The 64,400-nt window shown below is 35.8% G+C and overlaps 6 protein-coding genes and 2 long non-coding RNA genes across 8 annotated transcripts in view; 5 read left to right on the forward strand and 3 right to left on the reverse strand.

Annotated features, from left to right (window-relative positions):
- The window catches only part of LOC136799047 (uncharacterized), a 5,937-nt gene extending 5,461 nt beyond the window's left edge, over positions 1-476 (forward strand). The window contains exon 5 of the mRNA XM_067055726.1: positions 229-476. Coding sequence (XP_066911827.1) covers positions 229-476 — 248 coding nt within the window. The remainder of the gene's footprint in view (positions 1-228) is intronic.
- A 5,681-nt stretch (positions 477-6,157) lies between these two features.
- LOC136799147 (uncharacterized) lies at positions 6,158-13,917 on the reverse strand. Its single transcript, XM_067055855.1, has 15 exons — positions 13,688-13,917; positions 13,324-13,392; positions 12,790-13,170; positions 12,570-12,668; positions 11,776-12,020; positions 11,350-11,528; positions 10,903-10,999; positions 10,333-10,662; positions 9,654-9,771; positions 9,294-9,385; positions 8,956-9,079; positions 8,385-8,711; positions 8,025-8,207; positions 7,561-7,715; positions 6,158-7,405 (listed from the first exon to the last, which is right to left on the reverse strand). Exons 3-15 carry the CDS (start codon positions 12,965-12,967, stop codon positions 6,611-6,613), a joined length of 2,922 nt encoding a protein of 973 aa, XP_066911956.1. The 5' UTR covers positions 12,968-13,170; positions 13,324-13,392; positions 13,688-13,917; the 3' UTR covers positions 6,158-6,610.
- Positions 13,918-14,320: 403 nt separating this feature from the next.
- Positions 14,321-16,815, reverse strand: LOC136799020 (uncharacterized). Its single transcript, XM_067055700.1, has 4 exons — positions 16,790-16,815; positions 15,991-16,201; positions 15,342-15,674; positions 14,321-14,335 (listed from the first exon to the last, which is right to left on the reverse strand). Exons 1-4 carry the CDS (start codon positions 16,813-16,815, stop codon positions 14,321-14,323), a joined length of 585 nt encoding a protein of 194 aa, XP_066911801.1.
- On the forward strand, positions 16,804-20,006 carry LOC136799013 (uncharacterized). Its single transcript, XM_067055694.1, has 8 exons — positions 16,804-16,903; positions 17,077-17,310; positions 17,606-17,674; positions 17,825-18,205; positions 18,327-18,425; positions 18,975-19,220; positions 19,468-19,646; positions 19,994-20,006. The coding sequence occupies exons 1-7, from the start codon at positions 16,861-16,863 to the stop codon at positions 19,506-19,508; spliced, it is 1,113 nt and encodes a 370-aa protein (XP_066911795.1). The 5' UTR covers positions 16,804-16,860; the 3' UTR covers positions 19,509-19,646; positions 19,994-20,006.
- Positions 20,007-23,325: 3,319 nt separating this feature from the next.
- LOC136799149 (uncharacterized) lies at positions 23,326-25,301 on the forward strand. The gene is made up of 3 exons (XM_067055858.1): positions 23,326-23,436; positions 23,745-23,899; positions 24,055-25,301. The coding sequence occupies exons 1-3, from the start codon at positions 23,358-23,360 to the stop codon at positions 24,847-24,849; spliced, it is 1,029 nt and encodes a 342-aa protein (XP_066911959.1). The 5' UTR covers positions 23,326-23,357; the 3' UTR covers positions 24,850-25,301.
- A 9,063-nt stretch (positions 25,302-34,364) lies between these two features.
- LOC136799150 (uncharacterized) lies at positions 34,365-35,198 on the reverse strand. Its single transcript, XR_010845476.1, has 3 exons — positions 35,025-35,198; positions 34,646-34,707; positions 34,365-34,504 (listed from the first exon to the last, which is right to left on the reverse strand). It is a non-coding gene; the product is annotated as an uncharacterized lncRNA (long non-coding RNA).
- Positions 35,199-53,347: 18,149 nt separating this feature from the next.
- Positions 53,348-54,118, forward strand: LOC136799014 (uncharacterized). Its single transcript, XR_010845471.1, has 3 exons — positions 53,348-53,509; positions 53,673-53,769; positions 53,971-54,118. It is a non-coding gene; the product is annotated as an uncharacterized lncRNA (long non-coding RNA).
- Positions 54,119-54,536: 418 nt separating this feature from the next.
- On the forward strand, positions 54,537-55,814 carry LOC136799016 (uncharacterized). The gene is made up of 4 exons (XM_067055695.1): positions 54,537-54,578; positions 54,837-54,943; positions 55,152-55,457; positions 55,584-55,814. Exons 2-4 carry the CDS (start codon positions 54,906-54,908, stop codon positions 55,696-55,698), a joined length of 459 nt encoding a protein of 152 aa, XP_066911796.1. The 5' UTR covers positions 54,537-54,578; positions 54,837-54,905; the 3' UTR covers positions 55,699-55,814.
- The last annotated feature ends 8,586 nt before the right edge of the window (positions 55,815-64,400 follow it).

Raw genomic sequence — 64,400 nt, forward strand, 5'->3', positions numbered from 1 at the left:
TTGTAACGTCATTGGTTAAAAAATGTTGAAAAATGAAGCAATTCCATGGGCAAATCTGACGTAACGGTTGAAAAAAGTTGAACTTCTTTCAACTTTTTATTTTTTCGCTCGAAAATTTTTAATGACGTAATCTTTTCTGTAGGCAAAAACAGTTGTAAAAAAAGTTTTCGCTCATTACGCGCGAGAGTGGAGGCCTTTATTCTCTGATCTTTCCTTTTTCTCTTTTAGCCTATCCTTTACAGAAAAAGACGCAACCATCAACGACAACCGAACCAGATGCTCTGGCATCTACGACAACCGAACCAGACGCTCTGGCATCTACGACAACCGAACCAGACGCTCTGGCATCTACGACAACCGAACCAGACGCTCTGGCATCTGCGACAACCGAACCAGACGCTCTGACATCTACGACAACCGAACCAGACGCTCTGGCATCTACGACAACCGAACCAGACGCTCTGCATCTACGATAACCGAACCAGACGCTCTGGCATCTACGACATCTACGACAGAAAAAGATTTTTATAGCGTGGAAGAAGTTTTAACTATGACTGACAATTCATGATATTCATGATGTAGCCTTTTTCACTTCCGTAATATTATTCAAAACATTTGGTAGCCATTATTAGCGGCAAGAAAATTTCCGCGTACAGTGTTTTCCAAGCAAATTCCCCCGGAAAATATTTTCAAATGTCAATACAGAAGGGGGCAACACTTCAAAATTAATCAAAACTCTTTTATTCTACTTCTTAATTATTTACTAACACAAAAATAAATCATTAAATTACTTAAGGGTTCTTTCTTTAAACAATCCCCATATATTGTAAAATATTACAAAAATAGCGGGCAATATATTGCTGACACCTTTTCAAATATTGTTACCACTTTACAATATATTGGCGGCACTCACCAATATATTGCTTGTATCTTGCTTGACAATATATTGCTGTAGTTATGTAGCCCTTGAAGGTTTCTTTTTATTGAACTCCCGGTTTCAATATAAAATGCCTTAGAGCGTCTGATATTCTGCCACTAATAATGGTGACCAAATGTTTTCGAAGTTTTTCTTCTCTCTATTGTTTAATGCATAAAGATCACATCATGAACATCATGAATTGAATATATTCTTCAGACAATAATGCAGTGCGTCCCGTATAAAGCAAGTTCCGAGTACATGAAAAAATTCGTTTAATTTATGCAGTTACATTTATCAGTAACGGATGGCGTTTCGTGTTTCACAGGAAGTAATCACCGTGAATTTTTTGTGAATTCGCGGTCAAAAGATGCAACCTTTTATCAAAAGCGGAAATTTCACCACCTTTTTTAATCAATAAAATGTCATGTTTGCGTGCGCGAAATAAAACTTAATTTTGCGGATGAAACCCCGCGAACATTTATCCCAATATCTAAATACTTTGGGACAGGCTAGAGACCTCAAAAATGGTCTGATTTGGCTGAACTGAAATTCACTCCTAGGGGTGAACTGAAATTCACTCAGCTTATGAATTTTGCAATTGGGCCTACGTTCGACAGTTTTCAAAAGGAGCACACATAGGCTTGATTGAAATCGTAAAGCCTGAAGGTGAATGTTTCTATATGGGACGCATTAAAACAGTGTATCTATCTAATTTTCTGTCCTTAAGTTTGCTTTTGGAATAATCTTTCATCATGAGCCTGTCTTTCTCCTCTCTTTCGTCGACTTCTACTGTTTTCGAGATGCCCTTCGTGTTAAATATGAATAGTTAAGGCAATAATAACATTGGAATTTTTAGCAGTAACTAGGGTTCTGTATATTTCATATATTTTTGAAGGATATTTACGGAATATATTTTTTTATTTTTTACCATTATCATTCTTATGTTATTGTGTAGTATCTATTTTGATCTTAAAAATAAAAATGACAAAGAATGTTTGCCATTTGTATGTGATGTATGCTCTCATTTTTGTCCTATATATCTGTACTTTTCTAATACGGATAGCTCTAGGCAGACATATAGGCATACTTAGTGTCCTTTTCCAGTATGCCCTCTGTGCACTTTATTTTTCATAAGCCCAATTTGCTCAAAAACTCAGGGAAAATTATTGTTTGTTTATCCTGTCTTACCCTTAGTTTGACAAAATACGACTCTGGGTAATGGCTCTCATTTGACTCGAGTCAGTCCGTACTCTTTGACGTTCTTTGAAAAAAAGGTTTAAAAAAATTCCAGATATCTTTTGATAGCATTGATTGTTTTCAAAAAGTAAATTTAAATACATTTTGGAAAGCAAGGAGAATTTGCTAACTTTTAACAAAAAAATTTACAGTTGACTCTCTCTAATTCGAGCTCCAAGGTGAATCTAATTTGTTCGAATTGTAGAAAGCGTTTTACTAAGGTTTTTCCTTGAAGGGAAATGATAATTAGCTCGAATTATGTAAAGATTCAAAAAATAGAAGTTCAAATTAGTGAAAGTCTACTCAAAAAAAATATTTCCAAATTGCGGTTTCATTTTCCCCAATTCAGTCAAATAGCCGTTTGATATGTAGAGAACGACTCTAAAGGCTGCCATTTCGCTCGAATCATTCCTCAAAACAAAAAATTTCAAATTGCGGTTTTATTTTCCCCAATTCTGTCAAATAGCCGTCTGATATGTAGAGAACGACTCAAAATGTGGCTCCATTCACTCGAATTTGCTCAAATAGCAGTTTGTTACATTGAATACGCCACTAGAGGCTCTCATTTGGCTCAAATCAGTCCTCAAAACAAAAATTTCAAAATGCGGCTCCATTCACTCGAATTTGCTCAAATAGCTATTTGTTACATTGAATACACCACTAGAGACTCTCATTTGGCTCAAATCAGTCCTCAAAACAAAAATTTCAAAATGCGGATTCATTCACTCGAATTTGCTTAAATAGCTGTTTGTTACATTGAATACACCACTAGAGACTCTCATTTGGCTCAAATCAGTCCTCAAAACAAGAATTTCAAAATGCGGATTCATTCACTCGAATTTGCTTAAATAGCTATTTGTTACATTGAATACACCACTAGAGACTCTCATTTGGCTCAAATCAGTCCTCAAAACAAAAATTTCAAAATGCGGCTCCATTCTCTCGAATTTGCTCAAATAGCTATTTGCTACATTGAATACACCACTAGAGACTCTCATTTGGCTCAAATCAGTCCTCAAAACAAGAATTTCAAAATGCGGCTCCATTCTCTCGAATTTGCTCAAATAGCTATTTGTTACATTGAATACACCACTAGAGACTCTCATTTGGCTCAAATCAGTCCTCAAAACAAAAATTTCAAATTGCGGATTCATTTTCCCCAATTCAGTCAAATAGCCGTCTGATATGTAGAGAACCACTCTAAAGACTCCCATTTGGCTCAAATCAGTCCTCAAAACAAAAATTTCAAAATGCGGCTCCATTCTCTCGAATTTGCTCAAATAGCTATTTGCTACATTGAATACACCACTAGAGACTCTCATTTGGCTCAAATCAGTCCTCAAAACAAGAATTCAAAATGCGGCTCCATTCTCTCGAATTTGCTCAAATAGCTATTTGCTACATTGAATACACCACTAGAGACTCTCATTTGGCTCAAATCAGTCCTCAAAACAAGAATTTCAAAATGCGGCTCCATTCTCTCGAATTTGCTCAAATAGCTATTTGTTACATTGAATACGCCACTAGAGGCTCTCATTTGGCTCAAATCAGTCCTCAAAACAAAAATTTCAAATTGCGGATTCATTTTCCCCAATTCAGTCAAATACCGTCGTGATATGTAGAGAACGACGACTCTAAAGGCTCCCATTTGGCTCAAATCATTCCTCAAAACAAAAATTTCAAATGCGGCTCCATTCTCTCGAATTTGCTCAAATAGCTATTTGCTACATTGAATACACCACTAGAGACTCTCATTTGGCTCAATCAGTCCTCAAAACAAAAATTCAAAATGCGGCTCCATTCTCTCGAATTTGCTCAAATAGCTATTTGCTACATTGAATACACCACTAGACTCTCATTTGGCTCAAATCAGTCCTCAAAAAAGAATTTCAAAATGCGGCTCCATTCTCTCGAATTTGCTCAAATAGCTATTTGCTACATTGAATACACCACTAGAGACTCTCATTTGGCTCAAATCAGTCCTCAAAACAAGAATTTCAAAATGCGGCTCCATTCTCTCGAATTTGCTCAAATAGCTATTTGTTACATTGAATACGCCACTAGAGGCTCTCATTTGGCTCAAATCAGTCCTCAAAACAAAAATTTCAAATTGCGGATTCATTTTCCCCAATTCAGTCAAATAGCCGTCTGATATGTAGAGAACGACTCTAAAGGCTCCCATTTGGCTCAAATCATTCCTCAAAACAAAAATTTCAAAATGCGGCTCCATTCTCTCGAATTTGCTCAAATAGCTATTTGCTACATTGAATACACCACTAGAGACTCTCATTTGGCTCAAATCAGTCCTCAAAACAAGATTTCAAAATGCGGCTCCATTCTCTCGAATTTGCTCAAATAGCTATTTGCTACATGAATACGCCACTAGAGGCTCTCATTTGGCTCAAATCAGTCCTCAAAAACAAATTTCAAATGCGGATTCATTTCCCCAATTCAGTCAAATAGCCGTCTGATATGTAGAGAGAACGACTCTAAAGGCTCCCATTTGGCTCAAATCATTCCTCAAAACAAAAATTTTAAAATGTGGCTCCATTCTCTCGAATTTGCTCAAATAGCTGTTTGTTACATTGAATACACCACTAGAGGCTCTCATTTGGCTCAAATCATTCCTCAAAACAAAAATTCAAAATGCGGCTCCATTCACTCGAATTTGCTCAAATAGCTGTTTGTTACATTGAATACACCACTAGAGACTCTCATTTGGCTCAAATCAGTCCTCAAAACAAAAATTTCAAAATGCGGATTCATTCACTCGAATTTGCTCAAATAGCTATTTGTTACATTGAATACACCACTAGAGACTCTCATTTGGCTCAAATCAGTCCTCAAAACAAGAATTTCAAAATGCGGATTCATTTTCCCCAATTCAGTCAAATAGCCGTCTGATATGTAGAGAACGACTCTAAAGGCTCCCAATTGGCTCAAATCATTCCTCAAAAGAAGAATTTCCAAATTGCGGTTTCATTTTCCCCAATTCAGTCAAATAGCTGTCTGATATGTAGAATAAGACTATACATCATAAGCATCTCACTATGTTATGGTAATGCTTCAAAAATGCAATAAAAAGGGAAGGTAAATTGATTGGGTTTTGATTTTCCGTTTGTATTAGTAAGTAATAAGACGTTTTCGGAATAAAAAAATAAGTTCAAGGTGAGGTGAATCTAATCATGAAATTGGAGCCCAGTTACTTGAAAAGATTATTTTCTTTTTTTATTCTTTTCTATAAGTAATATATAATTTACATTAAGGAGCAAAAATAAAATTTGGATGTTAGTTTAACTTGAATTTACTTATATAGAATGTTTCATTTTATGCAATCGTCAGACAATACACGCTCTGTGGTTGTTTTTACAACAGAATATATAATTTGATTGGTGTAATAGTAAATGTAATAATGTAATAATAAATAATTAGGAAAACAAACCAACCAATTACGGTTGAAAGGATTTAAAGCGTTAAAATTTCTGTAATATTTCGATCGAAAATTTCATGCTGAAGATTTGAGACAGAAGCCTTTACCTGAAAATCGTGAGACCTGTAATCGTTTCAAAAGGAGGCAGGGTGGAATAAAACAACACTATCCCGTAGTAATAAATGATATTATTATATACCCGTAGGCAAAAACAGCCATTGAATAATTCCTGCTATAATAATTCTTCGGTGATGAATATTCACCTCGGCTTTGCCTCGTTGAATACATGTTTTTTTTTTTATAAGCATTGCACTTATAAGCATATCTAGGCTCAGATATGGGGAAAAATTAAGCATATGGCAAGCATTACTTGAGCCTACGAAAAATGTTTTTTTCCTGATTTTGGCTTTTTTTGGCTGGAATTTTACCGATTTTCAGTATTTCCCTAAATTTATGCTTTAGATTTAAGCATCCCCTCAAGCATTTTTCAGCCTTATTAAGCTTTCGACCCAAGCATTTCTGAGCCTGTTTTCGGATTTTTGTATGCTTATAAAAAAAAAACATGTATTACATCAGCTCGGGTTAACAAATCTCAATAACCAACTTTTACCTATTGAACATCTGCTTATTATTATATGACATCGAGATTACTGTATAACACATATTATGAACGAACTCTAGACGGTTCCCGTCGTCGCAAACGACTGTTAAAGGTTTTGTTTGTGCATGGAAAGCCTTTAAACTATAACTTAAACCAGCATCTTGAAAAAAAAAATTAGATCTTGACACAAAATGTGCCACGCCCATTTAGACTTTTTGTGACGTCGTGGCACGTTATTCATAGAATTGACTTCAAAACTTTTTTTCGTTTGAAAATAGACGCACACTTTCCTCGATATCAAACTTAGCGTGAGAGTTTCTATATTGAAAAAAAAAATTAGAAACTTTCATATGATATATTACTTGGCTAGCGTGACATTTTTCCAAAACACAAATAGTATATAAGATTCGGTCCAGTCTTCAAGCTAGATGGAGATGACACATATCGAGAATTCACTCACATTTGAAAACAATTCTAAATTCTCTACTCTTTCTTCCTTCTCGTGTCGTATTATCAACGCACCATATTTATCATGTACGTGGGAATCAAAAAAATAAAAAAAGTTTTTCTGAGGAATACAACAGAACGATTTTTCGTTGTTTCCAGTTATAACCGTGAACCATTGGTCACCATCAATTGACGTCAAAGCTTCAGAAAGCCTAGTTTTCAGACAATTAAGTTCTGATCTGACATTGAAACTCATTGGCAGGAGATCGATACTGTCAATTACTGTCGTACTGTATTGATTGTCGTGGTAAAAGTTACCAAAATCAATACAACCAACAAACGCCTCGATAACTTCCTTGTTTCGTAATGCATCCCCTGAAAGAAGGCTTGGAAGGAAGTGACCAACAAGTAGGGCGATTGTAGTGCAGGCACTACTTCCATTTCTTCCATTTAGAGTAGACTGTGAAATATCGCGAGGAAAACGGGCCAGATTAGACGAAAACGAAAAAGAAAGACAGTTTTTCATGATCTCTGAACCAGTGAACATAAGAAGTTCAGCATCTAAAAAAAAGTCGTCTTCTTCCACTCTTTCATCTACATTTTCAATGAGAATATCGCTTGTACACTCATCGTCAATCTCAACGAGCTCGTCTTGGTGTAATGATGGAATGGACGGAACAAAAGGTTGAAACAAATCCAATCCAAGGTGAAGCTTCTTTTGAGCAAAAAGATACCCTTCACGGAGCAGTATGAGCATTCCAGTGTTTGAAACCTAAAAACGAAAATTTCTTAAGTTAGATAGGATGTTTCTTCAAAAGTGAAAATACATCGAAAGTCATGTTTATTTTTTCATTTTCAATAGAATCTCGATCTCGATAAGAATTCAGTACTAATTAACATATTAGCACTAGACCAAGGAAGACTTGCCTCGTTAGCTTTGTCTACCATATCTTGTTCCAATTCCATACAGGTGTCGGCGTAAAAACGAAGATATTTTGTCATGTCGTGTTCGAGTATCGTCAATTCTTCGTCACATCTCTTCTTTTTGGCGTGAGATTCCAATACAGATCTTTTAGCTATGTCTAAGAAGAAATAAATGATAGTAATGAAAAATATCTGTTCTAAACAATGAATCACCAATTAGAAGTGTTCGGAGTTTTCCCGGACATCGTTGAAAGAGAACACGATTTTTATTAAATACTTTTCAAACATAACTTCTTTCATTTTTCAAGCATATTTTCCCCGAAAATAGATGTCCAAATTACACTTTCGTGTAGTTTCTGCAATTTTTGTCTAAGTTTCTTCGTAAAAACCCAAACAAAAAGACTATTCTGCTTTTTTCGGACATTTTTGCTGGGAAAGTCGAATAACCGGAGATTTAATGTATATACCTGTAAATTCAACTGGGAAGGATCCCTTAAAGATTCGCGATTTCCATTCAAACACTCCACGCTGGATATCGTCGACCATGACAGGGTCGATTGCGATTGTGTTATAGCTAACAGCAATTGTTTTTAAGATTGTGTTACATTTACCAGCCTTTTGACGTAGCACAGTTCTTTGTTTCGACGTGACTGAAAAGAAAAATAAGCGAAGAGCGTGGGTCATAAAAAACATTTTCATGAAAGTGATCGATTGCATGTCTCATGTCTTAATTTGTTCATAGGTTTTTGCCAAAATTATTTATTTAAAAAAGTTTGTATTTAACAACTACTACTTATCACTATTCTTTTTTAATGAAACACACTAACCTGCAAGCCTCTCAACTCTAGAGAGGTGGTGCACTTTTTCAAAGTATGTGGATTCCATCAATCTTCGATATCCCACAGTTAGAAATGACAACAAATTGCTAATGGCATGATCTGTGTCGCACTTGATTAATTCTCGTAGTAGCTTGATCTTTTCAGCTTTTGACTTCATCAACAACGGAATATTCAATGGTGAGAGATCAGGGAGCACAGGACAACTCTTTCTCAAATCAAGGAATTCATCATTGTCGTAAAGCTCTGTCTTCATGTCCTGATAAAGCAGAACACTTTTCTCGTATGTCGAAAGTTGAAAGTTCGTGGGGACAGCAACTGAAATTAAGTTTTTTGTAACGTGAATAAAATATAATACATAACTTCACTACAAAATGAAGACCAAACGTTGTAAATTATTGTTAAGTTTACTTATAGCCAATAATAATGAATGTCAATGCATTGGCGCAGGAGGTATTTCGATATTGGGAGAAAATATTTAGGAAAAATTCTAGATTGAGCAAGAGCCCATTTTAAAAATCTTTTAAATGGAAGCAAAAGTTTAAGAAAGTTAATAATTTACTTTTGGCAGCAATGTCTCTTATTTCTCGTTTTATCATTTCAAAATCAACTGACTCTGGAATCATTTCGACTTTGTTCAATGCTTTCTCAATTTCGGTTTGATATTTGAGTTGGTCCTGTTTAACCTAAAAAAAAATAAAAAAATAAAATACTCCTTCACGGATTTTCCAATCAAACTTGACTGTTTTGGCGCCAAAACTCGTCTGAAGTCCCTCAAAATTTAATCAGCTCTAGGGCAGGGATTCGTAACTTGGTGGAAAGACACACAAACAAACTTTTCATTTTCTAAGTCAAGTTAAGAATTGTTGGATGAAGAAGATATTAAAAGAGTTCACTCACTGTATTATACTTTTTGACTAAGTAACGAGCGAGGTTTTCGACTTTCTTTCGATTCCAGTGAAGTATCATTTCCGTCAAAGTCTCCTCTCGATCTAAAAGAGTTTGGGTTTTGAACGATAAAGGACTAATTCTCCAAAATGAAAGCACTCCCATGATTAACAATTGGAGAACAAATTCATCATTCGTTAAGTTACGTAATTTCCACCATTATGGAGTAAAACGTTCGATTTCGGATAAGGGATCACCTCTACGAAATCGAATGTTTTACCCCATAAAGACGGAAATTACTTAGCGAAATGTGCAAGACCTCTATAATTGTTTAAATCATTAAGCGCTATTGATGTTTTATACGACACTTACTTTCGGGTTTTTGATACTTTGTAGTATTGCAAAATCTTGACAAAAAACTGAAGACCTGCTCTGTCTCTTCACCGGTTGAACGTCCAGTACCGTCAATCCACTGTCCATCCCATAAAAACTGAGAAATATATGAAAATAATCGAGTTCAATTTGAGTTTTTCATTTCCTTTCTCGATGGACATTCAAAATTTATGGTAAAGATTATTTCATTTTCTTATTCATTATTTATTTTCGCGAATTTTGGCCTTTTTCGCGAAAGTAAATGTCTTTGAAAATTCTGAACAAGGCGATTCGCAAGTTTATGGTCGCGAAAAATTGTTTTAAAAAGTTGAAAATCTGTAAAATTCGAAATCAAAATAAAAAGTTGTAATTTTGCATTTGCATGCCTTAAAAGACCATTTGAAGTCATGTAATACCAGTTTTTAATCGAAATCAAGAGGCATTTGTCACTTTTGAGCTATTTTCCGTGTGAAAAGTTTAATAATTTTCATCACCCTATTCGCGAAAGATTATGCTCGCGAAAAATATTTTTTCCTCAAATTCGCGAAAGTAAATGTCGTAAATTTCGCGAATTTTCGACCTCGCGAAATTTCTGCTCGCGAAAGTTTGTACGCTTAAATGGAATAGAACCAAGAGTCAGTTAAGGATGCTAGCTTAAATCATCTAAATGAATAAATACTTGACAATCTATTCCGTGGCCTTTGGCGTGCATCACAGACAGAGCTCCTTTGAAAGCTTTGGCTGTTTCGGCATCAACGCGTTGGATAAACTTCGATAGCTTGCACATCACGTCAGCAAAAACGAACTTGATATCTCTTGTGTTGATGTGCTCCTTTATCAGGTATAATGGGTATCCGTATAATTCCCCTTGCTTCATATTAAGAGCTCTTTGCCCAAGCTGATGGCGGCATGACATCACTTCAAGCCCAGTTGTGTCAAGGGATTTAAATTTGCGTGCGTTGTTTCTTGCAGCGTTCCATTTTCCACCACAAATGTAATCTGCTTCCACCTAAACGTGTTAAGAACGTTTTATCAGTTGATCGTCGAAAAAGGTAAATGGTTGCTGGCTAGCTGTGTGCATTATTTGAATGTGTATTTTGAATTGTTATGACTTAAAGAAAGACAGTTTTGGAGCTAGATTCATTTTATTTTAAAGACTCGCGAAAACATATATACGTAAAAGACATCTTGCTAAAAAATAACTCAAATATTTTTAGTTTTACTATCTTGTGATGACAAAGTGATTCACCTTTCCAAATTTGCCTTTGTATATTTCATTGATAAAACTTGCAACTTTCTTGTCTTCAGCAATGAACAAACCATCGTAAAATTCCTTTCTTGTGCGTCTGAAAAATTCGAAATTCAGCATTAAATTATAAAATTACTGTGCTACTCTTCTGTGCTTAATTGTAGGTAGGGGGGGGGGGTAATTTTCCATTTTATCGATTTTTTAAACCCCAAAATCACTTTATAATGACTTCATTTTCCTAGAAAAAATCACTAAAATCACTCAAATATCCCTTAATTACGACCCCCTATTTTATGAATTTGCTACGAATTGCTATGAATTAGTGTCGAACCCCCCTACAATCAAGCACATAAGAGTGAGTAAAATGATCTAATTCGAAAGAAATATACTCCAAATAGCTTATTCATTGTAGAAATGATTCAAAAACTTAAATCGATGAATAAGAACCTCCCAGAACTGCGGTAGCGATAAAGTTTACAATTCCCATCCACGTGACAAGAATGCTGGTCGAAAGTGCACGAGGGACACTGCATCCAATTCTTCTTTTGGATTCTTTCGATTTGATGCTGACAAAAACACCATTCTTTAAATGACGTCGAGAAAATCGTAGGGGTTATTTTTCCCATCTATAAAATGAAAATAAATCTCAATAGTAAAATTAAAAATCAGTTTTTGGTAAAGATATCATTACAATCATTGCAAAACTCCATACCAGTATTTAAAAAAAATATTTCCTCATTTATTGGGTAACTGAGACAGGCGTGTTTCAACTATAACAAAACAGCTTAAATAGATATTCCAATTAAATAAATCAACACCAGAAAAAGGGATGTTTATATTAAAATTCAAAAATTAAATCATGAAAGAAATTACATTTTCTCTTCCGTGAAATGCCGTCATTGTATTCAACACTTCGACAAATGCTGCTTCCGATGTTCCAGGAGCATTTTTTCGCAGTGTGTCCCAAAATCGAAAAACACCCACTTTAAAAAGATAACTGAATTTAACTGGGGAACTTGGCCAAAATCCTGATTCTATGACACTGTCCAAAGTGAAAGGATTGGTGGTCGTCTGGCAATCTTCACATTTCAATGAGAAGAGATGGAGGTAATACTTGCCTGAAAAAAATGTAACGTTAATCTTATGCAGGGTTGGTTAAAGAAATACTGCAGCGATAAATAGGGGACCCCAGGTGGCACTTCCATGGAATACAATGAAACTTACGCTGGCTGACGTCAGCGTGGAAACGGATTGGCTTCTTCGAATTCGATTCAAAAAGCGAACGTGGTTTTGAATTACATCAATTAATAAAGAAGACTGTAAACTGTAAACGAATTTCATGAAAGTGGAAACCCCCAAAAAAACAAGACTGACGATGAATAAAATAATTTCTAATGTTTTCATCTCAAAAGAGATCTTTTCCCGTGTTTTTCGTTGTGAATCACCCTGCAGGGGCTTGCAGATGTCCTTTTTGATAGCTGTGTGCAAATTATCTTCTATGAAAACATGAATCTATTGATTTTTTGTTAAGCATTCTTTGGTCAAAGTTGAAGATGCTTTTTGGGGATAATAAATGACTGCGCAAACACTTCTTTCTTATCAGCAATCGCTCACTTTAAGTTCTGTTATGAATGTTATATTAGGATCTGAAACTAATACTTACTTACCTGAAAGTGTTACAACAGCCACACAATCACCTGGTAGCCTCTCGACTTTGCTGCTATTGCACGATTGACAATTAGTAGGCATCAATGGCACAGTTGGACCTGTAAATGATGATAAATCATAAAAATTCATAAATTCATTAGAGAAGACTTAAGTGAGTAGTTGTATAGTGAATATGTGTATCTACTTTAGTTAAAAGAATTAATTTGTTTGATGACATACAGCCCTTATTTGACACATCATTATCTTCGATCAATTCAGACGGCATCAGTATACGTTTATAACCATCGATGATAGAAGTCCGATTATGCAATGTCAATGTTTCATGTATTTGTTTGTCACATTGATTGCAAAGCATTTTTGTAAAGCACTCGTCGCATTTGACTGCAATTTCATTCATCTTGCACGACTGGCAGATTCCATTAAAGTTATAGCTTCTCACAACGGCTGCAAATATCTCCTCTCTGTATTCTTCCCACTTCTCTTCTAAAGCGTTCACTCGTTGGCTCCAGCTCTTGCTGTTGTTCTTCTTCTTCTTTTTGTGTTTTGAAAGAAGCTTTATGTTAAGAACGTCCAAGAGTCTTTGATTAGTTGTAGTAGCTTCTAAAACAAGAGAAGGATTGAACTCAAACTTTTTGTAATGAGGGCGCAAAAAATAGCCCAATTAAAAATCTAATTGTTGCAAATAACTGTTTTGTCTACTTCACTGTTATTATTATCAAACCCATAATTTATGTAATATAATTTCTATTATACCTTCGTATGGTACGGTATCTTCTTCATTCTCAGATGCAAAAGTGTCTTGAAAACTGTTGACGTTAGAAGCTATGAATACAAAATAAATAGTAACATTAAAAAAAACATGAAAACATCATTCTTCAAATGAACTGAAGTCAATTGTTGATGAGACATTTTAACAACATTCATCTGAGCGTGTTTGTACATTATTTTGTACACAAAAAACAACCCTAAATGCAAGCATATTTTCTCTATTGTCTCATTTTTAATCTTTGGATGTACAGTTATGATGATACATAGATTAGAGGACAGGTAAAAATTTATAATGATTTATTAAAGTAACCATTGTCAGACAATAAAAATATCAAGAAAATGAATTTACTTGTGTCTTTTTTATTCTTTGCTCGTTTGCTACCACCGTATGGGTAAGTCCTGTTACCAAAAGAATCGGTTTTAAAAGTGATCGTTCTATTCTTGTTACGCCTTGATTCTTTCTTTGGCTTTTTTGATAGGTTTTGAAGTTTTTCTAGTGCTTCTTCTTGCTTGGTTGCTCTCTTTGAAAGCTCATTAAGAGTTTTAAGGGCCGCATCTCTTTTCTTCTTTCTTGAAAGATTTTCTAGAATGTAACATTTTTAAATACACGGAAAAAATCGAAGATAATGGTATTTTTTTGCAAATGCCAAAAAGTGCCCAGCTTTTAGTACTTTTAAAATGAAAACAGTATTGTTTTAATATCTGAATTTATATTTATAAAATGCATGTGAAATAAAGGATATTTGAGAAACAAACCTTTCTCTTGGTTTGCAGGGTCAACATTTTGATTCTCCATCATCAAAGATAACCAAAATGAACAACAACCATAAAATTATTAATAATGATGTCTAATGAAAAGATAAGAAAAAGGTAAGTGAATCGAAACATGTTAAGTGTTAACTCAAGTTTCACCATAAAAAACATCAAAATATGCATACATACTTGTCTCCAATCAATAATGTCTCAATATTATAGTGTTTATTTAGATACGGAGTCCCTGTAAATAAAAACAAGTCTTCCATATTTAAAATAGTAGGCTAAGTAAAGTGCCAATTTATATGATTAGTAGAAAAACTGGAAAACATTATGGCAACCATGAGACCTGGAGATTTTATCTAAAATTGTGAGCCTTACGGCTAAACCATGAGCATTGGCAGGTCTGAAGCAAGAGCGGTGGGTGAGCTCCAGACTGGCCTTGTATCAGGCCTACAAATAGAGAGCCCAACCGATCAACTAAAAGATATGCCCAACCAAGAGCCCGGCCAGACTGCTGAGACCAATTGTCCGAGTGCCCATCCCACTGAGTGCTTGTCTGGGGAACCGCTCCTCCCACTGACATACCAGTCACTGTGTCCTAGACCAATCGATACCCTGATACTACCTATCTGCCAGCTCAGTGTCTTCAACGACCAACCATAAATAGACCGACCGTCCGACTGGAGGACCGTCCAACCAAAGGACCGACCGAACGAAGTACCAACCAACCAAAAGACCAACCGACCAAAGGACCGACCGACCCCAAGGACCAATCGACCAAAGGACCTTCCATCTGAAGGATCGATCCACCAAAGGACTGACTGACAGGAGGAACCAACCAACCCACTGACCGACCAACAGACCGACCAAAGGAACGACTGAAAGAACGACCGAACGAACGAACGACAGAACAAGCGACCAGAGGAATGACTAACCGACTGACCAACCGACCGAAGGACTGACCGACTGAAGAGCCGACTGACCGAAGGAACCCACTGACCAAAGGACCGACCGACCCGAAGGACCAACTGACCATAGGACCTTCCATCTGAAGGATCGATCGACCGAAGGACTGACCAACCGAAGGATCAATCGACGACCAACTGACCAAAGGAACCAGCCAACTGAAGGACACACTAACCGAAGAACTGACTGACCGTAGGAACCGACTGACCGTAGGAACCGACTGACCGTAGGAACCGACTGACCGTAGGAACCGACTGACCGTAGGAAAACGGACGACCGACCGGTCGGTCGGTCGGTCGGTCGGTTCGGTCGGTCGGTCGGTCGGATCGGGGTAGGTCGGTCGGAGGTCGGTCGGTCGGTCGGTCGGTCGGTCGGTCGGTCGGTCGGTCGGTCGGTCGGTCGGTCGGTCGGTCGGTCGCGTCGGTCGGTCGTCGGTCGGTCGGTCGGTCGGTCCGGGTCGGTTCCGGTCGGTCGGTCGGTACGTACGGTCGGTCGGTCGGTCGGTCGTCGGGTCGGTCGGTCGGTCGGTTCGGTCGGTCTGTCGGTCGGTCGGTCGGTCGGTCTGTCGGTCGGTTGGTTCCTACGGTCAGTCGGTTCCTACGGTCAGTCGGTTCCTACGGTCAGTCGGTTCCTACGGTCAGTCGGTTCCTACGGTCAGTCGGTTCCTACGGTCAGTCGGTTCCTACGGTCAGTCAGTTCTTCGGTTAGTGTGTCCTTCAGTTGGCTGGTTCCTTTGGTCAGTTGGTCGTCGATTGATCCTTCGGTTGGTCAGTCCTTCGGTCGATCGATCCTTCAGATGGAAGGTCCTATGGTCAGTTGGTCCTTCGGGTCGGTCGGTCCTTTGGTCAGTGGGTTCCTTCGGTCAGTCGGCTCTTCAGTCGGTCAGTCCTTCGGTCGGTTGGTCAGTCGGTTAGTCATTCCTCTGGTCGCTTGTTCTGTCGTTCGTTCGTTCGGTCGTTCTTTCAGTCGTTCCTTTGGTCGGTCTGTTGGTCGGTCAGTGGTTGGTTGGTTCCTCCTGTCAGTCAGTCCTTTGGTGGATCGATCCTTCAGATGGAAGGTCCTTTGGTCGATTGGTCCTTGGGGTCGGTCGGTCCTTTGGTCGGTTGGTCTTTTGGTTGGTTGGTACTTCGTTCGGTCGGTCCTTTGGTTGGACGGTCCTCCAGTCGGACGGTCGGTCTATTTATGGTTGGTCGTTGAAGACACTGAGCTGGCAGATAGGTAGTATCAGGGTATCGATTGGTCTAGGACACAGTGACTGGTATGTCAGTGGGAGGAGCGGTTCCCCAGACAAGCACTCAGTGGGATGGGCACTCGGACAATTGGTCTCAGCAGTCTGGCCGGGCTCTTGGTTGGGCATATCTTTTAGTTGATCGGTTGGGCTCTCTATTTGTAGGCCTGATACAAGGCCAGTCTGGAGCTCACCCACCGCTCTTGCTTCAGACCTGCCAATGCTCATGGTTTAGCCGTAAGGCTCACAATTTTAGATAAAATCTCCAGGTCTCATGGTTGCCATAATGTTTTCCAGTTTTTCTACTAATCATATAAATCGGCACTTTACTTAGCCTACTATTTTAAATATGGAAGACTTGTTTTTATTTACAGGGACTCCGTATCTAAATAAACACTATAATATTGAGACATTATTGATTGGAGACAAGTATGTATGCATATTTTGATGTTTTTTATGGTGAAACTTGAGTTAACACTTAACATGTTTCGATTCACTTACCTTTTTCTTATCTTTTCATTAGACATCATTATTAATAATTTTATGGTTGTTGTTCATTTTGGTTATCTTTGATGATGGAGAATCAAAATGTTGACCCTGCAAATCAAGAGAAAGGTTTGTTTCTCAAATATCCTTTATTTCGCATGCATTTTATAAATATAAATTCAGATATTAAAACAATACTGTTTTCATTTTAAAAGTACTAAAAGCTGGGCACTTTTTGGCATTTGCAAAAAAATACCATTATCTTCGATTTTTTCCGTGTATTTAAAAATGTTACATTCTAGAAAATCTTTCAAGAAAGAAGAAAAGAGATGCGGCCCTTAAAACTCTTAATGAGCTTTCAAAGAGAGCAACCAAGCAAGAAGAAGCACTAGAAAAACTTCAAAACCTATCAAAAAAGCCAAAGAAAGAATCAAGGCGTAACAAGAATAGAACGATCACTTTTAAAACCGATTCTTTTGGTAACAGGACTTACCCATACGGTGGTAGCAAACGAGCAAAGAATAAAAAAGACACAAGTAAATTCATTTTCTTGATATTTTTATTGTCTGACAATGGTTACTTTAATAAATCATTATAAATTTTTACCTGTCCTCTAATCTATGTATCATCATAACTGTACATCCAAAGATTAAAAATGAGACAATAGAGAAAATATGCTTGCATTTAGGGTTGTTTTTTGTTTACAAAATAATGTACAAACACGCTCAGATGAATGTTGTTAGAATGTCTCATCAACAACTGACTTCAGTTCATTTGAAGAATGATGTTTTCATGTTTTTTTTAATGTTACTATTTATTTTGTATTCATAGCTTCTAACGTCAACAGTTTTCAAGACACTTTTGCATCTGAGAATGAAGAAGATACCGTACCATACGAAGGTATAGAAATTATATTACATAAATTATGGGTTTGATAATAATAACAGTGAAGTAGACAAAACAGTTATTTGCAACAATTAGATTTTTAATTGGGCTATTTTTTGCGCCCTCATTACAAAAAGTTTGAGTTCAATCCTTCTCTTGTTTTAGAAGCTACTACAACTAATCAAAGACTCTTGGACGTTCTTAACATAAAGCTTCTTTCAAAACACAAAAAGAAGAAGAAGAACAACAGCAAGAGCTGGAGCCAACGAGTGAACGCTTTAGAAGAGAAGTGGGAAGAATACAGAGAGGAGATATTTGCAGCCGTTGTGAGAAGCTATAACTTTAATGGAATCTGCCAGTCGTGCAAGATGAATGAAATTGCAGTCAAATGCGACGAGTGCTTTACAAAAATGCTTTGCAATCAATGTGACAAACAAATACATGAAACATTGACATTGCATAATCGGACTTCTATCATCGATGGTTATAAACGTATACTGATGCCGTCTGAATTGATCGAAGATAATGATGTGTCAAATAAGGGCTGTATGTCATCAAACAAATTAATTCTTTTAACTAAAGTAGATACACATATTCACTATACAACTACTCACTTAAGTCTTCTCTAATGAATTTATGAATTTTTATGATTTATCATCATTTACAGGTCCAACTGTGCCATTGATGCCTACTAATTGTCAATCGTGCAATAGCAGCAAAGTCGAGAGGCTACCAGGTGATTGTGTGGCTGTTGTAACACTTTCAGGTAAGTAAGTATTAGTTTCAGATCCTAATATAACATTCATAACAGAACTTAAAGTGAGCGATTGCTGATAAGAAAGAAGTGTTTGCGCAGTCATTTATTATCCCCAAAAAGCATCTTCAACTTTGACCAAAGAATGCTTAACAAAAAATCAATAGATTCATGTTTTCATAGAAGATAATTTGCACACAGCTATCAAAAAGGACATCTGCAAGCCCTTGCAGGGTGATTCACAACGAAAAACACGGGAAAAGATCTCTTTTGAGATGAAAACATTAGAAATTATTTTATTCATCGTCAGTCTTGTTTTTTTGGGGGTTTCCACTTTCATGAAATTCGTTTACAGTTTACAGTCTTCTTTATTAATTGATGTAATTCAAAACCACGTTCGCTTTTTGAATCGAATTCGAAGAAGCCAATCCGTTTCCACGCTGACGTCAGCCAGCGTAAGTTTCATTGTATTCCATGGAAGTGCCACCTGGGGTCCCCTATTTATCGCTGCAGTATTTCTTTAACCAACCCTGCATAAGATTAACGTTACATTTTTTTCAGGCAAGTATTACCTCCATCTCTTCTCATTGAAATGTGAAGATTGCCAGACGACCACCAATCCTTTCACTTTGGACAGTGTCATAGAATCAGGATTTTGGCCAAGTTCCCCAGTTAAATTCAGTTATCTTTTTAAAGTGGGTGTTTTTTCGATTTTGGGACACACTGCGAAAAAATGCTCCTGGAACATCGGAAGCAGCATTTGTCGAAGTGTTGAATACAATGACGGCATTTCACGGAAGAGAAAATGTAATTTCTTTCATGATTTAATTTTTGAATTTTAATATAAACATCCCTTTTTCTGGTGTTGATTTATTTAATTGGAATATCTATTTAAGCTGTTTTGTTATAGTTGAAACACGCCTGTCTCAGTTACCCAATAAATGAGGAAATATTTTTTTTAAATACTGGTATGGAGTTTTGCAATGATTGTAATGATATCTTTACCAAAAACTGATTTTTAATTTTACTATTGAGATTTATTTTCATTTTATAGATGGGAAAAATAACCCCTACGATTTTCTCGACGTCATTTAAAGAATGGTGTTTTTGTCAGCATCAAATCGAAAGAATCCAAAAGAAGAATTGGATGCAGTGTCCCTCGTGCACTTTCGACCAGCATTCTTGTCACGTGGATGGGAATTGTAAACTTTATCGCTACCGCAGTTCTGGGAGGTTCTTATTCATCGATTTAAGTTTTTGAATCATTTCTACAATGAAGCTATTTGGTGTATATTTCTTTTGAATTAGATCATTTTACTCACTCTTTATGTGCTTGATTGAAGGGGGGTTCGACACTAATTCATAGCAATTCGTAGCAAATTCATAAAATGGGGGGTCGTAATTAAGGGATATTTGAGTGATTTTAGTGATTTTTTCTAGGAAAATGAAGTCATTATAAAGTGATTTTGGGGTTTAAAAAATCGATAAAATGGAAAATTACCCCCCCCCCTACCTACAATTAAGCACAGAAGAGTAGCACAGTAATTTTATAATTTAATGCTGAATTTCGAATTTTTCAGACGCACAAGAAAGAAATTTTACGATGGTTTGTTCATTGCTGAAGACAAGAAAGTTGCAAGTTTTATCAATGAAATATACAAAGGCAAATTTGGAAAGGTGAATCACTTTGTCATCACAAGATAGTAAAACTAAAAATATTTGAGTTATTTTTTAGCAAGATGTCTTTTACGTATATATGTTTTCGCGAGTCTTTAAAATAAAATGAATCTAGCTCCAAAACTGTCTTTCTTTAAGTCATAACAATTCAAAATACACATTCAAATAATGCACACAGCTAGCCAGCAACCATTTACCTTTTTCGACGATCAACTGATAAAACGTTCTTAACACGTTTAGGTGGAAGCAGATTACATTTGTGGTGGAAAATGGAACGCTGCAAGAAACAACGCACGCAAATTTAAATCCCTTGACACAACTGGGCTTGAAGTGATGTCATGCCGCCATCAGCTTGGGCAAAGAGCTCTTAATATGAAGCAAGGGGAATTATACGGATACCCATTATACCTGATAAAGGAGCACATCAACACAAGAGATATCAAGTTCGTTTTTGCTGACGTGATGTGCAAGCTATCGAAGTTTATCCAACGCGTTGATGCCGAAACAGCCAAAGCTTTCAAAGGAGCTCTGTCTGTGATGCACGCCAAAGGCCACGGAATAGATTGTCAAGTATTTATTCATTTAGATGATTTAAGCTAGCATCCTTAACTGACTCTTGGTTCTATTCCATTTAAGCGTACAAACTTTCGCGAGCAGAAATTTCGCGAGGTCGAAAATTCGCGAAATTTACGACATTTACTTTCGCGAATTTGAGGAAAAAATATTTTTCGCGAGCATAATCTTTCGCGAATAGGGTGATGAAAATTATTAAACTTTTCACACGGAAAATAGCTCAAAAGTGACAAATGCCTCTTGATTTCGATTAAAAACTGGTATTACATGACTTCAAATGGTCTTTTAAGGCATGCAAATGCAAAATTACAACTTTTTATTTTGATTTCGAATTTTACAGATTTTCAACTTTTTAAAACAATTTTTCGCGACCATAAACTTGCGAATCGCCTTGTTCAGAATTTTCAAAGACATTTACTTTCGCGAAAAAGGCCAAAATTCGCGAAAATAAATAATGAATAAGAAAATGAAATAATCTTTACCATAAATTTGAATGTCCATCGAGAAAGGAAATGAAAAACTCAAATTGAACTCGATTATTTTCATATATTTCTCAGTTTTTATGGGATGGACAGTGGATTGACGGTACTGGACGTTCAACCGGTGAAGAGACAGAGCAGGTCTTCAGTTTTTTGTCAAGATTTTGCAATACTACAAAGTATCAAAAACCCGAAAGTAAGTGTCGTATAAAACATCAATAGCGCTTAATGATTTAAACAATTATAGAGGTCTTGCACATTTCGCTAAGTAATTTCCGTCTTTATGGGGTAAAACATTCGATTTCGTAGAGGTGATCCCTTATCCGAAATCGAACGTTTTACTCCATAATGGTGGAAATTACGTACTCGGGTAACTTAATGCATGTCCCAGAATTGCATTAATTTTTCCTTCCAGTCCCTAAATCAATATACATTTTTGGAAGCGTATTTGAATTAGACTATCGATCGGTGAACTTTCTTTCTCATATCGTTCTTAAGATTATGACGTCATTTGATGACGTCTACAAATTTCTCGAGAAATGATCAAATGTTACGTGCGTTTAAAGTGTTGTATTTCCCAAGAGCAATTGCAAGATTCGCTTCGATAAAATGCTGACATCAGCAAGTTTTCGAATGAAAGAGATCTCCTCGATGAGTTCTATCATTGGTAAATTCATCTTTGAGTATTAGTCTTGAGAATTCAACTTGACGTCATAAATAATGACGTCATACAGTTAAAAAAACTCAAATTGCTGAGAAAGAATTTAAGTTACACCGAAACGGTATTCTACATCAATCCTTCCAAAGGGTGTTATGTTTAGGGACTGCTGGCTTAAATTTACATGCATAGTTACCCAACTTAACGAATGATGAATTTGTTCTCCAATTGTTAATCATGGGAGTTGCATTTTGAGAAGTCCTTTATCGTCAACTCTTTTAGATCGAAGGAGACTTTGACGGAAATGACTTCACTGGAATCGAAAGAAAGTCGAAAACCTCGCTCGTTACTTAGTCAAAAAGTATATACAGTGAGTGAACTCTTTTAATATCTTCTTCATCCAACAATTCTTAACTTGACTTAGAAAATGAAAGTTTGTTTGTGTGTCTTTCCACCAAGTTACGAATCCCTGCCCTAGAGCTGATTAAATTTTGAGGGACTTCAGACGAGTTTTGGCGCCAAAACAGTCAAGTTTGATTGGAAAATCCGTGAAGGAGTATTTTATTTTTTTATTTTTTTTAGGTTAAACAGGACCAACTCAAATATCAAACCGAAATTGAGAAAGCATTGAACAAAGTCGAAATGATTCCAGAGTCAGTTGATTTTGAAATGATAAAACGAGAAATAAGAGACATTGCTGCCAAAAGTAAATTATTAACTTTCTTAAACTTTTGCTTCCATTTAAAAGATTTTTAAAATGGGCTCTTGCTCAATCTAGAATTTTTCCTAAATATTTTCTCCCAATATCGAAATACCTCCTGCGCCAATGCATTGACATTCATTATTATTGGCTATAAGTAAACTTAACAATAATTTACAACGTTTGGTCTTCATTTTGTAGTGAAGTTATGTGTTATATTTTATTCACGTTACAAAAAACTTAATTTCAGTTGCTGTCCCCACGAACTTTCAACTTTCGACATACGAGAAAAGTGTTCTGCTTTATCAGGACATGAAGACAGAGCTTTACGACAATGATGAATTCCTTGATTTGAGAAAGAGTTGTCCTGTGCTCCCTGATCTCTCACCATTGAATATTCCGTTGTTGATGAAGTCAAAAGCTGAAAAGATCAAGCTACTACGAGAATTAATCAAGTGCGACACAGATCATGCCATTAGCAATTTGTTGTCATTTCTAACTGTGGGATATCGAAGATTGATGGAATCCACATACTTTGAAAAAGTGCACCACCTCTCTAGAGTTGAGAGGCTTGCAGGTTAGTGTGTTCATTAAAAAAGAATAGTGATAAGTAGTAGTTGTTAAATACAAACTTTTTTAAATAAATAATTTTGGCAAAAACCTATGAACAAATTAAGACATGAGACATGCAATCGATCACTTTCATGAAAATGTTTTTTATGACCCACGCTCTTCGCTTATTTTTCTTTTTCAGTCACGTCGAAACAAAGAACTGTGCTACGTCAAAAGGCTGGTAAATGTAACACAATCTAAAAACAATTGCTGTTAGCTATAACACAATCGCAATCGACCCTGTCATGGTCGACGATATCCAGCGTGGAGTGTTTGAATGGAAATCGCGAATCTTTAAGGGATCCTTCCCAGTTGAATTTACAGGTATATACATTAAATCTCCGGTTATTCGACTTTCCCAGCAAAAATGTCCGAAAAAAGCAGAATAGTCTTTTTGTTTGGGTTTTTACGAAGAAACTTAGACAAAAATTGCAGAAACTACACGAAAGTGTAATTTGGACATCTATTTTCGGGGAAAATATGCTTGAAAAATGAAAGAAGTTATGTTTGAAAAGTATTTAATAAAAATCGTGTTCTCTTTCAACGATGTCCGGGAAAACTCCGAACACTTCTAATTGGTGATTCATTGTTTAGAACAGATATTTTTATTACTATCATTTATTTCTTCTTAGACATAGCTAAAAGATCTGTATTGGAATCTCACGCCAAAAAGAAGAGATGTGACGAAGAATTGACGATACTCGAACACGACATGACAAAATATCTTCGTTTTTACGCCGACACCTGTATGGAATTGGAACAAGATATGGTAGACAAAGCTAACGAGGCAAGTCTTCCTTGGTCTAGTGCTAATATGTTAATTAGTACTGAATTCTTATCGAGATCGAGATTCTATTGAAAATGAAAAAATAAACATGACTTTCGATGTATTTTCACTTTTGAAGAAACATCCTATCTAACTTAAGAAATTTTCGTTTTTAGGTTTCAAACACTGGAATGCTCATACTGCTCCGTGAAGGGTATCTTTTTGCTCAAAAGAAGCTTCACCTTGGATTGGATTTGTTTCAACCTTTTGTTCCGTCCATTCCATCATTACACCAAGACGAGCTCGTTGAGATTGACGATGAGTGTACAAGCGATATTCTCATTGAAAATGTAGATGAAAGAGTGGAAGAAGACGACTTTTTTTTAGATGCTGAACTTCTTATGTTCACTGGTTCAGAGATCATGAAAAACTGTCTTTCTTTTTCGTTTTCGTCTAATCTGGCCCGTTTTCCTCGCGATATTTCACAGTCTACTCTAAATGGAAGAAATGGAAGTAGTGCCTGCACTACAATCGCCCTACTTGTTGGTCACTTCCTTCCAAGCCTTCTTTCAGGGGATGCATTACGAAACAAGGAAGTTATCGAGGCGTTTGTTGGTTGTATTGATTTTGGTAACTTTTACCACGACAATCAATACAGTACGACAGTAATTGACAGTATCGATCTCCTGCCAATGAGTTTCAATGTCAGATCAGAACTTAATTGTCTGAAAACTAGGCTTTCTGAAGCTTTGACGTCAATTGATGGTGACCAATGGTTCACGGTTATAACTGGAAACAACGAAAAATCGTTCTGTTGTATTCCTCAGAAAAACTTTTTTTATTTTTTTGATTCCCACGTACATGATAAATATGGTGCGTTGATAATACGACACGAGAAGGAAGAAAGAGTAGAGAATTTAGAATTGTTTTCAAATGTGAGTGAATTCTCGATATGTGTCATCTCCATCTAGCTTGAAGACTGGACCGAATCTTATATACTATTTGTGTTTTGGAAAAATGTCACGCTAGCCAAGTAATATATCATATGAAAGTTTCTATTTTTTTTTTCAATATAGAAACTCTCACGCTAAGTTTGATATCGAGGAAAGTGTGCGTCTATTTTCAAACGAAAAAAAGTTTTGAAGTCAATTCTATGAATAACGTGCCACGACGTCACAAAAAGTCTAAATGGGCGTGGCACATTTTGTGTCAAGATCTAATTTTTTTTTTCAAGATGCTGGTTTAAGTTATAGTTTAAAGGCTTTCCATGCACAAACAAAACCTTTAACAGTCGTTTGCGACGACGGGAACCGTCTAGAGTTCGTTCATAATATGTGTTATACAGTAATCTCGATGTCATATAATAATAAGCAGATGTTCAATAGGTAAAAGTTGGTTATTGAGATTTGTTAACCCGAGCTGATGTAATACATGTTTTTTTTTATAAGCATACAAAAATCCGAAAACAGGCTCAGAAATGCTTGGGTCGAAAGCTTAATAAGGCTGAAAAATGCTTGAGGGGATGCTTAAATCTAAAGCATAAATTTAGGGAAATACTGAAAATCGGTAAAATTCCAGCCAAAAAAAGCCAAAATCAGGAAAAAAACATTTTTCGTAGGCTCAAGTAATGCTTGCCATATGCTTAATTTTTCCCCATATCTGAGCCTAGATATGCTTATAAGTGCAATGCTTATAAAAAAAAAAACATGTATTCAACGAGGCAAAGCCGAGGTGAATATTCATCACCGAAGAATTATTATAGCAGGAATTATTCAATGGCTGTTTTTGCCTACGGGTATATAATATATCATTTATTACTACGGGATAGTGTTGTTTTATTCCACCCTGCCTCCTTTTGAAACGATTACAGGTCTCACGATTTTCAGGTAAAGGCTTCTGTCTCAAATCTTCAGCATGAAATTTTCGATCGAAATATTACAGAAATTTTAACGCTTTAAATCCTTTCAACCGTAATTGGTTGGTTTGTTTTCCTAATTATTTATTATTACATTATTACATTTACTATTACACCAATCAAATTATATATTCTGTTGTAAAAACAACCACAGAGCGTGTATTGTCTGACGATTGCATAAAATGAAACATTCTATATAAGTAAATTCAAGTTAAACTAACATCCAAATTTTATTTTTGCTCCTTAATGTAAATTATATATTACTTATAGAAAAGAATAAAAAAAGAAAATAATCTTTTCAAGTAACTGGGCTCCAATTTCATGATTAGATTCACCTCACCTTGAACTTATTTTTTTATTCCGAAAACGTCTTATTACTTACTAATACAAACGGAAAATCAAAACCCAATCAATTTACCTTCCCTTTTTATTGCATTTTGAAGCATTACCATAACATAGTGAGATGCTTATGATGTATAGTCTTATTCTACATATCAGACAGCTATTTGACTGAATTGGGGAAAATGAAACCGCAATTTGGAAATTCTTCTTTTGAGGAATGATTTGAGCCAATTGGGAGCCTTTAGAGTCGTTCTCTACATATCAGACGGCTATTTGACTGAATTGGGGAAAATGAATCCGCATTTTGAAATTCTTGTTTTGAGGACTGATTTGAGCCAAATGAGAGTCTCTAGTGGTGTATTCAATGTAACAAATAGCTATTTGAGCAAATTCGAGTGAATGAATCCGCATTTTGAAATTTTTGTTTTGAGGACTGATTTGAGCCAAATGAGAGTCTCTAGTGGTGTATTCAATGTAACAAACAGCTATTTGAGCAAATTCGAGAGAATGGAGCCGCATTTTGAATTTTTTGTTTTGAGGAATGATTTGAGCCAAATGAGAGCCTCTAGTGGTGTATTCAATGTAACAAACAGCTATTTGAGCAAATTCGAGAGAATGGAGCCACATTTTAAAATTTTTGTTTTGAGGAATGATTTGAGCCAAATGGGAGCCTTTAGAGTCGTTCTCTACATATCAGACGGCTATTTGACTGAATTGGGGAAAATGAATCCGCAATTTGAAATTTTGTTTTGAGGACTGATTTGAGCCAAATGAGAGCCTCTAGTGGCGTATTCAATGTAACAAATAGCTATTTGAGCAAATTCGAGAGAATGGAGCCGCATTTTGAAATTCTTGTTTTGAGGACTGATTTGAGCCAAATGAGAGTCTCTAGTGGTGTATTCAATGTAGCAAATAGCTATTTGAGCAAATTCGAGAGAATGGAGCCGCATTTTGAAATTTTTGTTTTGAGGAATGATTTGAGCCAAATGGGAGCCTTTAGAGTCGTTCTCTACATATCAGACGGCTATTTGACTGAATTGGGGAAAATGAATCCGCAATTTGAAATTTTTGTTTTGAGGACTGATTTGAGCCAAATGAGAGCCTCTAGTGGCGTATTCAATGTAACAAATAGCTATTTGAGCAAATTCGAGAGAATGGAGCCGCATTTTGAAATTCTTGTTTTGAGGACTGATTTGAGCCAATGAGAGTCTCTAGTGGTGTATTCAATGTAGCAAATAGCTATTTGAGCAAATTCGAGAGAATGGAGCCGCATTTTGAAATTCTTGTTTTGAGGACTGATTTGAGCCAAATGAGAGTCTCTAGTGGTGTATTCAATGTAGCAAATAGCTATTTGAGCAAATTCGAGAGAATGGAGCCGCATTTTGAAATTTTTGTTTTGAGGACTGATTTGAGCCAAATGAGAGTCTCTAGTGGTGTATTCAATGTAGCAAATAGCTATTTGAGCAAATTCGAGAGAATGGAGCCGCATTTTGAAATTTTTGTTTTGAGGAATGATTTGAGCCAAATGGGAGCCTTTAGAGTCGTTCTCTACATATCAGACGGCTATTTGACTGAATTGGGGAAAATGAATCCGCAATTTGAAATTTTTGTTTTGAGGACTGATTTGAGCCAAATGAGAGCCTCTAGTGGCGTATTCAATGTAACAAATAGCTATTTGAGCAAATTCGAGAGAATGGAGCCGCATTTTGAAATTCTTGTTTTGAGGACTGATTTGAGCCAAATGAGAGTCTCTAGTGGTGTATTCAATGTAGCAAATAGCTATTTGAGCAAATTCGAGAGAATGGAGCCGCATTTTGAAATTTTTGTTTTGAGGACTGATTTGAGCCAAATGAGAGTCTCTAGTGGTGTATTCAATGTAACAAATAGCTATTTAAGCAAATTCGAGTGAATGAATCCGCATTTTGAAATTCTTGTTTTGAGGACTGATTTGAGCCAAATGAGAGTCTCTAGTGGTGTATTCAATGTAACAAACAGCTATTTAAGCAAATTCGAGTGAATGAATCCGCATTTTGAAATTCTTGTTTTGAGGACTGATTTGAGCCAAATGAGAGTCTCTAGTGGTGTATTCAATGTAACAAATAGCTATTTGAGCAAATTCGAGTGAATGGATCCGCATTTTGAAATTTTTGTTTTGAGGACTGATTTGAGCCAAATGAGAGCCTCTAGTGGCGTATTCAATGTAACAAACTGCTATTTGAGCAAATTCGAGTGAATGGAGCCACATTTTGAGTCGTTCTCTACATATCAGACGGCTATTTGACAGAATTGGGGAAAATAAAACCGCAATTTGAAATTTTTTGTTTTGAGGAATGATTCGAGCGAAATGGCAGCCTTTAGAGTCGTTCTCTACATATCAAACGGCTATTTGACTGAATTGGGGAAAATGAAACCGCAATTTGGAAATATTTTTTTTGAGTAGACTTTCACTAATTTGAACTTCTATTTTTTGAATCTTTACATAATTCGAGCTAATTATCATTTCCCTTCAAGGAAAAACCTTAGTAAAACGCTTTCTACAATTCGAACAAATTAGATTCACCTTGGAGCTCGAATTAGAGAGAGTCAACTGTAAATTTTTTTGTTAAAAGTTAGCAAATTCTCCTTGCTTTCCAAAATGTATTTAAATTTACTTTTTGAAAACAATCAATGCTATCAAAAGATATCTGGAATTTTTTTAAACCTTTTTTTCAAAGAACGTCAAAGAGTACGGACTGACTCGAGTCAAATGAGAGCCATTACCCAGAGTCGTATTTTGTCAAACTAAGGGTAAGACAGGATAAACAAACAATAATTTTCCCTGAGTTTTTGAGCAAGATTGGGCTTATGAAAAATAAAGTGCACAGAGGGCATACTGGAAAAGGACACTAAGTATGCCTATATGTCTGCCTAGAGCTATCCGTATTAGAAAAGTACAGATATATAGGACAAAAATGAGAGCATACATCACATACAAATGGCAACATTCTTTGTCATTTTATATTTTTTAAGGATCAAAATAGATACTACACAAATAACATAAGAATGATAATGGTAAAAATATAAAAAAATATATTCCGTAAATATCCTTCAAAAATATATGAAATATACAGAACCCTAGTTACTGCTAAAAATTCCAATGTTATTATTGCCTTAACTATTCATATTTAACACGAAGGGCATCTCGAAAACAGTAGAAGTCGACGAAAGAGAGGAGAAAGACAGGCTCATGATGAAAGATTATTCCAAAAGCAAACTTAAGGACAGAAAATTAGATAGATACACTGTTTAATGCGTCCCATATAGAACATTCACCTTCAGGCTTTACGATTTCAATCAAGCCTATGTGTGCTCCTTTTGAAAACTGTCGAACGTAGGCCCAATTGCAAAATTCATAAGCTGAGTGAATTTCAGTTCACCCCTAGGAGTGAATTTCAGTTCAGCCAAATCAGACCATTTTTGAGGTCTCTAGCCTGTCCCAAAGTATTTAGATATTGGGATAAATGTTCGCGGGGTTTCATCCGCAAAATTAAGTTTTATTTTCGCGCACGCAAACATGACATTTTATTGATTAAAAAAGGTGGTGAAATTTCCGCTTTTGATAAAAGGTTGCATCTTTTGACCGCGAATTCACAAAAAATTCACGGTGATTACTTCCTGTGAAACACGAAACGCCATCCGTTACTGATAAATGTAACTGCATAAATTAAACGAATTTTTTCATGTACTCGGAACTTGCTTTATACGGGACGCACTGCATTATTGTCTGAAGAATATATTCAATTCATGATGTTCATGATGTGATCTTTATGCATTAAACAATAGAGAGAAGAAAAACTTCGAAAACATTTGGTCACCATTATTAGTGGCAGAATATCAGACGCTCTAAGGCATTTTATATTGAAACCGGGAGTTCAATAAAAAGAAACCTTCAAGGGCTACATAAACTACAGCAATATATTGTCAAGCAATATACAAGCAATATATTGGTGAGTGCCGCCAATATATTGTAAAGTGGTAACAATATATTGAAAAGGTGTCAGCAATATATTGCCCGCTATTTTTGTAATATTTTACAATATATGGGGATTGTTTAAAGAAAGAACCCTTAAGTAATTTAATGATTTATTTTGTGTTAGTAAATAATTAAAGAAGTAGAATAAAAGAAGTTTTGATTAATTTTGAAGTGTTGCCCCCTTCTGTATTGACATTTGAAAATATTTTCCGGGGGAATTTGCTTGGAAAACACTGTACGCGGAAATTTTCTTGCCGCTAATAATGGCTACCAAATGTTTTGAATAATATTACGGAAGTGAAAAAGGCTACATCATGAATATCATGAATTGTCAGTCATAGTTAAAACTTCTTCCACGCTATAAAAATCTTTTTCTGTCGTAGATGTCGTAGATGCCAGAGCGTCTGGTTCGGTTATCGTAGATGCCAGAGCGTCTGGTTCGGTTGTCGTAGATGCCAGAGCGTCTGGTTCGGTTGTCGTAGATGTCAGAGCGTCTGGTTCGGTTGTCGCAGATGCCAGAGCGTCTGGTTCGGTTGTCGTAGATGCCAGAGCGTCTGGTTCGGTTGTCGTAGATGCCAGAGCGTCTGGTTCGGTTGTCGTAGATGCCAGAGCATCTGGTTCGGTTGTCGTTGATGGTTGCGTCTTTATCTGTAAAGGATAGGCTAAAAGAGAAAAAGGAAAGATCAGAGAATAAAGGCCTCCACTCTCGCGCGTAATGAGCGAAAACTTTTTTTACAACTGTTTTTGCCTACAGAAAAGATTACGTCATTAAAAGATTTTCGAGCGAAAAAATAAAAAGTTGAAAGAAGTTCAACTTTTTTCAACCGTTACGTCAGATTTGCCCAATGGAATTGCTTCATTTTTCAACATTTTTTAACCAATGACGTTACAAAAACGTCAGAAATGCGTATAATTTTGAAAATCTTTTTGATTAACATATTTCTATCACCATAAAGTTTGGTATTCATGATATGCATGCACCACTGCAATGTCTTCTGACATTACGTCACGAAACCAATAGCTCATTGGTTGGAAGTGACGTAAAATCAGTCAATACGTCACTTTCAACCAATCAGCTATTGGGTGGAACAGAAGACATTGCAATGGTGCATATCATGAATAGAAGGTCTACTGTTAAAACGGCTATGTGCACCAAAAACTAAGTTAGGAAACATTGAAAACACTACGTTCGGGCTATTTTGAAATGTTTTCAATGAACCTCGGGGTTCCAAATCACCCTCAAAAAACCATGTTATTACTAGTACTTATCAAAGAAAAAAATCAGTAAATCACACCCGTGTGAAAACTATTATTAATACAATAATGACCGGTTAGTGAGGGCTGTACTGACTGAGAAAAATTGCATGAGGTCAAGTGACGACCGAGCTTGCGAGGTTGCTGCGTTGACCGAGGGCAATATCTTCAGTACAGACCGAAAAAATTGGGTCAAGCTGGAGTTTCTACAAGGTTTTTGATGATTCAGTTGGTCGTTGAATCTTGAGACAAAGGATTTTATTGCTTTTTCAAAAGAGCGCGTCATCTCTATTATTTCAAATAACCAATTAGTGAAGTATCTTATAAAAACTCCAGCTCATCCCAAAAAATTAGAGAAATGATGTCAACGCATTGTTTATTCTTTTGAAAAAGTGACGTCACAATGAATTTTCCTAACGACGGGCAACTCTGGACAATGTAGGCCCGTCGTCATGCGAAAAGAACCAATTGCATTGCGCAAAAAGTCGTGTAGCCCGCTTCGAAAAAGTAACCGGTTAACAAAATAATATTATTAAGGTATGTGTACACCTTTTTTCCGAATTTTTGTCAAAAAAATTTTTTTCAGTCAAAGTGGAAGAAAAGTTACTGGATTTCATTTTGGTAAAATCGCGATCTTAAAATCTTTTTTTGATCCAGAGTTATAACCATTTAAATTTCAAAACAAAGTTCGTCTTATGATGGATTATTTACTCAAATAATTGTATCTTTCGGAAACAACAAAGACAAAAGAGAGAATTCAGCTGATGTTTATTCTCACCTCTATTGAATAGTAATATTTTTGACACATTTCACTGATTACTCAAATTAACAGCAATCATCTCGTTAAAAATTTCAAATTGATGTAGAAAAAAAACGAAATTTTACCACACCATACTACTTTTAACGAAGTTAAAGTCACCCATAGCATTTAGATATCGACTTCATTCTTTTTTTATGAGATTCCCAAAAGATCAAACTTAAAAAGTGTCTTAGGATTTTATTTCTAACCGAGTTGTTTTTCCTCAATTTACAGATAACTGAAAAAATCACATGTAAATTTACTTTTTTATCGATATTTTTACAGAATTTAGGATTTAAAGAGTTAAAGTCAATTCCAAAAAAAATCCCAAGACATTTTTTTAGTTCAATCTATTGGGAACATAGTATCGAAATTATTTTTTCAAAATTCAAAAGCTATGGGTGACTTTAACTTCTTTGAAGTAGGTAAGGTTAAAATTCTTAAGATTTTAATTATATCCTGCCCAGTTTTTTAAATTCAGCTGAACTTTTACCATTAGAAAGAGATATTATTGGCTTTCAGAAAATATATACTTTTGATATATAAAATTTGTTGTTCTAAAGATATGATCAATTAAAGAGAATGTGTCAAGAAAGGTGAACACATACCTTAACACAAGCAATCAATTAGCAATATAGGTTATGAAGCAAAGAATACTTACCGTCCATGAATTGCTCCTCAAAAACGTTCTTGATAGCATCCCCGAACTGGTTGTTGAGGATGCTATTGCCAAACCCTGGTGTTGAAAAGTGACTGAACTGGTAACCGTTTTTAGTTTTCTTTCCAAAGAGTGTTACCGAATGCAGACTATGATGTTGATGCAATGTGTGTGACTGAAACAAAAAGCAATGAATAACGTCAAGGTTAATAATTAAGGGTACAACAGGTACAACCAATCTGTGGAATTTTATGGCTTTTTAAGCGAAGAAACAGAAGAAACAGAAATAACAAGTAATACTTTAATGGACCTACCTATTTATAAAACGAATAATTAGAATTTAATGGAAGTAATGTATAATTTTGGGCATTGCCATTTTACATCATTGTGCGAAAAATCATGAAAATCTGTCGAGTATAAGTTGAAAAAATGAAGGAAACCGTTTTACGCCGGTTTTCGCCTGTTCCGGCGATTTCTAAGGAGTTCCGGATTCAAAGGATGATTTTTTTGGAAATCAAACAATGCTAAGTTTTGGGCATCATCATAAAGAACATTTTTCTGTAAAGAAACAATTAAATAAGTTGAAAAAATGTGACGGAAATGTGAAAAAAACGACGATTTCCGGCACATTTCCGGTTCTACAGACCGGAAAAAATTTTTTTTCGGCAAACGGTTTTCGACACCTTTCGGCAGTACTAATGTGCATCTATGTGCAAAAAATCGCAAAAAACTAATGATAAAATCTCGAGAAAATCTCAAAGAACCGCTTTTTTCGGGATATTTCCGGTTCTACCGGCCGGAAAATTTTTTTTTTCGAAAATCGGGCTCCGTCACATTCGAGGGTTTATAGTAATGCACCTTTGTGCAAAAAATCAGAAAAATTGAATGAGCCAATCTCGAGAAAAGTTGGTAACTAACTAACTAACTAACGAACACGGGTTAATTTATAGGACCTCCACCCCACCGGGGTAGGTCCAAAAAGTGGATTCATTATTCAAGAATTATCAATCAGTTCTAATGACCAAAATGATTCTTCCACCATTAAGCAATTTAAATATTCTTATAAAATAAAAATGCTGCAAAACTATACAGCGTACATATGCAGTCAGTCATAATTTAATTTAACTTCCCAAGGATCATAACCGAACACCCCTGTGTCACAGACCCGGTGGACCCCCCACCCCGGTGGAAAAATAGGCCAAAAAATCGTCCCCGGTGGGAAAAATATCCTACAATTTCAACCCCACTGCGAAATTGCTCTATGATTTTATCCCCATTGAAAACTGAATGTAAAAAATTGCACTCCAAAACAATCCCTACTGGAATTTTCGAGCTGGAAACAATAGATTTTCTATCCCCATTGGCATTTTGATAGAAATTTTCATCCCCACTGAGGGAAAAAGTTCTACCGGGGCACTGAGACAGGGGTGTAACCGATAATGCCTTTAAACAAATCCTCGAATGGAAATTTTAATTATGAAAAAAAAAATTACATTTGTTTCCCAATTATGCCTGACATCGGTGACCTGGGTCATGCCCGCTGGCACGCACTCGATTGGCGGCTTTTTCTTTCGCGTGAACGGGTGGCCATTGGTACAAACCTTTGAATTATTGGATTTAGCAGAAAAACCGCATTCTTTGCACTTCTAAAGTAAAAGAAGAATAATAGTACTATTTTTTAAATAAAAAGAAACATTAAAAATACTTACAAGGTAATACGAAAACAAGTTGAATAAGGAAGTTAAAATGTCTGCTCAATGAATTAAACGAATATTTAATAAACATACTTTCAGTCTCGGTTTAGTGTATAAGTCGACCGGCATCAATTTCTTTACTTTTGCAGGAGGAGCTAATGAAACAAAAAGAAGAAAGGAATATCAATCACAGGGAATCATACAGTAAAAAGATTTCTTTGATACTCCTTAGATGAAAAAATGGACTAGAGGGATTTTTTTTCTCCAAAGTTATCAGTAAATGTATCTTTCTTCCCCTGATACAGCGTATCAAAAAGGTGAAAGAGTGCGAAGAAAAATTTCTTGTCCTCTATATTTTTCTTCTCGTATTCAATCAATTTTTGCGAGCACTCTGTCTCGATGTTGAATATTCCAAACACAATACAGATTGAAGACAGTTTTTACTCCTGAACTATAACGGAATAAAACTTACTGATTTCCAGATGTTGTCATGTTTCAAATAGTGTTTTAGTGTAACCGTGTAACTGTCAGTCTACAGTCATACAAATAGTCACGTAAGTCAGTCATGTTTCGAGTAGCGTCAATCCGTCAATTTAAAACATTGAAATGAATTAAAGGAGGTGAACTTTCATCGTTAATGTCTCAAATAAAACTTATTGAGAATCACTGAAAAAAAAATGTGCGTAGACAAAAGAAGTGAATACTTTCAGAAATTTGAAAAATGGAGATATGAATCGCCTTTTCAACTCATTTTGTTCAAGAGGCTATGAAACACTATGCTTCTTTGAAACCTTTGATTGAGAAATAATTATAACAACGACTTCTTAAGCATTCATAAAATCTTCTTGCCAAAGTATTCTAGAGTGCGCCGAAAAAAGGTAAAAGTTCTTCTTTTTCCTCTCAGACAGATATTTTCTTCCTCAATAATACAATATTACATTGTTTAGGGTAATGGAATAGCCCAATGTCTTTTTATGATCCATTTCATGACGATAAAATTTTTTACTTCGATTTAAGTGAGTTGAATAGTCAGTTCAGTCCAAAAATTTTAGCCTCGTTTTGAGTAAAACTCGTCCCAGACCCTAAAAACCAAAAATTAAAAAAACTGAAATATGAATTCCCATAGACATTCACCCAAAGTACAAGTGTACCAAATTTTAGGAAAATTCGACAATTTTTGAATGTTTTTCTCAATGGCGTTTACAGAAGCGACAGAAGGTACTCAAAATTAAAGATGAAGTGTTTCTTTTGTCATTTCTCTTGTGGGAGTAATAGCTTTCTATTCAAAACATTGTACCTTCTGTAGCTGTCGTTGTTTGAGACAAACAGACATTGTGAGATTCTAGCTCTTGAGCTCTTGAAGTTGAGAATAAACTCCTTTCTTACATCCCTTTTTCAAATTTCTGGTTTAAATGTCACAGAATTTTGAGTCCAGAAAATTTCGCGATTTACGCGAATACATTCCCTACATTCACGAAATCGTGAATATAGGGAATGCACATTAGATGCTTTTACCTTCTAAGGTAAAATACCTAAAGGTATTTTCATTTTTGCATGGGGAATCCAACTTAGCGAGAATCAACTTCCTAAACAAATTTGGCTGATTTGCGAATTTAGATTCCATTACAAAACACTCAACTTCGCAATGATCTGATTCGTTAAATTTTCTGAAAGCAAAAGTTTTTGTAAAGTAAAAGGATTGACAAATTAAGCTCACTGAGCTCATGCCTTACCTGTAGAATCATTTTCATTTATTGGTTGGTTTTCCTTTTCCATTTTCCAGCTTTTTATATATTGTGCTATAAATGATAAAGTAACATTTCAATGGATTTCTAATAAGAAAACCAAACTACATGATTTATTGATCATGGGGGGGGGACACTCATGCAAAATTTGGTAAGGGGATGTGCCACTGGTCAGAGTCCCCTTTTTTAAGCTCTCAATATGTCTGACAGGGTCCCAAAATTGCTTATTTTCAAGATGTGTTCTGACAAGGTGGACTTTTGGTTATTTTAGACAATTTTCAGGGTTGAAAGGAGAAAAATTTTCAATTCTTCGTCTCCTGTCAGCCACTTTTTACCAATTTTCAGCGTGAAAGTGAAAATGGGAAAATTTTTAATTTTTCTTTCCGACAGGGTCCCAATTTTATCAAAAATACATAATCTGACAGGGTCCACTTTTGAAATTCCATCAGCATGCTCGTCAGCGTCATAAAAATTATTAGAAAACAAAGTTTAGATCAAATAGCTTAAAAAGCAGTAAAAAGAAATATTAATGGTAAAAAACTCTCCTCAAAGTGCTAGCTACCCTATTATCTAAAGTAAAAGACACCAAAATCAATAATTCATAGGTCCCACCACTTAAAAAATTCACATATAAAGCTGAATTTCCAATTCTAAAATGGATGTGCAATCACAATAAACCAGACAATTCAATGACTAAATATTACACATACAAAAAGCATTGGTTGAATTGCTTCCTGCCTTGGGAGTTTGAATAACCAAAGCAAAAGATATCTTCTGGGTCAACCTACTTGTAATGGATAGGCCCCAGATAAACCCCTACTAAATAACCTTTTAATATAACCAGATATGACATAAGCATGTACACACCTTTTTCAGAGGTGAAATAGTAAAATAACACCGTAGAACAGCAGGTGGAAAATCCCTGTAAGCATCACCTAAAGCCCCATCTTAACCTATTTCCATCAGCTGTAAGTCGAAAATTTTGAGTTTCCACCTGATTGCTTTAGGCCCAAAAATCCAAAACTTCAGGGTGGAGGCACGCTAATGCAAAAGCCATTCAAAGGTTTGTTGGTATCACCATCTTGAGGCAAGTTTTCTTGGAAAATAAACGAACCTTGTTTTTATTAAATTTCATGTTGTTCCAATTAATAAATCAGCAGACTGTATTTTCTGGTCAAGATGAACATTTTACAAGAATTTTCGTCATTGGATTGGTTGTTAACTATTAACACAAAAACTTGTCATCTCCATTGTTTTGAAAAACCAAGTATATGAGCATCTTATAAAAACTTCTAGACATCTGGTATTTTCCCTAAACAGCCTTAAGTGTATTTTAAATTGCCTTTAACCTATGTTTAGTTGGATAGTGCAATTTCATAGTTATTAAAAAACTTCTCTTGACGGAAATGTGAAAAAGGCACCACATCCTAAATCTGTCAAACTCAAATGTTTTAACAGGGGGGGGGTCAAGTAGTTCGTACAAGACAGATATACCCAATAACTGATAGCCAAGGTTCTAAGCTAATAATATTTAAAAGATGTATACTATTAATTAGCTTAGTTGCAAACAAACTTGGTAAAAGCATGCTCGCCTTTGCTGAAGACTTTTCTTATTCCCAAAATAATGAAAGCGTTTCTGTTATCCAAAACCAAAATAACTACATCTACATTATTCCCAAGAGCAATAAAAAATGACAAGCTTTTTTTTGGAATATCAACACTTTTGAGGTTTTTTTCTCAATTGGAAGAGAAAGATTTACATATAAATTTCCAGAATAGATTAATTGAAATTTTGAGGGGTTAGCAACGATCGAGTTATGCTTAAACCAACCAATAACTATATGTATTTCAAAGAAGATTTAAATTAACTGCAATCAAAGACTTAGTTTAGGTATAAACTTATTTCTTTTTTTATGATTTTTGTTGGCGAAAAAATGTTGTTGAATTTTTTTTTAAAGGGCCGAAAACTTCATTTGAGTAGATCTGAGTCAACTGATCCTATAAGCTCTTCAACTTAACAAAAACAACAGATAATCCTTAAAATTCATGACATAACTATTCGAAAACATTATCTTAAAAAATCTCAATAATCCAAGAAGATAATGAGTTATAAATCATAAAACTATATTATCTGTTACATCAAATTATGAATATTAGAAAAAAAATTCACTCTAAAATTTTTTTTTTGACTTCTATACCTTCAGAAACATGACTTCATTATTTTCATGTATCTGCTCTCCCTGCTACAGCCTAGGGTCTCTATCTCTTTAAAAATCTTATCGGCAGTACTCTGACCATATATATTTTTTTGTTTTTTTTGTTTTTGTTTTCATTTTCCATCAAAATTTCGCCAACAAAAATCATAAAAAAAGAAATAAGTTTATACCTAAACTATCAAAGACTTTTGACAAGTCAACAGTTTCTTTCCCCCTTTCTGCGGGGTTTTTTTCCTAAAAATTTTCCCAAAGGGGGGGGGGGGGGGTTGCAGATTTTACAAAGGGTCCAATAGAATAATTTGGTCAATTAAGACAGCTCCCACTTTAAGATTATTTGCAATGGCACTTTGTCAATTTCTAATCATAAGATGGGATGTTGAGTACTATAAACGGTCTTTTCTGAAACTACAAAGTGGATTTGAGAATTGAGGTTCAAAATGAACGTTGAGTTAATTTACAATCAAGCAGTCAAATATTTTAGATACAACAGGGAGTAAGCTTATTGGTCTATAATACAATTAGTGATTAATCAGTGTAAGGCCTTTTTTGAAGCTGGGGATGATGTCAGCAAGCTTATTAAGCTGGTCAGGAAAAGTGTGAAATTTCATGCAATTGTTAAAGCATGATGTTAAAAATGGGGCACAGATATTTGCAGCATCTTATTAATAAACATTAAGTTCAAAATAACCTTGAGTACCTCTCGTTCACCTTGGCAAAATCAAAAACCTTGTCTGAGTCTCAAGGGGAATCTTTTCAGTTTCATTAATCCTATTGAAATACAAGTTAAAAATATCAGCAACATGCTCATCAGTTGTATGCAAGATATTATTTTCAAGCAACCTTCCTTCAGCTTTGTAGTAATTTTTGTCTGAAAATTTTGTTTTAATCAGTAGGGAAATGTCTCCTGATTTTCAAAGTGAAAGAGGTTAACGTTTTAAACACAAGCAACGTATTCAGAATAATAGAGATAATTATTTTTACAACTCACACTTTTTTTATCGCATTAAATTGACATCTTGACATTTTAGTCATCTTGTTAGATGTTTTGTTTTGAGCGAGAGTTCTTGCAATATAGTTTATTGTTCAACTTGGGGAGGGAATGTTTGTAAACATAGAATTTTTTTATAGCAGTTATTTGGCGGTCGGAGTTAGGCAGGGGGGTCGGAGTTAGGCAGGGCTGTCGGATTTAGGACCATTAACGGTATAATTTCATCATGTTTCAGCATTTGCGTAAGTTTTAATCATCGATCGTTATGAGATATTGGTCTTGGTTGAGCCACTTTCTGATGGGGTGGCCAGCTGGCTTTAAACTCCAGCTGAAAGTATGTAAAATATATAAAAAGATGACCTTGGAAGTTTGGTAAAATGACTGCTGTGTTTTGGCGCCGTCCCATATATAAGGACCCTGCCGACGCACCGGACTTAACGAACACCGGACACGCGAAAGTCCGGTGTAAAATGAGAATTTTTTTACCACCAGAAATCTCTACACCGGACTTAAGGAAGTCAGATGTCGAAGAAGGATATTTTTTCACCAGATGACAATCAAAACACCGGACATGACCAGTCGTCTGGTGGGTCCGGTGTTTCTTAATTTTTTGTTTCATAAATGTCCAGCGTCCAAAATTCCCTGTATGCAACACCGGACTGACGCTAGACTTATTGCGTTCGGTGTAGCGAAAGGATACTTTTTGCCATATGGACAAATAGGACTTTTTTCAAAGAGGATGTCCTGTTGAATAATTATGTAGTCCAGCCATAAAAACAATGATAGAGCCATGCATAGTTACTGCATCATGCATATTGTAATAATTATGCATGGTTTTATCATCATTGTTTTTCTGCTGGACAACATAATTATTCAACAGGGTGGCCTCTGTGAAAAAAGGTCTATATAGACAGTATCATAAAGAATGTAATCTAATCGCAACACTGATTTCCCTATCCTAGAATCAGTTGAATAATAATCCTTCCTTTAAATTTTAATATATATATGTCACATTTTTTATATCAGCGCCAAATTTAATACACTTATTAAAAGGCAGCAAGGTTTAACATATCCATGCAGCCATGGAATGAATATACCTTCAATGCCACAGATATCTTGGAATAATGGGCAAAATATAGCAACACTGTCAATATAATAGCAAAAAAGTAGAGCCAATATCCATCCAATAATTTGCCAGAATTTGTGCTTCTTGGCTGTTGCTGTTGCGTTGGGTTGGGAGTGGTTAGCAATAGTTTTCGCCCATCTCACCAGACAGGTGTACCTAACAAAGCCAACTTTTCACATACCCTAGAATAGCCTTCTGCTCTGGATTTGCCAATTTAATTCAACTTTGTGCTTGGTATGTCCCCATCCATCCATTCTACCAAAGCCAGATGCAGACAGACCTACTCTTTTAGATCTGCCTCGTTTTGAATTTTGATGGTATAGCCTATAGTGCATTGACTTCATGTATTTCATGAAAATCTAGCTTCCGAGTTTACATGAAATACATGAACATCGGCCCTTAATGAGAATACATGTATTTCATGAAAATATCGGGTTGATTTTGTGTTGCTACATTGTATCAACACCATTTTTGGCATCTGCAAAATTTACAAAATTTTTATTTATGATCATCCTATCTTTGAAGAGGCCTGGAAAACCTGAGTTACAAAAACCCAAAGCTATTACAGTTGCGACGTCAAAATTATTTCAAAATGTCAAAAAGTTAATTTTGCTTGTCAATCTAGCTGGAATTCTTTTTTCAGGTTTTAATTTTCGAGTTTAACTTGAAAATAAATTTTATAATTCGAATTTTGAGTTACGTAACTCAAAACTTTGATACATTACTTTAACTTTCAAGTTATCTTTAGACAAAAACCAAATCGGCAAAAAATTCTAAAATTCGTAGTATAAGGAAAAATATTTCTAGCAAGCAACATTTTAGTTGATTACAAAAGAAAATATACACCAGTTTTCTTTTGAATCTAAAGCGGAAATTATAGAAGTACAGCTTCAAAAAATCGAATTTACATTTCAAGACATAACGATGGTTTTAAACAATATTAATCAAAAAAAATCTAAGCATTTATTTCAACAGCTATAATACATTATATGATTTCTTCAAAGAACACCAAACCCTGTTCGAATTATATAACTCGAAAACAAAATTTAGAAAAAAATAATTCAATTTACATAGCAATAATCACCTTATGACGTTATAATTTGAAACTTATAACGTCACATTTTGTTGTAACTCAGGTTTCCAGGCCTCACCTTGGACCATATTTAAGTTTAGTTCACTTTTTAGTTTCAACCCTAATATTGTTTGCCTGGCTCCCTTAACAAAGATGAACATGAGGTCAAATTTTTTGCTATCTGCCAGAGTTTCCATTCTAGAAATTGTTTACTGGCCAGGTACTTGTGGAAAGTTAAAATTGATGATTGAAATGTAAACCTTGCCTCTCTGTATTACATGTTTTTTTTATAAGCAAGTGTACGCCCCTTGGTCAGGCTCGTGTATGCTTAAGTTCTTAAAGCATCCAGGCATAGCTCATGCTTATTATATGCTTATGAATCATGCTTATGATTCACCCTAAGCCAAGTTTTTAGTGAAATTTCAGAAATTTTGTAAAAATTTGTTCAGATTTTGGGAGCAGTGGAATGTAGCTATTATTATTATACAGAATAGGGTTTCAGGCCCGTTCAGGTCTTCTCTAAACCGATCTTGTTTTACAAAATATCTTTTTAAATATAGTCCTCCTTGAGGACTTCCTCGCACTCTCCATTTGTAATCGCTCTGCGACATTGTTCGATTTCTCTCGTTTGCTTTACTTCTCCATTCTTTTACTTGGTCTCTTTCCATTATTGTTAAATCGTCTGTGATGCTCATGTTGGCGTACTTATCGTACTGCTTCAATTCTCTTAAGTTTCTCATAAATTTGTATTTTACATGCCTGTCATTAAATACAACTTTGATTGGTCGTGTACAATTGATTCTTTACCAATACAGGAGACGTAAGTTGGCTCTGTGTTTATTTTAACGTTGTTTAAGAGTTCTTTACGAAATCATTGTCATTTCTATTACCATTCTCTTCCACTCCATGGATGATGATGTTAGCTTCTCTTGATTGCTTTCTCTGTTCTTCCATTTGTTTTTCGACCTTTTCGCTGCAATGTATTTGTTTCATGCTAGATACATTTAACTTGTCACCGGTTTTCGTGATTTCAGCAAAACTTTTCTTTGAATTTGTTTTCGTTTTGTTATCTATAGGTTTCGCATTCATTGTATCTTCCATTTTAGTTGTCAGTTTAGTTTCCAGCGTGAAAAATTGAGCTTGAATTGTATCGGCAACATAATAGGAACTAACGTAACTTTAACATATCCCTGACATCTAGCTTGTAATTCTTTAACTGCAACATTCAACTTCCTTTCATTCTCGTTTTTCACCTTGATAATATTTTCGCACGCTTCATTTTCTTTACGGCTGTGTGTGCAGCTTTTGATTTTCTCTGATTGGTCCAAGATTTTTCGATGTATCTCTTGATCGATGGAACAGCAATTTATGCATTGGTATTTTCGATAGCCTTTATTCAGGAACATTTGTATTTGTTAAGATGGTAGTCCTGTGCATGCATAATGCAGTGTTCGTTGACATTTATGACATTCTAATCTCATTTTGTCGTCATCTTTCATGTAGTTTTGTTCTGTACATATCGATTTGCAACATTTTCGATTTCATCCTGTTTCATCTGCTAGGCGATACCGTTTTTTGTTGAAATTTGGTCATTTTTTTCATGTTTTTGTATTTTATTAAAAATTCTCCATTTTTTAAAAAACAAAGAGCGCTATGTAGCCGTGGAATGTCTTTTTTACTTGACCTCTACCAAACCTTTTTAAACAGATAAAAAATGACAACTTGAAAAATATTCCAGGCTGACATTATATGCTTATGTTATGCTTAGGAATTCTGCAAATCTGAACCTTTATATGCTTATAAACATTATGCTTATTAAAAAAACATGTATTGAAAATGTACCATTAGTTTCCCGCCTTACACAAAATTGATTTGTTCACTTAATTGTGAGAAAACTTTTAAGGTATCTATTTTTAACTCTTCTTAAAGAAATTCAACCTAATAAGAAGAGAGAACAGCAACAAAAGCAAAAACAAGCTGGTAAGTTATACCAACACTTAACCAACGCCTTTCAATAATGTCTGGAAATTACCTTTACTCTGGTAACCACATAAGCAGCTGAGAGTTAGGTCCATTTTGACGTGAAGCATGACCACCTCTACATTTGATTTCAATACTTGAACAGCCTCTTTCCTCTTTCTTTCAAGTTTGTTGTACAGAGATTTGTCGGAAATTGGAATCTTTGGCTAAAAAGACTTGAAGTTCCCTTGATTTAGATCTAGGAGGAGGATTATTATTGTTATTGTTCTTGTCCAGCGATCTTAGTGGAGTGGCGTTGTTTTAGTTGACTATCGTGAATTTGTTCTCTTGGAGTTGAGAAATTGGCCTACTGATTAACAGACTCTTTCCACTCTCAGTAGAAGGTTTTTTGGCCTTGACAATGATTGACTAGATAAGGCGAAATCAAGGTCACTGTGAATTTGTAGAGGGTATCTTTGACCCTGCATCGTTAGAGAAAAATTTTATCAGAACCAACAATTGAAGTATGTATAGTAAATTGAAGACATAAAATAAATGGTAAGGGTGTGAACGGATCTCCAAGAATGACTCTGGTTACGATGTGTGTGGATACTATACATATACTATACTTATCTTTAATTGATTGTCTGGATTGCATTGACTGTTACCATCAAAATCATGTAGGCTTCCAAAATCAAAAATATTTTATAACAGATGATTGAATCAAATACCTTTTGAAGGCAACAAAGACAAGAATTGCCTCCTGATTATGGTTCTTGATCTCTTTGATTAATCTTTGGCGAGTTAGGAGATGAGGTGACAGTGATTGGTTTTCACAAAATCCATTTTCGTTTGGTCTTAATACTTTCTCAATGGCAGGGAGAATACACTTTAGGATCAGACGACTGAAGATTTTCAAAGTGGTTTGAGCAAGACAGATTCTTCTGTAATTGTCATTTTTAATTGGGTGTCCTTTTTTCTGCACGGGTGCTGATTTCAAGAGACCCTATTCGCTTGGCTTGTTATCATTGTAGGTTGCTTTGCAGAAGTCAAGAAGGTGCTGTTGGAGCTCTTCAGTTTTCCAAAACTCTTCTGGTAGAAAATCAGTTCCAAGCCTTTCTTCATTTGGTCAAAGGCGTTTTATATTTCTTCAATTGACGAATTCACCTTTTCGAATTTTGTTAAGCTTGTTGAAAATTTTTACAATATCATTTTCACCAATTACCACTGGGATTTCAAGTTGCTTTTCTGAGTGGTTTTTCCATATTTTAAGCCTATTTTCACAGCGATAAAGTTTTGGGCTGATTATTTTTTCCTGAAATTTCTTTAAATAAGTTCCAAACGTTACAATTGTCAATTGTTACAATGATTTACTTTCAAAGAATTTCACAGACTCAGACTTTTGGTTACAGTGTCACTGTCAGAAGTTCAAGAAATCTGAAAGTAGATTTAATGCTTTGTTTGCCACTTTGAGAAATTCAGAATAATTATGTAAATCAAATCAAGGTAGGGCATTGAAGTCAGTGAGAATTTTGGACCCAATAAGTGGGTCAAAGGTATCATCACTACAAAGAGCTTGCCAGTTTAGGTGTTTTGAAAGGGTTGTTTTCAGTTTGCTCAAGCTTAACTTGTTCAATGTAGAGACAATTTATTTGTCACTCTCGACAGGGTTTGATGAAGATAATGCTTGGCAGTTGTAAATGCTGTTGTACCAACATTTCCCTAGCAGAGGTTGCCATATTGCGATTGGCAACTCCAAAGCTTCAATTTTCGAAAGTTAATGTTACCTATGATTAGGTTGTTTTGTAGGGCTTAATAATGAAGGTGATTTGAATCTGCCATGGAATGACAATCTGCCCTCAAGTCTTTCGTTTGAATCCCAGAGAGCTAACAGCATACAATGTTGGGGAATTGTTACGGTGACCAAGTCGAGTTTTTTATAAAAGCCATAATTATCGTGTCTCGAAAAATTGATTAGCTAGGGGGTCATGTCTTCCTTGACAATTGATTCGAACCCTTTCTTGGGGATTGTGTAACTGGAACCACCATGTCTGGTCTTTAGTGGAGCTTAATTTTCTCCCCTCCCACTTTGAATTCCCAAGGTGTATTTTGAGAAGACAAAAGGAAACTTTCCTGCCATTTTGGCCAACTTTGTCTCAATCTCCAATTGATATAGTAAATATTGATTAACTGGGCGGAATAGCTGTGGAATCTATGGGCTATTTGTATGTTAGTAAATGTATTTGAACACCTTAAGTTTTAGAGCATCCACATCTGATTCAGTCTCTTATACACTTACCAAATACCTGAAAGGTATATTTATTTTTACTCGCAACTTGGCTTTTTGCAGACAGATTTTAACTGTATCTGAAAACACCTGGTATAAATACATTATTTTATATCATATTTTGATTTTTCAGAACATCAAACAGCATGTAAACAATCAGGTTAGTTTCCTTTTATAAGTCCATAAACCATACCATTTTCAGTTTGTATGCTTCAATGGCCATCTTTTAAGTCTAGTTTTAAAACGAAAACCTTAGTGTGTAGCCAATGAGGTCAGGAAGTAATATGGGCCATTTCCATACCAATCATTTAACGGGGAATAATAGACAGATTTCAAAGAGCAACCCCAATTTCGTAATTTTTTCATGGTTTTGATAACCAAAAATTTACGTCACCATAAAATACCTAAAAAGGGTCCTAAAACTTCTTTAATCAACTGCAGGATTTTCCTAGTGGTTCTAGGTATCTATATATCAAATCCAAGTCACATTATTTTAGAAACCTAATTTTATTCGACTTAAGGGGACTAATTGGTCCCTTTAAAACTTTTTTTAGAATCAGCTAATAGGAAGCCAAGAAGGAAGAAGAGAAAAAGGATCGCCATGCCTTCTGGCCCTTCAAGTATGTGTAGTAATATAGAGTTTGAAAAGCCTGACTACAATGCAATTGAATGAATATTAAGTATCAATTCCAAACCTTAACTTTTTGTATTAAGTTTTGTTCAGATTGCTTTGGTGATTCTAGAATTTTGATTTTCTCAATCTTGGATAAAATTAATGGGGACATTTTTTCCTTTTTGAAATTTGACCTTAAAGCAGCAGTTCTTTGCATCATTCGTTGTCAGCCAAAGTCGGTTTCAAAAAATTGTGATCGGTCCTAAAAAGATTCAGACTTTGGAAGACTCCCAAACTAAGTACTCTTATATAAAGTAATTCATAATATCTTTTTACAGAGAAACAACGGTTAGCTACGTTTACATCATGTTCATTGACAGCACAGCAAAAAACGAAAACAAATTTGATACAACGTCAGAAAAAAACAGGTAATTATATATTCATATTAAAGTAGTAATTGTTAACTAAAACCTGAACCTCCAATAAAATGGTTCAACAGAACACTATAAATTGCCAAAAGGCTTAGATTTTCCCACTTTTTGGACCTACCCCGGTGGAGGTCCTATAAATTAACCTATGTTTGTTGGCCCGTCCGTTCGTTCGTCTGTTCGTCTGTTACCAACTTTTCTCAGGATTGAATCATAGGAATCTTTTGATTTTTGATATAAAGGTGCAAAATGGTAATGGCCAAAATGTGACGGAGCCCAATTTTCGAGAAAAAAAAATTTTGGGGCAAATTTGGGCCAAAAAACGGCTAAAAAACGGGTTGACTGATTGAATTTTGACTATATAGACGTTGCGGACGTGTTGCAGATTTTGGCAAAATTTGAATTTTGATTATTGATTTTGGTTTTTAAATTTTGGTTTTTGATTTTGGATTTTGACTTTTTTTTCTAAACAAAATGAGTGAAGAGACAAGTTTTGAGGAAGAAATCAGACAAACTGAAGCCTTCATTGCAACAAAGCCAATTAACAACACCCAAATGAATCAAATGACACTCAAAAATCGTTACGAGACACTTTTTGTTGAAGAAAGCGATAATGAGAACTTTATTACATCCGAACAAAATGAAAACATCACATTACGAAAGTCTCGAAACAAAAATGAAAATAGAAACAAAAACACTGACAACAGCAATAACAACAGAAAGACTGTCGCGGTTGTTGGTGACTCAATGATTAAGTATATCAAAGGTTTTAAGCTTTCAAACAAAAATAAGAAGGTAGTTGTAAAGACATTTCCTGGTGCAAGAGTGGATTGTATGAAGCATTATATTAGGCCAACTCTCGATAAAAAGCCTGATACTATGATCATACACTGTGGAACAAACGATCTACAAACGAAAAAACCAGACGAGATTACCGAAAATATTGTTATGTTGGCAAAAATGGTGAGTGAAGAGAGCGAAAATACAAGTGTCATAGTATCTGAAATTGTTCCAAGGGGAGATGCATTGAATAGAAATGTAGATAAACTAAATGAAACTCTACAGAAACGTTGTAATGAGTGCAACATTGGTTTCATCGATAACAGCAATATTGACCCCGTAAGACACCTCAACAACAGCAAACTACACCTAAACATACATGGAACAAATGAACTTCAAAAGAACCTACAAGAATTTATCGATTGTTGACATGAACAGCATGAACCAAATAGACCAATAAACCTCGATGGTGAGACAATTCCTCTAAACCCTCTGAACCCTCTGGAAAATTTAAAAATGATAGTGGCATCTGTTTACGTAAACATAAACTCCTTAAGATACAAAATTAAAGACGTTAAAGCTACAATTCTTCCATTCGTAGACATCTTGTGTGTTGCTGAGACAAAGCTTGACTCCTCTTTTACCGAATCTCAATTCTTTGTTAAGGGGTTTAAAAAGCCAATAAGACTCGATTTTTCCAAGAAGAGTGGAGGTCTTCTGCTTTATGCAAAAAAGATCTACCACTCCGTCAGCTAAACGATAACCTACTCTCACCGGGAATCGAATGTCTGACATTAGAACTAAATTTGAGAAAAACAAAATGGCTTATCCTCTCGATATATCAAAATCCAAGTCTACAAAAACTTAAGCCTTTTCTTGAGGAGTTGACTAAAGTTCTCGACCACTATGGTGCCTTGTATGAAAATATTTTGATTTTTGGCGATTTTAATGAAGAGATATCAGAAAAAAATATGTCTAATTTTCTGGATACTTTTTCATTAAAATCTCTAATAAAAAAACCAACATGCTTTACTGTGAATAAAGATTGGAAATTTATTAGTATATCATGAAAATGCTATGTGGTGGTCAAGCTTTTTTTGGAAAATCACCCCCAACAACAACAAATGCAACATGACCATGGCATAAAACATGAACATAACAATACACATATGATAATAAAATACCCAAGAAATAATCCATGAGACAAAAAATATGTCGTTTAAATATAACTGGAACTAAATAGAACCAAATGAAAACTTTCTTTGCCAAAATGACAAATTTTTAAAGCGACAAAACCTAGGCTGAGATGTCGAACCGACCAACATCAATTTTGTAATCTTTTCCCCCTGATATCCCGATTTCCCGATTTTGTTAGAAAGCGTTGAAACATAGTAGACTTAGACTTTTTATGAAAACACTCAACAAGATGAATAGACAAATTAAAAAACACTAAATACATACCAATTATTGTATATTTTGGTTACGTCCAAAAATTTGAGTGAGTCACAGAATTGGTGATGATAAAGAATGAAAAAGATGAAAATGAAAAAGAGCGCCTTTTTTCAAAAAACCTTTTTTTCGGACCTCAAGGACAGAGTTTACCCGAGTCATTCGGGTAAAGATTATTAAAGATGGGGCGTAATACCCGAGTTAATGAGGTATAACCCAATTTACCCGAGAAAAATTGTCACGTGACTTTCGAAAGCCAATCACGTACATAATTTTAAAGATAAAAAGGTGCAGAAGCGCGGGAAAAAGATTAGTCTTTTATAAAAAATAATGGAGGTGCTTCGTGTTGGCGATATTTACTACTGCGCGGACTGTTTGCAACAGTTTAAAAAGAAATTCAATGCCCAGCGGCACTTTAATGATATTCATAAGTCATTACCTTCGAGGGTTGAAGAAGAAGTGGAACCCATTCTTGGTGGTGAAGCTATAGAGGTTGATGAACTTGATAATGGTGGTATTGATTATGATGATGAGCTGGAAACCGTTTCAGAAAATGATATTGACCAGCTTTTACTAAATACCTTACGTGTTACGCTACGTCAAATGGCCAACACCAACAGCAATGAATCAGATGACGATTTGGATGAAAGTGATGATGATATTGATGAAAATGGGCTTTCAATTGAAGATGATTGGGTGTTTCCTGGATCAAAGATTTCTATTAAAGAGCATGCATCAAGTGTTCTTGGTAATCAATTAATTAATTAAAAATCCCATTTCTCAACGGTGCCTATGTCGCTGAAGTTTAACTCTCAATATTCTTTGAGCTTAGTTACTTTTAGCCGATAATTCGAGAGGGAGTTAATATAAATTTCTCGGCCAGCACTTTTCAAAATCCTCTCGTTATTATAATATGCTTCTTTCCCGGGGGGGGGGGGGGGGTACTTAGACAAATAGAGGGTACGGTATGTGCCACCCTTAAGGGTACCTTTTTTGGACTTCCAAAGTCCCGCTAATAGTCGGAAAAATCAGAAAATCAAATTTCAGTCCCACTAAGGCGGGTCGGAAAATTAGGAAAATTTCAACTTTTTACCCCCTGGAAAGATAGAATTTGGTCGAAATTGGTCAAACTCGCCCCTAGTAGGGGGAATTTTGTTCGATTTTTTGGAATCGCTCGATTGTTTTGTTAGAAGCACTTGTTATACATTTTTGGTAAGCTAAGGGGTAGGGGAATCGAAATTACGATGTTTCCAATTTTTTTTTCGGACACTTTGGTGTGATTTTCGGACAAATATGACGGTCTCAGGCAAAAATCATAGGGTTGAAAATTAATGAAAATTTTAGCTCGAGAAAACGGAAACCTGTTGCATATTTTTGGAAAGCTCTCAAAAAATTAAAATTAGAGATATATTGCAAGTATAGGTGATTTCTGTACCTAACTCGAGATATTAACCCTTGAAAACCGTGTTTTTCAGCCAGAAACAGCTAGAGCTATTTTGTCCAGTTTTTGCGCTTTTTGAAGCTCAATATCTCGAGTTAGGTACTGAAATCACCTATACTTGCAATATATCTCTAATCCTAATTTTTTGAGAGCTTTCCAAAAATATACAACAGGTCTCCGTTTTCTCGAGCTAAAATTTTCATTAAATTTTAAACCTATGATTTTTGCCTGAGACCGTCATATTTGTCCGAAAATCACACCAAAATGTCCGAAAAAAAATTGGAAACATCGTAATTTCGATTCCCTTACCCCTTAGCTTTCCAAAAATGTATAACAAGTGCTTTGACCAAAACATTCGAGCGATTTTACAAAATGCCCTCTACTACCCGCTAAGGGTCGTAAAATCCTCAAAAATGTTCTTTGTTTTCTCCTTTTCAGTCCCGGTAAGGGTCCAAAGTTCGAAAGTCGGGCGGCACCCCCCCCCCTTTAAAGCTATACATAATTCAGTAAAAACCGTGGGAAGGGTTAAGCGTCACACAAAATATGTTTTGCACTTACCTTAACTCACCAGAGATCCCTGAGATGTACTGAACATTTTTATATCTCCTGTTTTTTTACTTGTGTAGGATATAGTGTGCGCCATCGTATTTCAGATGAGGCATTGACAGATTTGTTAAAGTTGTTGGAATTACATATGCCGGAGGAAAGTAAAGCGTTATTGACTATTAAGGTATGATAAATTCTTTCTGAGCTTTGAACTATCTACAGCTCAATTGCAATTGCAAATTGTTTCAGCTTAAAATGTAAATTTATTTTCGCAAATTACTTGAATAAAACTATTATTTTTAGCAAATGGAACAGAGAAGAGACAAATCAATTGACGATGAAAGTTTTAAATTTGTAGAGTATTGTGAAAGATGTCACATTATTTGGCCTGAACATGTCATAATTTGCAACACCCATGGTTGTGATGGGTAATTTTTCATTCTCATTTTCATCTTCTTAAGATACTGTCTTTATAGCTACAGTCGGTAATTTTCCGCCTTCGAGCGCGACATTTTTTAGATATTTCCTCCCATTTTGACTGAAGACCGTAAGCGTTGTTGGATTGGACTAAAAACTGGGTACGAGTTTGATTTAGCTCCGTTTTTTATCTATAAAAACTATATTCTCATTTGAAATCGAAAATGTATTTGCCACATTCGTTTTTTGCATTCTATTACAGTAAAAGATATATCGGTGATCAGAAAAACAAGAGGAAAAAGTGCTACTTTACAACATGCTCAATCGAAGATCAGATTAAAAAAATTATCAAAAGTATGTAGTGAATTATATGCAATTTTTAGTAAAGCAAATTGCCCCTAAATTTCTGTATAAATATCTAGCGCAAAAAGCTTTCTGATCTCGAGGTAAGATTAATGTCTATTTTTGCTTTGAAAATTATCCAGGAGAAGGTGTATGGAATAAATTGTGCAATACATTTGAAAAGCGATCCAAACTTGAAGAACCATCTCATATTTGTGACATAATTGATGGTAAAAAATACCGTGAATTATGCAGGATGGGTGGGTTTCTCTTTCAAAATCACAACCTCACTTTGACTTTGACTTCCTACTGATGGAGCAGTTATCCACAAGTCGTCAAAGATTGATATCTGGCCCCTGTATGCCGTAATCAACGAACTTCCGCCAAGTCAGAGGTTCAAAATAGAAAACGTCGTTATCTGGGGAGTTTGGCAGGGGAAGGGGAAACCGCCAACAATGACGTTCCTTGAACCTTTTGCCAAAGAAATGAAACATCTTTACTCGACTGGTAAGATTTCACTAGTATCAAGGATCTTTTGAATCGAAATCTTTTTAGAATATACAAGTGACCGTGTAGAATCTTTTGATATACATCCTGAAATCGCTTGCCATCAAATAAAGTTCAAGCAACTTAAAATTGACCGTATCACCAATTGATTCGTTCCACATTTTTTTCTAAATCCAGGTTTGGCTGCGGTCTTCTGTACCAGCACTCATATTTTCTATTTTTCTGAATCTATTACAAGGGTTGACAACACAAGCCAATGATGAAGAGATTAATATTAAAATTGCTGCTGTCGCTGGATCCCTCGACCTACCTGCTAAATCGGAATTCCTATGCATGATTGGACATAATGGAGCTTATGGCTGCAAGGATTGTTATCTTAAAGGTATTTTTGACTAGAGAATTCATACGTATCCACTGGCCTCATTTTATCTATTTTTCTTCATAAGTAATTAAATTTAGATCAAATTAGCATTTTAATTACATCCTTTTCTGTATTATACTCTATTATGCTTTTGTACCATAGGCAAAATATCTTGACACCTAATACTTGATGTTTTCTTTTAAAAGGAGACCACGTTCCAAACAAAAAGGGATATTCACATTATTATCCTTTTGATGAATCGACTCTGGAGCGAAAAGACGAAGATTTCTTATCAGATGCACGTAAAGCTATTGAAACTGGGAGACCGGTAGGATAATAATTTAGCTTTCAATATTTCTGACTTATAAAGAAAAAGTATCGTGTTAAGTTGACAAATTTCAGATATTTAGCAATATACTTTGGATGCCTTTGTAAATTGAATTGATTTTAAAAGTTCTTCCAATTCTTTTATTTTGTCTTAGGTCAACGGTATCAAAGGTGCTTCGTTTCTAATGACTTTACCAATATTTAGCGTCAGAAGTGGTATTGTTATCGATTATATGCACGGAATATTACTTGGGATTGGGCGAACACTTTTAAACTTATGGTTCGAAGTTACAGATCACAAGAATTATTTTAAAGATAATAAGTTATACCCGGCATATTTCATAGGTCACGATGTAAGTATCACATTTCTTATACCTTTTCCAACCTTCTTCCTTATAAAGAATTATTGTATGATGTGTTTTTTTTCGAAATGTTCTTTGATATTATATACATATAGAATCTTCTCATATTTTGGCATTCTATTAGAAAAATGAATTTTGCTTATTCTAATCTAAGATTGACGAAGTTGACAAAAGACTATTGAAAATGCAACCACCGGACTGTATTAGCAGAAGACCACGTCAAATTTCTGGTAATATTGGACACTTGAAAGGTGATATAATCTTTACAGAAAAATCTTAGCTTAATCGAAAACAAATTTTAATCCACGTTTCAATTTGAGCTTTCATCTTTGAAATTCAACTTTTAATGCCCATATTAAAACTAAAACGTACCAAACTAAGGGGGGGGGGGGTTGGGTAATCTATGAATGTGATTGATGACTATCATGAAATAACTACATTTCCCCTTACAGCAAATGAACTTCGTTCCTGGATACTGTACTATGCTCTACCATGTCTGAAAGATATTTTGCCACACGACTACTGGAACCACTTTTCGTTATTATCAGAAGCGCTTCATATCATACTTAGTGATTCTATTTCGCACAACGATCTCAATGATGCAAGAACTTATTTTTCTTTGTTCTACAAAGATTTCTCTGCATTATATCGTAAGTACATGTACACATTTTACTCAAGTTAAGTGTCCCATAGTATTAACTTCTCCCGGGTCAACGCGTAAGGGGAATTGATATAAGGGTGTGGGTCGTCTATCAAGGTATTTTGACCTGGCATCACAATCGGCACAGGTTAGAAATTGTGGTCAAAATTGTTCTCCAACTGCTGTTCGCTACTCCATAACGATATGTATAAGCATAAGTTTTTGTTGTATTTTTTTTTTCATTTGTCTTATCCAGAATTTAATCTCGGCAAATGTGGGTTAAACGTTCACAACCACTGTCACCTTTGTGACTATGTTGAATGGTGGGGTCCAGCTTGGTGTTGGTCTTGCTTTGTATTTGAAAATTTAAATGGTGAAGTATTGAAGAGAGTCCACGGAACAAAAAATGCTACTCTTCAGGTAATCAAAGACTTAAACGGGACTTAAATGCATTTTTTTTGTTTTTTTTTTTTACTTTGCATCGTCTTATCTGTTTTGACTTTGAGAAGCAAACACGTCAAAAATAAAGCTTCTCATTTTGAAAAGTTGTAATTGTAATTGTAATTTAACTTAATTTTCAACCGTTACGTTAGATCGGACAAAAACATTTATTTTTACGATAATGTATTCCAATAAAACGAAGCTATCAAAGAAATACAGTGAATTCTTCTCATCTAGATTTTAACAAGATTTGCAGCAATCAAAGAGGTCCGAGAAAAGTTGTTGTCTGGAAAAACACGGCCCATAATGAAGAATTTTTTGCACTCTTTGTCATTTAAAGAAAAGTAAGTGTCCTTGCACTGTTGATATTTTCATTGATATAGGGTAATAGGATGTTTTTCTATCATTTTTACGTCAGAGACATATTTACAAAACATACTGTATTTATAAAAGTATTCCAGTGTACGTATTCTATAAACATAAAACAAAGGGGGCCCCAACAAACAACATAAACAACCTGAAGTGACGCTGAAAACCTTTTTCGCATTTTAGTAAGAGAGATTGGGAAAGTATCAAAGATGACGTTTCAGTGAGTGGAAAACTTTCAAAAGATACTTACTCCTGTTATCGAAAAGGAACGCTACTTGTAAAGGGAAGAAGATATAAACGTTCAACAAAAGCCATCAACAGCGTTGTCCTTGTTTCATTAAATTCAACGTCTTTTGTTTTCCAAATCGATTATTTCACCGTCGAGCAGAAATGCGTATATTTTCATGGGATTCAGATCAAAACAAAAATGGACTCAATTGCTCCTGGGATTATTCGTTCTTCTAAAATGGCTGTCGTTGAGGAAGAGTGGTGAGTGTTTTAAAAAAATTAAAAGAGATTATTATGATTTTTGAATTTCTTTTCCAGGTTAACTTAAACTTAAGGAGACCTACAGCCCGTAACGTTGAACTTGAATTCTTCTGCTTCATATTTTAGCTCTGATGTTAAGAAAGTTGATGCAGAATTTATCAAAGAAAAGCTACTAATGATTGACGGTAACGAAGACTTCAAATGTATTTCCCGACTACCTAATCACTTTGAATCAGATTAAAACAACGATCAAACAATGCCATCCAATCAAGCTTGATTATAAAATTTTATTCATGTAGTTATATCTCATATTTGTATGTTGCCGTTAATCTATCTATGCGAAATAAAATAAACTACTTTTCTGAAAAACGCAAGTTTTCTTCATTCTTTTCTGTGCCCAGGCGACATAAACAAATATTTTCAGCCGTGAGTGAGAGTGGTAGGAAGTGGTAGCCAGAAATCAAATACCTTAAGTATTATCTTATATTCTCATGACAGGTTGTTAAACTCCAATGCTAAAGCTCTGAAGGAACGAGCAAATTTCCCATCGGTCTATGATGTGCCGCACACTTGGTTGGGCTCAAATGGCCGTTTTGCACTCTTGTGTGCTTAATTGTAAGGGGGTCATTTTTCAATTTGTGGAAAAAGATCTTCCCACTTTATAATGAGCCCCCCTCCCATTTCATGACCTTTATGATACGAACCTTCATTTTCCTAGGGATTTTTGAGCCCCCCCCAATTTTGTTGAATTTTATCTGGAGTACCCAACCCCTCTGCTTATTCCATCCCCCATAGTTAAGCACATAAGAATAAGCATGAAAGTGTTATTTGGATGGACCTGAAAGTCAACAAAAACGAAGGCTAGGGTTCCGGCTTTTCCCGGTGGGAATTCCTTGACGCTGTAGTCTGGCGAAATTCCGTAATCCAAACAAATTTTCCCGACCTTTCAGATAATTAGCAGGTGGGAATAAGATTTCAAGGTTTCTACCTGTATGACCTATCCAATATTGAATGCTAGATAATATGAACTCCATAAACTTAAAATGCTATTTGATAACACCGCCCAAACGCCCGACCGCCCACCGCGGCGTTTTCGCAAGTTTGATGATACAGGGAAACCCGAGTTTCTTAGTTTATCGGGTCGTATCGGGTTTACCTTACCTACCCGAATTTCCCTTTTACTCGGGTTTCCAAACTAATTCAGGTTACCTGACATACTCGAAAAATACTGGAAATCTGAAAATAGATCATTCTTCCGAAATTCGGGTAAGTCCGGTCAACCTGAATGACCCTTTTTTTAACCCGAGTTGATTTACCAGGGACCTACCGACTGACCGAAGGAACCGACCGACCGACTGACCGAAGGAACCGACCGACCGAAGGAACCGACCGACCGACTGACCGAAGGAACCGACCGACCGAAGGAACCGACCGACCGACTGACCGAAGGAACCGACCGACCGCCTGACCGAAGGAACCGACCGACCGACTGACCAACCGACCGAAGGACTGACCGAAGGAGCAGCCAACTGACCGAAGGAACCCACCAATCGAAGGACCGACTGACCAAAGGACTGACCAAGGACCGTCCAGAGGAATGACTGACCGACCGACCAACTGAAGGACTGACTGAAAGAACGGCCAAATGAACGAACAAACGATCAGAGGAATGACTAACCGACTGACCAACCAACCGAAGGACTGACCGACTGAAGGGCCAACTGACCGAAGGAACCCACCAACCGAAGGACCGACTGACCAAAGGACTGACCAAAGGACTGACCAAAGGACCGACCAACTGAACAAACAACCGACTGACGAAGGGCCAACAGAGGGACCGACTGAACGAAAGAACGACCAGAGGAACGATTGACCGACCGACTGAAGGACTGACCAAACGGCTGAAACTGAAGGAATGACCGATCGAAGGAACGCCTGACCCGAAGGAACAACTGAAAGATCGATCGACCGACCGAACAAACAAAGGAACGACTGACCGAACAAACAAAGGAACGACTGACCGACTGACCAACCAACCGAAGGACCAGCCAACTGAATGGTCGACTGAACGAAGGAACCCACCAACCGAAGGACCGACCAAGACTGAACGAACAATGAACGACCGACCGACCACCACCGACCAGCCAAAACCAAGTGCCTGACTATTCATATTGGAGTGACCATCCAACCGATTGGCTTGTTTAACATGCAGATCCACTGACTGGCTGAGAACCTGAAGTTCAAACCAAGCAAATAAAAGTAGTGTCTGATGCGTGCAGTCTGTTAGTCAGAAAGTCTGCCGTATACTATCTTCGCTTTTTTGATTTGATTGATAGCGCTACTTTTTCCACCATCAGATTTTCAAAGGCAAAAAGTAGTTGAGCTCCAGCTCCTGGACTAGCAGTCTGTGTACTCTGTGACTGACACGGATGACCAACCAGCCATCCAACAACAACCGTGTCTTATAAAAACCTAGTTTAGCCATACCCATTGAAATCTAAGATATTGTATACTTACTTAATTTCCATCTATATATTCTTGATTTGTTAATTAGCCTGCAAAACATGAAAAAGAAGAGCCCCAATAACAGTAAATTCCTGTATAAAATGAGCCCTTCCACATACATGTGATACGCGTTCACTTCCGCTCGCATCATAAATATTATTAACCAATGAAACGCCTACATCAATTTAACATTACGTAATTTAAAATATGAGCTTATCAACCCAATTTTCATGATATGAATGAAAATCGAACCTCGGATCTTCATGAAATACATGAACTTTCGGCGTTCATGAAAGTTCATGTATTTCATGAAAACACGGGTCGATTTCTGGCTGGTAGAAAAAAATAGTTTTTCTACCATTCCGGTAAGTCATAAGGAACATTGGAATGACTTACCAGTAGTTGAAATTTGAGTGTAAGCTCTTTTTCTAAGATTGTATTTCTAAAAAAGTAAAAGAAGCCACATATTCAGTCAAGCTGCGACCATCAGATTAGATTTGGATTATGCTGGGAACATCTAATTTGGACCAAAGAAGTATTTCCTAAAAGGGAACATTTTGCAAAGTAACTAATTTTTACTGCTTTCTGCTGAATTAGCTAGTTAGTTAGCTGAGTTAGCCTAACTCATGAGGTCTGGTTAATCCCTTATATTGTGTGTCACTTAATGAATCTGCTTAATTCATGACTAATTTGGTGATTTCAGCTGGGATAAGGAGAAGATCTTCAGAAATTAATCTAAGTTCTTGTCTCTGCTCAGGATTTAGCTGCACCTGGCAAAAGCGTCAATTAACTTGACAGGATTTTTGGAGTGTTAAGTTTTAAGATTTGAGTTTGATTCATTCCAAAATTTGTATTCAACACATAATCTATCTACCGTCAACTGCTCTAACTTGGGACAATTGATTGGTCAAATCTTGGGACGGTTGATTTCTGGACTGTATTTTCACTTACTTTGACAACAAGTTTGTTTTGATACTTCAACCAAGTTTATCAATCAAACTTTCACCATCTCATAATCAAAATCAATATTTTTTAAGCATTAATTAAAAGTACATAATTTGAAAAAAGTAATTAACAATAGCACACCGTTATGCAAACGTCATAATTATTACTTTTAACACTTGACCGAAAATCAATCCCACAATCCTTTTCGTCTTAATTAAAAAGTCGTGAAAGTCATTACTTTTTCTTTGTAGTTGAGTGTAATTTGCATGCAGGCGTAGTTAACGCGAAGGGTGATGGGATTGAATTTCGGTCAAACAGAAAAATCAATGTCTATTTTTAGATTCACTGCGGTATGCTATTTAATCCCAGTCACGCTGCTCACATCTTGACGCCATTTTTTTGTGTTGTTTTTCTCTAGAGACTTTTTTCCAGCGTGCACGATTGATTGACATGTCAAAGTTACCTAGTGTCGCTAACTGATCTCACAATTTTCCGCGGAAGAACAGACTTTTTTATATTTGTGTTTGAACGCTCGCGCGAATGCGCATGATTGCATTTACACGTTTCTAGTTGCAAAAATTTGTTCCTTTTGCGGTGTGAAAGCCTACCTGGTGAGAGTAGCGTACTCACAATATTTGCTATCTATGATTCGCAGTATGTTAATTAAATGATTTTGGAGGTTCAGTGGCTGAATGGCCGTCCCATATTTTGTCAGATAGTCCAAAGTTAGAGCACTTGACAGTACATCAAAAACCCCCTGACTGACAGTGCTGTCACCAATTCTTTTATTTGCTAAAGATACATATATTTCCAGAGAAGCAAATTCGATTGTGGACTCATTGGCTAAGATTACACCCAGATAAGTGCCATGTTCTCACTCTCAGTAAATATTGGAATATTGTCAACTAGTGTCTGGGAACACTTCCATTATGTGTCAACAATCATCTTAACATTTTATTGTTGGAATAGAAAAAAGAAAAGAGCTAAGTCTAGCCTAGCCGAATTATTGTCAGCTGTCAGGAATGAATGTGAGAGCTTATTTCTATCACAAACAAAATACACGGTATTTCCCAAGCTGACTGGCATGACTTATCAACAGTTTTTTTCGGCCATAATTCAAGCCAATGTAAACAAATTCACACTGGCAGTTAGGAACATTTGGCGAGTTCCTGTATGCGGCCGCAATAAAAAAAAACATACCGTAAACGGCCATAACTTGCAACGAAAAACAGCGTTTTTTGACTAAACGATGCTATATCTTTTAACCTAGGGGCAAATTGTTTCGCTGCTATTTTTCACATCTTTGCCCCAAGTGCCACCAGGTTCCAAATTGTTTCTACAAAATGTGTCTAAAAGTGGCAAAAGTGCTTACATTTTTTGCCACCTAATTCCAAATGATCGTTTGTGTCCTTTGTGTTAAAAGTGGTAAATTCTCAATCTCCACCAAGCAAAAAGCAAATTTGTTTTGTTTCGCGCAGTTTGTTTGAAAAGTGGTAAACAAAATGGCAGCTTTCGAATGCATAAATTTGATTTTAATTTTGCATTAATTATCCGTCGCTATGTAACTAGAGAATAAATTTATTCAAAGATGGCAGAAGGCATAATTTATGTTGTACCGATTGAAAATGTAATATAAAGACCTAGAATAAGGCTCTGTTGCCGTCGGAATTTTACCTAGAAGGACCACTGTTTCGGGCCCGTATTAGAAGGAATGTGGTCTCGTTTTTACACATTGCCTGATACAAGTTATCTGAAGGAGCCACTTTTCACACTTTTTAAAAATGTTTCAACATGATGGTGGCAGAAGTGGGAACAAGGGCAAAAGTGGCAAAAGTGTAAGCGAAACAATTTGCCCCCTAGAAAAGCTATAGCAATGAAACTTTCACAAAATAAGCTTCTACCTTATTCCTTCTTAGATTACAATACATTGATCCAAACAGAAACTTCAATCGAAAACGTCGTTAATCCAAAGATGACCAAAAAATTTTCTTCAAAGTCCACAACTTGCAACGGTGCTAATTTCATAACAACAACAAACTGAACACGCGCCAACTCTATCACATGAAAGAAATTTGATTTCAACAAATTTTAATAGCATAATTAAAAAATGGCGCAACGATGGAGTGCGTTGTTGTGGACAAAAGACGATCAATTTGTGAATCACGATTATTTCTCACATGCAAATTCATAATTGGTTTGGCTTTTTTATGACGATAAGGGAACATTTGCAAAAACAGCGATAGAAAGACGGGGGCATTACTAAGCGGAGAAGCTCCGTGTAACGAAGATCTGGGATTTCGTACCTTCGACGAGTTGAATGATTCTTCTACACCCCCATCTCAATTAAACCAAAATAAAGTCTACTTTAATTGGATTAATTTTCGCGAATCTATATTTTCGCTTTTTTGCAAATATTTGCCTTTCATTCACGAAAATAAAATCTTGCTAAATTGCGAGAGAAAACTGAGTTGCGAAATTCAATACTCGCAAAACTTTTGTTTTGCAATCGCTGATTAGTGAATATAAATTCAAAAGAACGAATCTTTTGCCTCGCAAAATTACAGCTCGCGAAAATTTATCAAATCAAAGTATGCTGAGATGAAAACGAAATAAAATATTGAATTAAAAGTTGGGATTACGACGGCAGGTTACGGTAACAAATCAAGGACCATCATCCGTACCTTATAGTGATTTACCATCTTATGGGACTCAAAATTTGGAAAAAGCGTATAGATGGATTTCCATGAAAATTTTTGAGTGAAAAATGTTGCTGAATTCGCCAAATTTGTAAGGCAAGAAGTCTTCCCTTAACAAAATGGAAAGTTTTATCGAAATATAGTACTACAGTGGAACCTCTAATTAGCGGACACCATCGGGGAAAGGGGTCAGTGTCCGCTAATTAGAAGTGTCCGCCTATTAGAAACTTTTGATCTCGGAGCTCCAATTTGAAATTAGGCCATCCCAGGGTGTCGAAAATACAAAATTGGGGTCTAAAGTACTTATCTGCAGACACTAGACCATAGAAGAACAAGAAAAAGGTTATTAAAACGCAACAAATTAGTTTTTAGCAAATAGTCAGTCACATAGCCATGCTCCGCCCGGAAAAACACTCCAACCTCTGTTTTTTTCGGTTTTCGACAGTTCAACCCTAGTAGATTCTCAAGTCATCGACCGATTTTTCAAAATTTTACCCCAAATTGCTCATTTTGGGCATTATTTTTTGGTCCTAAAGTGTACAATTTAGCCTAAAACGAAAGTGCCCGAAAATCGACGATCTTGGGCTTATTCGAAAGATAATTGAAAAACAAGTAAATTTGAGATATAAACTTGGGTCTGAAAATGTCCCAGTCGTGCTGCAGATGAGTTTTAATGATGACGTCAGACTAATGTACAATTTAGCCTAAATCGAAAGTGCTCGAAATTAAACGATCTTGGGCTCATTCCAAAGATAATTAAAAAACAAGTAAATTTGAGATATAAACTCGGGTCTAAAAATGTCCCGGTCATGCCTTAATGATGACGTCATTTTAGGTTTATTTTCAAAATTAATTCATATAAGTGTCGAATTAAACTGAGGTTTTTCTTATTTTTTTTTTCGGAGGATAATTAATTAATTAATAACGCACGCCTGACAAAGTCACCTATTGAAAAGGTGTTTTATTTTCATTTTCTTCGTGCGCTGCTACATGTTTATTTATTTCGCTATCAATTGGCAGCTGTACCATTAGCAAATAAACGGAAAACTTTCTGCATGTTTTTAAATCTTCTTACATGAAAAAAAACTCGAATAAGTTGTTATTTATTAGTTTATGTGTGGATTTAGTGATGATAAGATGGAAAGGAAAGAAAATAAGGAGAATCGAAGTGAAAAAGTTTTTCCGAAACCATTTTTTAAGACGCGACCATCAATTTATTTAGGTAGAGTTACCTGTGCTATCTGCTTCGAAAGTTGTTTGAAGAGAAATGCGAAGCGCTGTAACTTTGAAACAGTAAGACACAAGACAAATTTCAGAACGTTTGCTGAAAATTGGACCAAATATGATCACGAATTCAACAAAGTGTTGTCATTGGTTGATTGGGATTCAGATAAAGAACTGATGGCACATAAATCATGCAAGGGTAAATTTTTAAAAGAATCTTTCATGACTTCGCAAAGGAAAGTCTCAAATCAGCCTCCAGATCAACCCGAAAACATCGACAGTGCAATCCCGAGCTCTTTAAACGCGATGCAAATGGAGGAGACAAACGTTAGACGCAGCACACGCCAGTCCTGCTCGTATGCTTCAGTTAATGATTACAAGGAGAAGCTATGTATAATATGTAACGAAAAAAAAAGAGGAGCAAAAGGAAAAGCCCTTCCAGTCATAGAGATGACTTACAAGAAAGAGAACGAAGAGAGACATCTTACAGAACAAACATTGATCGAATTTTCAAAGCTGCATTTGGAATATAATAACGAAGATTATAAGCTTGCTTCTCAAAGAATATTACTAGCAAGTACTGTCAAAGCTTATTTGAGGCCATGTTGCTTATCACAAACATTGTTATAATAGCTTTAGGACTCCTTATTGGCGTGCGAAGTATAAAAAAGTGGAATACTCTAAAAAACTCTGAGAAAGAGAACTTAGTTGACTTCGAGGAAGAATTTTCCACACTTATTACACATCATATCATCAAAAGACAGGAAATTTACACGCTCGCTCAGTTATCGTCTTACTTTTAGAACCTAACACAAAAACCTAAAGTTAGAAGTGTAGACTTAAAACGTAAATTGAAGGAGAAATTTGGAGATAGGCTAATGTTCTTACAAAGAGGCAGAGGTAACGAGTCGGAGTATGTTTTGGCGAAGAGCGATAGAATCGTGTCAGATTGTTTGGAGGCTATGTCTAACTCAACAGGCATTGAAGAATCAATCAGTGTCAAGAATATTGGTAGAATGATTGGCCGATCTATTGGTTCCGCAAACAAAGAAAAGGAAAAGCTTTGGCCCCCAACACCTCAAGATATTATCAACAGCGATCTTTCACCATCCTCTGACCTATTATATAACTTAATTGGTTGGATTGTCTACCCAGACGCTTCATATAGAAAGGATGGAATCGTAAAACTGCCACCTTCAAAAGTGCCGAAAGTTACAAAATTATGCACAGATATTGAATCTCTAACTCCAAACGCTACACCGTCATTAAATCAAGTACTTTTATCATTATCTGAGTACAGTAAAACAGGTTCCAGCAATGTAGTTACCGATTTATCACGCCTTGGTCACGGCATCACGTATACGGACGCGAAATTCATTGAAGACAAGTGGGCTGAGTGGGTCGACAAAAGCACCAAACTCGTTCCTCCAAATGTCAAAGCAAGACCACTCCAACTATGTATCGATATATTGACTTTGACAATAAAAACTTTCACGGAAAACAGACGCACAATACCAATAACATATTGATACAACCGGATGACTTTTATACCAAGCAGCTGGAGTGGAAGTCG

The sequence above is a fragment of the Clytia hemisphaerica genome, unplaced genomic scaffold, assembly GCF_902728285.1.
Source record: "Clytia hemisphaerica strain Z4C2 unplaced genomic scaffold, Clytia hemisphaerica genome assembly, whole genome shotgun sequence".
In the NCBI taxonomy this organism is placed as follows: domain Eukaryota; kingdom Metazoa; phylum Cnidaria; class Hydrozoa; order Leptothecata; family Clytiidae; genus Clytia; species Clytia hemisphaerica.

Coding starts and splice junctions, on each gene's coding strand:
- LOC136799147 (XM_067055855.1), bottom strand. CDS start 12,967: ATGAATGAAATTGCAGTCAAATGCGACGAGTGCTTTACAAAAATGCTT. Junction 12,669..12,789: donor TGATGTGTCAAATAAGGGCT/GTATGTCATCAA, acceptor CATCATTTACAG/GTCCAACTGTGCCATTGATG. Junction 12,021..12,569: donor GGCTGTTGTAACACTTTCAG/GTAAGTAAGTAT, acceptor CATTTTTTTCAG/GCAAGTATTACCTCCATCTC.
- LOC136799020 (XM_067055700.1), bottom strand. CDS start 16,815: ATGTCTAATGAAAAGATAAGAAAAAG. Junction 16,202..16,789: donor AATGAAAAGATAAGAAAAAG/GTAAGTGAATCG, acceptor GTCCAACCAAAG/GACCGACCGAACGAAGTACC. Junction 15,675..15,990: donor ACGAACGAACGACAGAACAA/GCGACCAGAGGA, acceptor GACTGACCGTAG/GAACCGACTGACCGTAGGAA.
- LOC136799013 (XM_067055694.1), top strand. CDS start 16,861: ATGATGGAGAATCAAAATGTTGACCCTGCAAATCAAGAGAAAG. Junction 17,311..17,605: donor AAAGAATAAAAAAGACACAA/GTAAATTCATTT, acceptor TTGTATTCATAG/CTTCTAACGTCAACAGTTTT. Junction 18,206..18,326: donor TGATGTGTCAAATAAGGGCT/GTATGTCATCAA, acceptor CATCATTTACAG/GTCCAACTGTGCCATTGATG.
- LOC136799149 (XM_067055858.1), top strand. CDS start 23,358: ATGGTCGACGATATCCAGCGTGGAGTGTTTGAATGGAAATCGCGAATC. Junction 23,437..23,744: donor CTTCCCAGTTGAATTTACAG/GTATATACATTA, acceptor ATTTCTTCTTAG/ACATAGCTAAAAGATCTGTA. Junction 23,900..24,054: donor TGGTAGACAAAGCTAACGAG/GCAAGTCTTCCT, acceptor TTTCGTTTTTAG/GTTTCAAACACTGGAATGCT.
- LOC136799016 (XM_067055695.1), top strand. CDS start 54,906: ATGAAGAATTTTTTGCACTCTTTGTCATTTAAAGAAAA. Junction 54,944..55,151: donor TCTTTGTCATTTAAAGAAAA/GTAAGTGTCCTT, acceptor TTCGCATTTTAG/TAAGAGAGATTGGGAAAGTA. Junction 55,458..55,583: donor GCTGTCGTTGAGGAAGAGTG/GTGAGTGTTTTA, acceptor TTCATATTTTAG/CTCTGATGTTAAGAAAGTTG.